We start from the raw sequence: 72,089 nt of genomic DNA on the forward strand, positions 1-72,089 counted from the left end.
TTACTGGTCTCATATATTAGATTTTTCTTTTCTAAAGTGGGTGAGTTAATTCGTCTTGGACCAACATTCCTACAGACAGAATAGAGATCTGGTATCTTCATCACCACTAGAGGTAGTACAATCTGGACATGCCAAGTCCCTTGTATGCCTGCAAGCAGTTTTAAAAGGTTTTGGTTAGCTCCACTTTTATTAGAATGAAAGCTTTTCACAAGTAAGAGGTTTTATGAGAGTTATTTTTAAAGTAATGTGTTTTTATTGGTTTCTGGTAAGATCAGTGAAATCACATGGCATTTTTAAAGAATTTTAAACCAAAAAAAGATGTTCAAACAACTCGCTTGAAACACAAAAGCCAGGAAAGTCAGAATAAGATATTTAAACACAAGGAGGTTAATACCAAGATAAAAACAGTTCTGAAGAAGCAGCAGAAAGAAGGAAAGAGTGCTCCAAGCCAGGACAAATATAAACTCAGCTTAGCATCTAAACTGTCATTCATTTATTGAGGTAGAAATGCGTCTCTTTAACTCTGTTGCCCCCCACAGATGTGAGGATCACAATTTGTTGTGTATAAAAATTAGGCTCATTAGATAAGAGAACATATTCTCCATTGCCTAGACCTCAGTATAATAAACAATATGCAAAAATCCAACTGAGTGAAGGAAAATCACCAGAATTTCAGATGCACAAATCACAGATCCTAGCTGGAATTCCACCTTCTTCAGTTCCTCCTCCTCTTCTCCGTCTTCATCTTCTTAGTCTTTACTGTCTTTTTTCTGACTATTAAGCTAATACATGCCCAATCCAAAACACTCAGACATGTCTAATGCTGCCTGAGAAAAGCAATCTCATTCTTTAGGTGAAAAGTAAAAACAGGTCAAGAGAAAAAAGGATGACTTACCCAAGGTCCACAGCAAGTCAACTGGCAATTTAGGAACAGAAATCAGGTATTTTAATAGTTCTCCAGCATAGTTAATAGTCACAATGTGTATGTATTTGATGTATACACACATGCACATTTTTGCTCTTAAATTATTTTCTACACCTTGCTATGGTTTGAATGTTAATATTTTCCCCTAAATTCATATGTTGGAACCTAATATCCAATGTGATAGTGTTAAGAAGTGGGGCCTTTGGGGAGTGATTAAGTCATGAGAGCTTCACCCTCGTGGACCAGATTAGTGCCCTTAAAAAAGAGGCTCCAGGGAGCCACCTCACCCCTTTCACAGCAACAAGGCATCACCTGAGGAGCAGGGAGCAAGTCCTCACCAGACACCAAATCTGCAGATGTCCTGATCTTGGACTTTCCAGCCTCCAGCACTGCGAGCAATACATTTCACTTGTTTATCAATTGCCCTGGTCTAAGGCATTTTGTTACAGGAGCCTGAATGGACCAAGATATCCTTACGATGTGCATGCATGAGCATACATGCTGGCATGCACACACACAATGTGAGTGTAAGCATCATGAAAGAAAGGCAAGGTTAATGTCTTTCTAATACAGCACTGTAGACCAAGTCTCCAGCACTTACTAGATGTGCAGTAGACACATAGATGATTAAGTGAATGGATCTCTTCATAATGCTTTTTTAAAATCAAACCATAGCTGTCTCATAACCCTTGATCCAATACAAGTGAGCAATCAAATAGATCTGTTAATGTGATATAATACCTGTAAAATCTCAGAACACTTCTACCTAATTATAGAAAGCAGTTGAAGAGTGAATTCCCTCCTATTCTCTGCAAAGGATACATTGAAGCAACAGTTTTCTAGAAAGAAAACTATAATGAGCTCCTACACACCTGGGTACAAGTTCTGTCTGGGCCATTGCAGTTGTGCAGTCTTAGGACTTCTGCCCCTCCCAGAGGTGGCAGTGATATTACTCACCTATTCCCCTTGAGTTGGTACAAGGGTTAAGTGGAACAATAATTTGGAGAGAAACAAAACTCAGAAATGTTACAAACATACAGACTTTGTATTTCACACAAGAAACTTTCTTAGAGTGCTTTTTTTTTGTCTACTTTGGTACCATGTGGTGATGTTATATAGAAGATGTAAATGCCTTTTGTAAAGTGTGGACCCACCTCACTAGATAATGATTATTTTCATAGAGTGTGAACATTCTCCTTTTTGAAGTGCAATCTTCAAGACTATCTCTCCTTATCTGCTCTGAAAAAGGATTCCGTCTGTTTCCTTCTGAAGAGCATCACTTAATCTTGAAATACCACCTGGCTCCCTCCAAATTTAATTTTAACTATGAGACACATCATTACTTAGAACTAAGAGATTTTCCCACCTTGGACACAAGTTGAGAAAGGAAAAACTTGAGTCTCTGGCTGCAATTGCTTTGGACATTCTTCAGTGGATAAAAGATTAAGCAGTGTTCAGTAAACTTGACCACCTACCATTGAGAGTACACTGCCTCTACCTTCTCCCATTCCTTTTTTTTTTTTTTTTTGGATATGGAGTCTCACTCTGTTGTTGTTGCCCAGGCTGGAGTGCAGTGGTGCAATCTCAGCTCACTGCAACCTCTGCCTCCTGGGTTCAATAATTCTGGTGTCTCGACCTCTCTAGTAGCTGGGATTACAGGCATGTGCCATCACGCCTAGCTAATCTTTGTATTTTTAGCAGGAACAGGGTTTTGCCATGTGGGCTAGGCTGGTCTTGAACTCCTGACCTCAAGTGATGCACTGGATCTCAGCATCCCACAGTTCTGGGATTGTAGGCATGAGCCACTGTGCCCAGCCTCCCTTTTATTGTGGGTCGGGGGGTGGGGGGGGTAGAGGAAATTTCCACCATTTTCCCCTCTTACTGGGTTGGCTTATAGGTAGTTATTTATGGTGTTTATCAAATATGTTTGGCTCTCCAACTCTTCTGCACATCATAAGACTGTTTCCTGACCTCTTGTGTTTGAGTGAAGCCACATGACTTGCATGTAGGAATGATGTGTCACTTCCAATATAGAAAATTTAATTGCTAAGGAAAATATCACTAGAGACCTGTTTTCTCTGCTGTAGTACCCAGCAACACTTGACATTTCAGCCTACATGCCAGATTATAGAGACAGAGAACTAAGCCCCCAACTGACTCAAAATGGACATGTATGAGACATTAATTTTCATGGTCCAAGCTGCTGAAACATTGGAGTTGTTACCACAGCATAATCTAGCCTGTCAAGATTAAGAAAAATGGGGAAAATAGAGAATATTTGCATCAATTAGCTATTGCCTATACTTATAATAAACCACCCCAAAACCTAGTGATTTAAAACACCCACCATTTTATTTGCTCATGATTCTGTGGGTCAGCAATTTGGGTTGGGCTCAGCTGAGTGGTTCTTCTGCTTATTTCACTCAAGTCACTGCTGTAGCTGCAGTCCATGGGTATATTGATTGGAAGCTGATGGCTTAGGAGTCTTCAGCTTGGATATTTCATCACTGTTCCATGTATTCTCAATCTCTGCTAGGCTTGCCCAAGCTTCTTGCCCTGAGCCTCCATACAGCAAGAGAGCAACAGTAGAAGCTACAACACCTTTTGAGGCCTGTGATAAGAACTCCCACATTCTATGGATCAGAGCAAGTCTCTAGTTCAAGCTCATGGGGGTGAAAAAATAGACTCTATCTCTTATGGAGGTGGCAGCAAAGTCACATTGCAAATATAGGGAGGGGAGGATCTTGTGGTCATTTTTTGCAATCTACCACATCATCTCATGACTAGTACACCAGTCCAGAATGTTTACATGTTGAAACAGCATCCTGTCTATTTTAGAGGGGAGGGGTATCATCAACAAGATTTTGCTTAAAAAAAATTAACTAAAGAGCCCAATATTCCACCACTTGCCCACAGAGGGTTGTCGTTACCCAGTTTCCATGACACTACATGGTCTTCTTGCAACCAGTAGGCACCCTACCTCCCAAGATGCCTGGGCCATTTTCTCTACAATATTTTATATGATGTTTTAAGAAAACATACCTCTTTCAGGAATATGACTTGGAAAAATGAGATAAGAGCCATGGAGTTCCCAGTTTCACTGAAGTGGATTGAAAATTCCAACAATGGCTCCCACAACATAAGGCAACAATTGATATCTGGAGGCAGTGAAGACCAGGGAGTAATTTGAATATGAAGTGGGAAGGAGAGCTTCTTACAAAAGTGAACAACTTGATAAAAGCACTGATGAGTAATAATAGCAGTTACTCACTGAGTACTTAATATTACGACTCCTAATAGTAATAAATGCTAAATAAAGTGTGTGCTCTCCTAAGAATGATGTTAAATCTTAATTAAAATGTGAAGGACTTTGGATAAACAGTAGTCGGTTTATAGGAAGCCTACATTGGCTCCTTGCTTATATAATTTCAATAAATTAGCAATAAAAACCACTGAAAAAGGATAATTATCAGAGAGAAAAAATACTCAGTGTTAATGAGACAATGGCAGGAGGCAACCCCTCCACCCCACTCCTCATTCTGATGCCCACCCACCATTTTATCTTTACCTGTAGCTCCCCCTGGTTAAACTTCCAGAATCGATGGGTTCATTCCTCTTGTCCCCCGAATCCTTGGGCCTGCCAGAGTCTCTGCCTTCTGGTGTTCAGAGAAGGCCTGGATGGATGGCCAGGGTGCAGGGTTCCCAGGCCTGGCATCCCAGATCCTACCTTCAGCTGCCACCTTAGACAAAGCAGTGGTTAGGAAGGTTGGGGTCAGGGAACACAGGAGGACAGAAAATACTCCCTCAGCCATATCACCCCCTAAAGACTACAGGATGACTGAAAGGTGGCTGCTCTTGCAATGGAATGTGAATGATCTTCCCTAGGGCAATTGGATGAATCCAGCTCCAAGAGCTTCCAAAATTTGAAAGGGCATCCTCCGGGCTGGCTGTGAAAATTGTAGGAAAATTGTAATGTAGGCCACTGAGATCACTCTCTGCAGGTCTGTTCCCCATGGCTTGCCAGTTCTTTTTGCTCTCGCCCAATGTCCTGTTCTCTGGTGGCCATGTGATGACTCCTGAGGACAGGAAATGAGTCTACCTCTACAAGAAATCCATCCTTAGCTAGCGAAGGAGGCTGAAGGGCATCTCCCACCCTTCATTCAGGCCCAAATGCATATTTCACTGTCAGCCTGCCCAGGTTTAACCATTTCATTGTCTTTTATATAAAATTATAACAAGGTTCCAGTTGAGGCTGGATTTCTAAAATCTTGATACCTAAGAACAAAGGCTATAAAACCATTTTAAAACTAAAGACAGATTTTCAGTTCAAATTGGGAGAGGGACCACACACTTTTATCTTATTTTTTTCCCTCAATACTAACAGAATAGTGCTATGAACCCAAAGATTGCTGAGATAAGGAGGAAGGGATCCTTAAGTAGAGCAGAGAATCTGTATTGTTTCTGGAATGTCGAAAGTGTATGGGATACTACTGATGCATGAGTCAGAGAAGAGGAAACTGGAGTCCAGAGCACCCAGAGAAGGCCCCTACAAAGGTGGAAGACATTCTTCCTCGCAGACCCCTGGAGAGCTATAAGCCTTTTACCTGTAGGTAGGCAAAGCAGAAGCAGAAATGGGAGAATAAATAGGTAATAAATTAAAGTTCTCTCAGGCTCTTCTGTTTTATTCCCTACTCTTAGCACACTGAACAAATGACGGTTTATACCCAAGACCTGGACTAGGGCTCCTGATATGGCTGTCAATTGCCTCTTGCAACATAAAGGAGCGGATAACCTGCTAGTTGTCCCAGCCACCCCAAGCTCTCACCACCATATGCCAAGGTTCAAATCACTTTATTTTACCATGAAGGGAATGAAGGGAAGGTGAGTTGGGAAGCAGAATTCTAAAACCAAAATGGAGAATGCCTGCTGTGTAAATCAGCCAAGTGCATAACTGGCACACAAAAATGGGCAACTGAAGATCAAGAGCCAGGTGGAAAATCCATTGAGGATAACTTGCAGCCCCAAACTAACAAGTGAGCAAAAAAATGATCCCAGAAAACAGGAAACAGGAGAAAAATATTTTAAAAATCAAGTAAGTACACTCAGATTTAAGGCAATATTACATTTATGACAAAATATACTAAGGAAACAAATCAGAAGATAAGAAAAAGTACTTTGAAAATAAACATGTGATAATATTGTGAATATTTCTGCTTACCCACTCAGCATTCATTGCTCCTTCAATCATTCCCAAAAGAGCACCCATTTTGTTGAGGTATCCCCTCATCCTAGAAAGCGTATGTGACTCAATAGGCGACTTTCGGTTGTTACAAGGAGATGGGGGTTAAAAGGAATGAGGGTGTGGTAGGCTGAGTACTGGCCCCCCAAAGATGCCCAGGTCCTAATCTTCAAAGAATGAGAAATCCATCCTCCACTAGCGAAGGAGGCTGCAGGGCACCTCCCACTCTTCATTCATACCCAAATGCTTATTTCACTGTTAGACTGAGCACCCGTTCACCCTATGAATATATTACCTTACATGGGGAAAGGGACTTTGCAGATGTGATTGAGTTAGGATCTTAAAATGAGGAGACCTGTCCTGGACTATCTGTTTGGACCCAATGTAATCACAAGTCCATAGAGTAGCACGGCAGGAGGGTCAGGGTAGTCACAGGAGGGGTGACAGTGGAAGCAAGAGATTGGAATGATGTAAGGAAGGAGTGACAATCCAAAGAATACAGGTGGCTTCTAGAGGCTGAAAAAGTCAAGAAAATGGATTCTTCCGCTGAAAACAGCAGAAGGGATATACCCCTGCCAACATCTTGATTTTAAATGTTGATCTTGCACATCAGTTGAGGTCAGGGATTTGAGACCAGGTTGGCCAACATGGAGAAACCCTGTCTCTACTAAAAATACAAAAATTAGCCAGGTGTGGTGGTACATGCCTGTAGTCCTAGCTACTCAGAAGGCAGAGGCACGAGAATCATCACTTGAACCCAGGAGGCAGAGGTTGCCGTGAGCAGAGATTTTACCGCTGCTTTCCAGCCTGGGTGACAGGGAGAGACTCCATCTCAAAAATAAAATAAAATAAAATAAAATGTCTGATCTCCAGATCTATAAGAGAATAAATCTGTGTCACTGTAAGCCATTAACTTTGTGGCAAGTTGTTTTAGTGGCAATAATACAACCAACACAAGTGGTGTTATCGACATTTTGTGGACAGATAGCAGGAACACTAAATGTCCTGAGATGCATTAGCAGTTGCTTACAGTCAAGAATTATCTTAACCAAAATGGCCATAGTTCCTAAATTAAGAAACATTGGAAGTTATTCAGAATATATTTCCCTCTTTCTCAATGCTTGGGTTGGGAATGAGCACGTGGCAAAGTTCAAGTCAAGGAGATGTAAAGAGAGCTTGGCTAGGTTTCTAAGATGTCTTTGGAGATCTTCTCTGGAAAGACATTAACAAAGAGGCATATACACCCAGTTCCTCCTAGCAGCTATTCTTCACTCTCTTAAATTCTATGAAGGTTGAGAGAGGTGAAGAAGCTGCAGAATAAATGTTTGAAGCTAGCAGAAAATGGTTTATGAAGTTTAAGGAAGGAAGAAAGAAGCCATCTTTATGACATAAAGGTGCAAGGTGAAGCAGTAAGTGCTGATGTAAAAGCTGCAGCAAATTATCCAGAAGGTCTAGCTAAGATCATTGATGAAGGTGGTTATACTAAACAACAGATTGTTAATGTAGATGAAACAGCCTTCTATTGGAAGAAGATGCCGCCTAGGACTTTCATAGCTAAAGAGAAGTCAATGTCTGGCTTCAAAGTTTCAAAAGACAGGCTGATTATCCTGTGAGGAGCTAATGGAGCTGGTGACTTTAAGTTGAAGCCAATGCTCTTCTGCCATGCCAAAAATCTTAGGATCCTTAAGAATTGTGCTAATTCTGCTGTGCCTGCTCTTTAAGTGGAGTAAAGGCTAGATGACAGTACAATTGTTTACACGTGGTTTAGTGAATATTTTAAGCCCACTGTTAAGACCTACTGCTCAGAATATAAAGATTCCTTTCAACATATTATGACTCACTGACAATGCACCTGGTCACCTAAGAGCTCTGATTAGGACATACAAAGAGATTAAGGTTGTTTTCATGCCTGCTAACACAACATGTACTCTGCAGCCCATAGATCAATGAGTACTTTTGACTTTCAAGCCTTATTATTTAATAAATATGTTTCAAAAAGCTGTAGCTGCTGCAAATTTTAATTCCTCTGATGGATCTGAGCAAAGTAATTAAAAACCCTCTGCAAAAGGATTCACCATTCTAGATATCATTAAGGACATTCATGACTCATGAATACCAACATTAACAGCAGTTTAGAAGAGTTTTATTCCAATGTTTGTGGATGAGTATTAGGGGTTAAAGACTTCAGTGGAGGAAGTAATTGCAGATGCCATGGAAATATTAAGAAAATTAGAATTAGGTGAGTGGGGTGGCTCACGCCTGTAATCCCAGCACTTTGGGAGGCCGAGGCAGGCAGATCACCTGAAGTCAGGAGTTCAAGACCAGCCTGCCCAACACGGCGAAACCTCATCTCTACTAAAAATACAAAAAATTAGCTGGGCGTGGTGGCAGGTGCCTGTGGTCCCAGCTACTCGGAAGGCTGAGGCAGGAGAATGGCTTGAATCTGGGAGGCAGAGGTTGCGGTGAGTCAAGATCATGCCATTGCACTCCAGCCTGGGCCATAGAGTGAGACTCTGCCTCAAAAAAAAAAAAAAAAAAAAAAGAAAAGAAAAGAAAGGAAAACTAGAATTAGAAATAGAACCCAAAAATGTGTGACTGAATAACTGCAATCTCATGATCAAACTCGAATGAACGAGAACTTATTTCTTATGTATGAATGAAGAAAGTGGCTTCTTGAGATGGGATCTACTCCTGGTGATGATGCCACAAACATTGTTGAAATGACAACAAAGGATTTAGAATATTATAATACATAAACTTAGTTAATAAAGCAGTGGCAGGGTCTGAGAGATTAACTCTAATTTTGAAAGAAGTACTACTATGGGTAAAATACTATCAAATAGCATCGCATGCTACAGGGAAATCTTTCATGAAAGGAAAAGTCCACTGATGTGGCAAACTTCACTGTTGTCTTATTTTTAAAAATTGCCACAGTCACCCCAGTCTTTAGCAACCACCACCCTGGTCTGTAGGCAGTCATCTGACTGACAACATTGAGGCAAGATCATTCACCAGCAAAAAATTACAACTCACTAAAGGCTCAGAAGAGTGTTAGCATTGTTTAGCAATAACATATTTTTAATTAAGATATGTACATTTTAACAATAATACTGTTGTTTACTTAATACACTACAATACAGTATAAACATTACTTTTCTATGCACTGGGAAAACAAAAATTTTTTTTACTCACTTTATTGTGATATTTCTTTATTATAAGAGTCTGGAACTGAACCTTCAATGTCTCTAAGATATGCCCATATGTAAATGATATCTCAATAAAGCTGTTAAAAAATAAAAACTATAGCTGAAAATATTTTACATATGAAAGTTCATATTGAACAGAAACACCAAATACTGTGCAGGATTGGAAAAAAACCCCACATTTCAAAATATTCTTATAAAAACTTACAGAGAGTAAGAACAGGTTATCTACAAAGACAAAGCTTCATCTGACTTGTTACAAATAATACAGAATACAGGAAGAAAATGGATGGATCTGAACACTATTTTTAAAATGTTTGAGTCTAGACTTTTATACCCAGTTCAACTATACAAATAATGAGAGGATGGGGTAAAGATATTTTTCAGACATGTAAAGACTCAAGGTTTTTTCCTGCATATCTCTCCCCCAATTTTTTTTTAACAATATAGTACAGCAAATGAAAAAAGACCAATAAAAGACACAGGATTCTATCAATAGAGGATCACCATATGTGGTAGAGAGAATAATGCCCCCCATCAAAGATAACCACAAAATGATCTCTTAATCTATGAATATGTTACCTTACTATGGTCAAATAACAGGATAAACCCTGTGGTAACAAATGTATTTACATAATCATAATATTTTCACTGCAGTTTATCAGGTTTTAACTTATAGGAAAACATTGATTATTGATTATACTTACAGAACATAAAGTGTTATAAACCTCAAAAGTGTGAAAATAATCCTATGACTAACAGGAATTAAAGAAAGTTGGAGGGCTATGTAGAATTGCTAATATCCTTAATCTTGCAATGTCAAGAGGGATGATACAATGTAATGTTAATAAATTTGAAAATAGAAATACATTATTTTACAGATATAAAGTCCCCCAACAGAAAAACTTGAAATAATATACCTAACAAAATTGGAAGGAGGACATGGGGAGAATTAGTTCAGACCCTCATCTTTCTTATTGGGAAGCTGACAAACACTGTTCAGAATTCGTAGACCAAGATGTAGAGTGGTGTGCATTGCATGTGGACATTTGAAATCAACCTGGAGAAACTAAAAATAGAAACAATCAAACATGGTTCCTCTGTGGAGTAGATGGAGTATAAAAAGTAGGAAAAAGGGATGCTTTTCTTTTTCACTTTACACCCATATTTCCCCCCCAGATCCACCTTTGGAGAAGAAAACTGTTGTCCCAGCTGTTGGGCCACTGCCCACCATACTAAACAGTCCTCAGCTATCAGCCTTCTTCAGATAGTGCCTCAGCTAAAGAAAGCTGCCTTGCCCAAGTCCATTCCTTCTAGAGGTAGTCTACATAAGATATTTAGTCTAGAGCAGTGATGTAAAGTCCTGGTTTCCTCACTCAACTAAGGACCATTCTGAAGAGCCAGCCCAGCTTCAGAGGTCCCCATGGAATCACTGCATTACTGTGACAGCATCACAGCCCTGCCACTCCCTCAGCCCCAATTCTGCTTCCTCATTTTCCCTCACAGGGGTTGATCTCAAGAGTCTTCCTTTATAAACTTCCCACTTGATAATCTCTATCTCAGAGTCTGCTTCCTAAAGAACCCAATTTGGGATAGACCTGTTTTACACTAACTTTTTAAAAAAACCATTCCTAAATTAATTTTATAAATGTAAGCACAGAGCTATGTGCATGCTTTTATTGATTTGTTTTCTTCTAGAAATAAAGGATCATTTAAAATCTGAGGAAACATAAACTTTATTTTGAGAAAAATGCTCTAAGAGGCTGTCTGCTTATGCAGAGTTGCACCAACTTTCCCCATCTATGATGCAGAGGTTGAAGGCACTGGTGAGCTAAGCTGCTTTGCATCGTAATAGAAAAGATTGCATTCTTGAAGCATAGGTGGCCTTGCATTCTCTCAGCGTATCTTAGTGGAGTATCTTTCAACTGCAGGGCTTGTTGATGAGGGTATTTTGGTTTGTTTTATTTTTAATTGACCCAAAATTGTACATATTTATGGGATACAAAGTGATATTCTAAACTCAATTTGGAAGGCCACACCCAATGTCTTTTCTTAAAAGAATAAGGGTGCGTTGCTATTCTGTCCAAATAGATGAACACATTCATATTGTCAGAAGCATCTCATGCCATGGGAAACTATGAGGCCTTGGTAATAACTTCCAGTGATTTCCCACGACATGAAAATCCAATTCAAACTCTTAATCAAGTCTTCCCAGGCCCTAGGAGATTCTGCCTCCATCTATGTTTCTGCTTCATCTTATATCACCTCTCCCCCTATTCATGACTCTAGAGCCACACTGCCTCATTGCATCCTTGAAATCCACCAGGCTGATTTCTGCCTCAGAACCTTTGCATAAGCCATTGTCTTTGCTTAAAATGCCTGAAATATTCTTCTCCTGAATCTTTGTTTAGCTGACTCTATCTTGTCAATTCAGGTGTCTGCTATAATGCTCCCTTGGCAAAGAGACCTTCCCTGACTATTCAATAGAAAGTAATGCCCTCTTCCTTCTCTATGGTATCACTCAGCTTTCATTTCTCCAGAGCACTTAGCACCAACTGAGGTTATCTTGTGTTTCTTTACTTGTTTAGTCTCTTCTCTCCTTGCTTCCCAGAAGGGAACCTTAAAGCAGGAACTTCCTTTGACATGGCCTTGCTGTTTTTGCAGAACCTTCAGCAATGCTGGGCCTTACCTGTTGCTCAATAAATATTTATTGAATAATCAAATATAAAACTATATGAATTTAGTAGGTTTAGAAATCTCACCCCAAATTAGGAGAAAGCTTTGTATTTTTAAAGAAATTAGAAGATAGGTTCATAATTCTGAAATACCCTAAGTGTTGTCAACTTAACTAAGAGGTGCTTGTGACACAAAATGCCCTGGAAACACGATGAAAGCTATTGCCCTTCTCCTCAGGAAAAAAAAAATGTAGGTATATTTTCTTGTATATCCACAAAGTATGATGTGTGCAATTTCAAGATTTCTTCCCCCAGGTTGAGAAGCCCTACTCTAAAGACTATGTGAAAACCATTTGTAAATTGCACCAAGTTAGCAGGCAAATGAGTGTTGCAGAAGTAACTGCATGTAATTTTCCCCCTGTATGGTCTACACCCATTTAAACAGCCCTGGCTGAATGGGAACCACCTCATGGAGCAAGCAAAACAGGGTCAGGCTAGCAGGAGGCCTTAAGAGGTCATCTTCTCTAACCTCTTGCTGGGCATGACTGCTCATCCAAACATCTCCCACAGGCTCGATGATCTTATCAATGGCCTCTTGGCCTCAGATAACCTCTCTAAAGAGATAGTAGCCCCATCTAATATAACTTATCTTTAAACACATCAGTCTCCTGCATTTGACTATAAATTCATTGAAGACAGGTTTACCTAAGAGTCTCTAGTGCTGAGTTAGCACAAAACTTCAATGTTTGCGAAGCAGATACTAAGTACCAGGCACTGGGCTCAGAACCTTACACTAATAAACTGTTTTAAATTTTAAAAATGTAATACTTTTCACAATCCTAAGAGACATAATCTATAATTTATTTGCCCAGGTGTTTATTATTTTACTTTCTTTACTGGAATGTAGGTTTCTTTGGAATCATCAGTTACAAGTGAATCCAGTAAATACAGCTGAATAAGTGAGTGAACGAATGAATGAATGATGATTCCATGCAGAAGAGAACAAAAAGATAAGAAAGCTCTTTCACTCTTAAGGCAAACAAATAGTAAGCAAAGAAAAACTATACATAAACAGGTAAATATTTTATTTCCAATCGTGTCAAATGCTCTAAAGAAAGATTTCTTTCCTCTAAACTAAAGCTTGTCAATGAGCTTGAGAGTGGCTTGTGGCAGGGGGATGCTGTATTAGATAAGCAGTCCAGCAGCTCTCTCTGAGGAAGGGACATTGAAGCCTAGATCTAGTGGTGAGAAAGATATAGCAATAAGAAGATTCCAGAGAAGAAGTTTCCAGATGGAGAGAACAGCAGGTGCAAAGGCCTTGAAGTGGGTGCTTGGCATGGCCAAGGAGCAGAAAGAAGGCCATCGTGCCTAGAGCTAACAGGTTCCACCAAGAGCTCTGATGAGAAGTTTGGGGACACTGGCAGGGGCTGTATCATGTAGTATAAGAACGTTGGGTTTTATTCTGATTGCTATTAAAAGTCACAGAATAGCTTTAAATAGGGGGTTGACCTAACATTTTAAAAGATCACTCTGGCTTCTGCCTGGAGAATGAACTGTAGGGGACAGAGAGCCCCAGGGCATGAACAAAGGGATTCAGACTGGCTGGAAGGCTGGTAGAAGGATGGCTCCCATGAGCCAGGGGACCTAAGGCCTAATCTCAGCCTTGTCCTGACCACTTGCAGGACAGGTGTCGCTCTACTACCTGGGCCTCCATTTTCCCACTTATAAAATAAAAGGGCTCATGGGGCTATCTATTGCTGCTTTTTCTTTTCTTTTCCTTTCCTTTCCTTTCCTTTCCTTTCCTTTCCTTTCCTTTCTTTCTTTCTTTCTTTCTTTCTCTCTCTCTCTCTTTCCTTCCTTCCTTCCTTCTTTCCTTCCTTCCTTCCTTCTTTCCTTCTTTCCTTCCTTCCTTCTTTCCTTCCTTCCTTCTTTCCTTCCTTCCTTCTTTCTTCTTTATGGAGTCTTGCTCTGTCACCCAGGCTGGAATGCAGTGGCGCAATCTCAGCTCACTGAAACCTCCACCTCCTGGGTTCAAGCTATTCTCCTGCCTCAGCCTCCTGAATAGCTGGGACTACAGGTGCATACCACCACGCCCAGATATTATTTTTTTTTTGTATTTTTAATAGAGATGTGGTTTCACCATGTTGGCCAGGATTGTCTCAATCTCCTGACCTCGTGATCTGCCTGCCTTGGCCCCCAAAGTGCTGGGATTACAGGTGTGAACCACTGCACCTGGCCTATTGCTGCTATTTCAACCATGACATTATTAAACTTCTGAATCTTAGTCTTGTCTTTGTCATTTGGATTCAGAGACAAATCTAAAGACAGCAGATCTGCCCTCTGCCTGCCTGAACCTTCCAGAGACAGCCCAGCTAACACACAGGTAACAAAGCTCAGGCCAGCGATATGAGGCTCTGTGGCAGGGGCTGGCTGACAGAAGCCAAGCACATGCTTCCTACGTGCTTCATGAGAGGGGACAACCCCTGTTCAATTCTGCTCCTTAGGCAAAGCCAAAAACAGACCACACCCTGCTTTTAAAACAGCGACTCATCAGGAAGACTCTGATGGGGCTTTGTTTCTTGTTGCTCTTTGGTCCCCAAAAGGAACACATGGCCACCCCTCGGGGCTCATCCCAGTGTCTCCTCTTGGAAGGAAGATGTGCTCCTAGAAGGCTAGTATCCAAATGCAGCAACGCTTTGGTTTGACAAAGAGAAAAGGGGTTTGACCTGGTTGGATATTGCATCTGGCTCTTTCCCTCCCTCCCACCTCCCTGCCATTCCTTTTATCTCCCAAAGTGGTCCTCTCCGGGCTGATGGGAGAGGGCGTGCGCTGTGCTGGGGGTCACATCGCCTCCCCTCCCGACTTCCTCAGCCCCCGCGTCCCTCGCACACTTGCTTGTGCAGCTGCTGTGTGTAAATTCCTCACATACATCTCCGACTGGCCAGTTTATTTTTACAAACAATAAATAGGACGACATTCCTATGGTGTCTCTCTCTGGACAGCCTAGTTTACAGAGCTGAAGAGACAGTGATGGAAGATTGGTGGGGTTTATACAGATGGTGGTCCGCATGTCGTAAATCTCATAAACACGGAGTGAGGCTTTTTTTTTTTTTTCTAAGAAACACAAACAACAACAACTCACTCCCCCACCCCCTTTTCTCTCTTTCCCCCAAGATCACAAGACATTATCAAGGCCTGCAAATCATGACCAGATGATATTAAGTTGCTTCAATAACACTCTGGATCCCTTCCGGTGTGCTATTTTTCTTCATTAGAAACGATAGCCCAAGTGCACCAAGTCCTCTTTCCCTCTCCTCAAAATTTATAGATCACAGCCTCTAAACTAATTGTTACTTGCACACTAGGCCGCAAGCTGTTTGTGCATGGAGCAATTACCTCCAAGGCCTTGATGAAAGGCACAGGGGAGGCAGGAGGGTGAGGAAAATGAAACACTCAGGCAGGGTGGCCAGGTTGCCCTGACATTGTGGATAAAAGTGAGTGAGAAGTTCCCTTATCCATCACCGACCCTTGTTCAAAGCTTGAGATGTGTCATGTACCTGGTGCAAGCTGCTGACTTCATGACATTATGAACCAAACCCCTTCCAGACCAACATCTCCCTAGGAAAGAGAAGCATATGTCCTGATTCTCTGTCTTAACCTCCCAGATTATAGCACTTCCTATAGCTCAGAAAGTCATTGACTTCCCTGTGAATAAGCAAAGCAAGAGATTGGGTTCCCTGTGGCTACGCTGTCCAGGTGGTTCTCAGGATCTGGGTAGCAAACCTAGGTGTGCACTCACTGGATGACTGCCAGGTGCTGTCCCTGTGACAGCATCATCCCACCTCAAGCCGGGTTCTCCTCCCCTAGGCAGAGCAAAATCTGAAGGCCTGGGGTCAGAATTAGAGATGCTGTCTTACTGCTGCCTTTTGTAGACAGAGAAACAGAGGGTCACAGGCAGACCAACATCACATGGCAAGCTAGTGCCAGAGACAGGTCCCTTGACTCCATACTCAGGTCTGTTACCGTCTGGCAACATTGATGCCCTGGGAAATCATGCCATTTGCAGGTAGAGTTCTCATTCAAATGCCATGTGAGAAATAGCCCCAGCTGATCCCACCAAGGATGATTACCAAAGAGTCACAGCACATCACCAGTCATAGTCCAGCAGAAAGTTAGTTCTCATTTAGTGGGGTTCGCAAAGTGATGTTCTTTCCCGCGTACCTAAGGAGGAGAAATTCGTTATTTTGGCACACAATCAGGCTTGGTCAATCAAGTCTTCGAGATCAGCCCATAATATGAGGACGTTGTTAGTGTGCCATCTGTAACCCCCCAGCACCCACCATTCTTATGTCCTGCCAGAACCCGGACTGTGCATGAGAGATGCTCAGCCCTCATGAAGCTGAACAGAAATGCCAATGAGTGAACACTCTGGGAGCAGCACTCTACCAAAGAAGGTAAGGAGTGGTGAATAAATACCCCGGCTTCCTCCTCCCTCAAAAGGAACAACTCCAAGGCACGGACTCTGGGTCTCCCAGAGTTCCCCAGTGGGATTGAACCCTGACATGCACAGGCGTATGCTGCTCCTTAGCACAAGCTTTAATGGATGTCTTCCCTGCCCCACTTTATCTCCCCACTGCCCTGCCAGCAATTCCGGAGATCACTGTCTAAAAAAATTGCTCACTTGCAAATCCTTGTCTCGGAGTCCACTTCTGGGGAAACCAAACCCAAGATACTTCCCAGTGTCTTCTCTCTTTGTGAAGAACATTGAGGTCTATTGAATGGCTCCCTTTAAAAAAAGTGTTTTCTTTTCTTTTTTTTTTTAGACAGAGTCTTGCTCTGTTGCCAGGCTAGAGTGCAGTGGCGTGATCTCGGCTCACTGCAACCTCCGCCTCCCAGGTTCAGGCCATTCCCCTGCCCCAGCCTCCCTAGTAGCTGGGACCACAGGCACCCGCCACCATGCCTGGCTAATTTTTTGTATTTTAGTAGACATGAGGTTTCACCATGTTGGCCAGGATGGTCTCGATCTCCTGACCTCATGATCCGCCCGCCTGGGCCTCCCAAAGTGCTGGGATTACGGGCATGAGCCACTGTCCCCAGCCTAAAATGTATTTTGTTTACCAGAATTTTTAATTAAGGATATTTTAAATAAAGATAAAAAAATAAATGTTCTTGTTCTATTAAAAATCAGAAAATCTGGCATCCACGCATGGCAGTCCCGAACAGGAGCCGGAAGCGGCCACCACTTTTAGAGAAGCCTGTTCTCTCCACTTCCTTATGGTCCCCACCAGGTCCAGCTTTGTTCTTTCAGGTCAGTTTCCTGGTCCCTATAGACAATTGATTTTTTGAACTGAAGATTTCTATTTCATCTTAGGTGTTTTCTAAAGAGCTGTAGACAACAGATCAAGCATTTTTCTTGCATTCCGTTTAATTTCTTCCTGAAATCTAATAGAGGAACTCCCCAAGATTTGGGTAACTATGCTTCTTTTTATGCTTTTTAATTTCAGATTTTTATGATAGTTGCTCTCTATCTTTACAGCAGAAGAGATTTCCCTGATCTGCAGTTGTCTGCATAAGCTCCCTGCACTTTATTCACGTTCAACGGGAAACCATGCCAATGAGATTCCTTGTTGCCTTCAGTTCAGGGTGGGCTCCTGTGTAGCCCACTTGAATTGTTTTGATTTTTCCCTTGAGAAGATGAACTCTCAAAAATAATTCCCACCCTCCTCCTTCCCCATACCCTACTACTATTACTATTCATGAGTTATTTTTCTTCTTGTGTGGAGGAGTCCTTCGTACCCCTCAAAGACTTCTCAAATTGCATTAATTCACTTTTCTCTCATATCAAAGTACTACGTGATACCATTGTCAGCCTCATAATATAACCGACTATAATAAAACAAATCTAAATATGTGTTTAAAAGAGCATGCGTGACCTACTGTGGTAGTGAGGTATAACATTTGAATTCTGTCACCTTAGAAAATTAGAGGTTTACCTGAAAAATGCCATCACTTCGGTTCCATGGAATTGAACTTTTGCCAGTATCCTTTTGCTATGGCTGAGAAAGGGTCAATGTGTAGGATAAGGGAGAAATTCATTCCATCATCCAGGTAATGTGCCTACATATCTCTAAAAGCCAGACATTAGAAAACTACTTTTTTTTTGCTTCATCTCTGCTGATTTTTCACCAACTGAGGAAGAGCAGACCACCGAATGTGAGTGACTCTGAGAAGTTTGTGTTCTTAGGAGAACTGAGTCATTGGCCCCCATGGCTTCCTTGTTCCTCCTCTGGGTTTGGCCTTGTGTGAACAGGTGGCAACAAGGTCTTAAAATTACCAATGAACACACTTCCGTCCCAAATCTGCTTTGCAGCAGGAGCTCCGAGCTTGGAATCCACAGCAGCCTGGCCACTGCAGCCAACAAGAGGAAGCAATGCAGCAAAACACAGGGTCAGAGAGTGGAGGTACTCTTAGGATATTTTCTAGGTAAACATCCTATAAATAGGGAGAGTCAAGATGCCACAGCAGGCAGTCCCAGCATGGAATATAAAGCACAGATGTGGCATGGAGACCCAGTGGAGGGACCAGCACAGCCTAAGGAGAAATCTCAGAACATCAGAACTAGAGCTGTGAATGGAACTCAGGTATGGGGCTTTCTCGTGGGGGCAAAGAAGGAGACCATGTCAACATGCCAGGGAGTCTCACCCCAAGCAAGGTTCTGCCTCTCCTCTACTTAACCCCCTCAAAGGCTCCCTGTGCTCTCAAGATAAAGTCTAAACCCCCAAACAGAGCTTTTCAAGACCACTGGTCTGATTGGCCTCACAGAACTTCATTTGTTCCTCATTGTCTGTCCACAGGCTCTCTGACTGCTGGGCTGGGCCTTGAGTAAGCTGGTAGGGGGATTGGAGATCAACCAGACCTGGTGCCTGCCCTCAGGAAGCTCACTGTTCAGTAGGGAGACAGACAGGGGACAAACAGTTTACAGAGCTACCTCGTAAGTGTTGTGAGAATTCAGAGATGACAAAAAGAAAGGGGTGATCAGCTCATTTGGGGATGGGAAGGAAGGCCTTCAAATCAAAGACCTTCAAGACTGAGGAGCAGATCATTGAGGGCAGGAGGAGGGGAAGGAAAACAGTCCAGCAGAGAGAATGACTTGAGCACAGATGGAGAGGCTCAATGCTGCTTGGGACATGAGGACTTCAGTGAGACAGGAGGTCACAAGCAATGTCTTGGGGACTAGAGGGACATGTTGGTTCCTGGGCCAAAATTCAAGTTTCCATGCTGAGTTATGGGGACCACCTGGAGCTCACCTGTGCTTGGAGGCTTCCTGAGTGTGTCAGTACTGTGTAGACTACGTGTGACACATCCTCCCCCAAGAGACATGAATGATTGGCTCACGTTGCCGGAAAGTCAAGTAGGTATCATGGCTCCAGGGCCCTTTTTCCACCTCTGGGCTCCTCTTTCCAGCTTGTTGCCTTTGTTTTTCAGCCAAGTTTTCCCCAAGTGATGACAAAGATGGCCATGGGGATCTTATAGAGATTTAGATAGAGTTTCCCTTCCCTATTAGTTTCCATGAAATCTCAAGGGAAATAGCCTCATTGGCCCCAGCCCTGCCACATCCTCATTTCTGGACCAATTGCTGTGGCCAAGGAGTTGTAGCATTTTCATAAGCCAGCCCCAGGTCATGGCTAATTCCTATAGCCCTGGGTAGGGTCAGTTTCTCCTGCTCCCATGATGATTGTGAATAGAGTGTTGGCACCCCAGGAGAAATGAGTGTGTTTTTTTCCAAAATGGACAGTGAATGCAGGGCAGGTAAAAGCCAGTGCTATTTCCCATACAACTCTGAACTGAGCCCCTTACCCACCAGATGTGCAGCTTATGCAGAGAACAACATCCCTCTTGCCAAGATGATAGCTGCCTTGACTTTGATGTTCCTCAGTTTCCACACTTAACGTCAGCTCTTCTGCCAGGGCTGCATACTTGTTTGTTTTGTCTGGACAGATTTTTGTGATGCTTCTGCTGCAGGAAACAGCTACATCAATAAGGTCTGCTGTTTTGTTAGCTTTATCAAGGAGCAGGAGCTGAATGTCTGCTCTGGTGAGCTGCTTTTGTGTCTCCAGCTATCTCAGAATAGCTATTTTCCAACATATTCTTTTTCTCTATGCTATTTTCTTTACCCAAGCCCACTTTCAAACAATTAATTGGTGAGATTTGTGGCAACATTCTTGTACCTATTAGAATTTCATCCTGCAATCCAAGGTGGTTTACAACTTCTGTATTTCCTAGCAATTAGATTTTGCTTATCAAGCAAGTGGGTTCAAGAGCAATGACATTGCACTGTGTTTATGAAAACAGGTCTTCAAAGCACGAAAAATGACATGTTATGTTGCTCCTGCTGTTGCTATGGCTACTTTGCCTGCATAATATTGACTAAGGAGATGTCAGAAAATCTGCTAAAGAGCAGAGATCTCTGTTATATTTCTTCCCTCCCTTTCTCCTTCCTTCAACAAAGACTTACTGAGCAACTATTACACCCCAGGCACTAGACATACAGTAATATTTCTAAAATTCCCCTAATATTATATATAACTATATCTATAATAATATAATATCATCTTATGTAAGTATATATCTACAATATAATATAAATATACAACATAGATAAATATTTATATATAAATAAATTATAAATATATATTTGATCTATGACATATGCATCAGTGCTTACTGTTTGACAGTAAAAACTCTTTTAATTTTTTTTTTCATTTTCTTAACAATCTCTCTTCTTTTTCTTTCTTTTTGGTTTATAATTTTAAATTTTGTGGGTACATAGTAGGTGTATATATTTATGGGGTACTTATTCTTCATATAATATGATAAATACATTTTATAGATGAAGAAATTAAGGCAATAAGCTATCAAATGACTTTCCTAATATCATACAACTAGTTATTAGAAGAGAAAGGGCCTCAACCCGGGTCTCAGAATCACTACACTATTCAATAGCAGACAAATCTTCAAAATCAAAAACAAACAATTAGAATAATTACATTGTGCTACTAATCCATTTGTGGAATAACACATGAAAATAATTACAACTTATGGTTAATATGAAGATGGGTAAGTTTCAGGATCTTAGAAGGAGCTCAGTCCGGTTCAATGGCCATAGTGAGGGAAGGCATCTCTGAGGAAGGGATGTAGCAGCTAAAATTTGAGGACGAGTTGGAAGTAAGTGGTGTTGGGAGGACAGAGAGAAGATCAAAGGCAGGTGTCAGGCAGAGGGACAGTAGGTATGCACCTGCCCCAAAACCTAAATGAAGCCTAGTAGACTGTGCCTGGAAGCAAAACCTGTAGAGATGGTGTAGTTAGGTTAGAAACAGTAAGGTCATGCTTTGTGAGTTTTTTATTTCTGGTGGGCAGAAAATGGCCCCCAAAGTGACTGTGAATATGTTACCTCATGTGGCAAAGGGACTTCACTATGTGATTAAAGGTACCATGGACCTTGACAGGGGATGGGTATGCAGTTGCACCCAATTTAATCACCTAAGTCCTTAAAAGCAGAGACTTTTTCAGCCATGGTCACAGAGAAAAACATGACTACAAAAAAGAGTCAGGAAGAAGTGACTTTGATGGCTGCGAAGATGAAGACATGGAACAGAGCCAAGGAAGAGGGTGTCCTCTAGAAGCTGAAAATACAACCAAGTATAATAAGAAAGAAACAAAGCCAAACATGTATGTTAAAAAACATGTATGACATAATGTAGTAGTTAGGTATAGTTAGGTTGAGTTCCGTCAATTTAGAAAGTTAGATGTTTGCCTGACAAAATGACATCACTTCTGTTCCATGGAATTGAACCCTTGGAAAAGGAAGGAAACCGCTTTCTCCTATAGATCCTCCAGAAAGAAATGAAGCCCCGAGGACATCTAGTTTATAGCCCACTGAGACCAGGTCAGACTTCTGACTCCAGAACTGTAAGATAATAAATTTGTGTTGCGTTAAACTAAGTTTGTGGTCATTTGTGACAGCAGCGATAGGAAATCAACACATGTCATAAAAAACTATTGATGGCTTTGAGCAGAGGAACAGCACTATCAAAAAATTTTTTTGAAACTTCAACAATCTTCTATTACCAAACTTGTGCAAGGTTAACGCTTTCACCTGGAGAACAGCAAAAATAACATCTCTAACAAGATCAAGGGTGGGAGGTGCAAACCCAATGAAGACTGTCTCTTAAAAAAAGCATTAAGAAAAAATACATTATCTGCATAAGCATTGTTTTAAAAACTAAAACTTCTCAGTGTGGCAGAAAAAATATCCCAAAGTGATTGCAGTCCACAAAAAACAGCATTTGGCAGTCTGTGCTGCCTTAAAAACCCCAACTTAGAATAACCCTAGGCGAAAATCATCCTTCCTCCGTTAAAAAAAAAAAATCCCTTTTTTCCTTGTCCTTGTTCAGATTCCATGAAACACGCAAAGAATAACAGGATGGACAACACCCAGCCCACTTCTCTCGCCCCCTATCTCTTAAGGCTCACACTCAGGACTATTCCTTAGGAACCTTCACTTCTACTACAATCAGAAAATTGATCCCTAACTTCTGGGCCAGAGTTCTAGAAACGCAAAAAACATTCTCCTGCTTCCTTCAAGGAGAAGCCTGAGGGATCCTTGAAAGATCAAGGGGACAGTGTATCTGGCTGCAACTGGAATGCCTGCCGGGTTGGGCCCAGGGGATCCCTTTTTCAGCAAAATCACCCCAACACCTTATTACTGAAAGTCTAACCCACCAGGCAAAACCAAGGAACAGCATGCACCAAACTACAGCTGTACCAAAAAGGTGCACCTTTCCAACATTTAAACATAAAGGTAAGGGAGGTGAGGAGAGCCGAGTGAGTATTTGACATCATCTGTCTTCTGAGAAGCTTGCATATTTTAGGCCAAAGCCATGGTGCAGAGAAAGACATTTGGCCAAAGAGTTGTCTTTGCTGTGTCTGTCTGGATAAAGCTGCCATTTCTGGGCATCCTGGTTCAAGGATGGTTTATGGAAGCTTTGCCCCCTTATGCAGAGTACTTAGGAATTAATGGGGAAATTTTCCATTCACCTTCATAACTGGCAAATACTTCAACAGCAGTTTCTCAAAAACCACCAATGGAGAAAGGCCACCCCTTAAGTTGAGGTTCACAGCTCCTTCCAGTTGATGGACTTCTTGCTGGACTTGGGTAGCAGCTCATTGGTTTTAGAAAAGTGTCTACATCCAGTTGGGTGTGGTGGCTCACACCTGTAATCCTAGCACTTTGGGAGACGAACGTGGGTGGATCACTTGAGGTCAGGAGTTCAAAACCAGCTTGGTCATCATGGTGAAACCCAGGTCTCTACTAAAAATACAAAAAATTAGCTGGGCATGGTGGTGCACACCTGTAATCCCAGCTAATCAGGAGGCTGAGGCAGGAGAATCATTAGAACCCGGGAGGTGGAGGTTGCAGTGAGCTGAGATTGTGCCACTGCACTTCAGTCTGGGTGAAACAGCAAGACTCCATTTCAAAAAAAAAGAAAGAAAGAAAGAAAGAAAAAAAGAAGAAAGAAAGAAAGAAAGAAGAAAGGAAAAAAGAAAGAAAGAAAGAAAAAGAAAGAAAGAAAGAAAGAAAGAAAGAAAGAAAGAAAGAAAGAAAGAAAGAAAGAAAGAGAAAGAAAGAAAGAAAAATGTCTACATCCAAAGAACCTCTATATGCAGACAATAGACCACAGGGAGGGATGAGCTAGCTGCAGAATGTGGTGCTGTTTCCTATCCATGGCACTGCCCTTCTTCTGAGCATAAGAGCCCCAGAGCAAGAAGACAAGCCGGTTCGAGTTCTGTTGTAGCCAGGACACAACTGCGTCAGTGAGTTGCTCCCAGCCTCTCTCCTTATGAGAACTGGCTTGATGGTCCAGAATAGTGAGACAGCATTGAGTAAAAGAACCCCTTGTTTGGCCCACCCAGATAAATCTCCATGCTGAGGGTGAGCAAAACCATCTATGTCTGCAGACAACAATTTTTAAACATTTTCTGAGCTGGGCGGAGGTGGAACAGGTCTTTGCACATGAAAGCAGAGCCTGTAAGCTTGACTGGGTCCATGATATGGATCCTGTCTCGGAATGAGAACCTTCACATCTCTTATGTCACACATATGGGTCTAGGTGAAAACTTGGTGTGGGGGTGAATAAACAATGTAATGTCTGCTTTATTCTGCACAAATACCATTACCTTTATAAAATACTGTTTCCTGAACTGCACTGAGGTACTTCTTCCAACTCTCACCAAAACCCATGGGTAGTTGTGGACCATGAGTCTGTGTTGGGCCATGAGTCTGGGAAGAGCCCTGGTCTTCCTCCTTTAGATGTGAACCCACTGCTCACTGCTCAGGAGTGAGGAGGACAGCAGGCTGCACTCAACCTGCCTGGCCCTGGCTGTCTTGATGGGGTGGGCCTCTGCATCTTAGTTCTCCTAAGCTACAGCTGCCTTTCCAGTCCCCATGTCAGCTGGCTTGAGACTGTGGGAAAGAGACTTCCCAGCCAGACGGGGAGAGAGGAAGCAGTAGAGTGTCTTCTGGCTGTTCATCCCAGGGCTGAGGAGCAAGCAAATACACAGCACAGGGACCCATGAGGCTTCCACTGGCTGTAGCAGTCAGCAATTCAATTTTTTTTAAATTAACTGCATATTTTTATCTGGGTCTCACATTATTTCACTGTGATTTGGGGGTTGTGATGGTTTATTTTATGTCAACTTGACTGGGCTAAGGGATGCCCACATAGCTGATGAAACATTATTTCTGGGCATCCCTTAATATCTGTGCGGGTGTTTCTGGAAGAGATCTGCATTTGGGTTGGTGGACAGAGTAAAGCAGATGGCCTTCACCAATGCAGGTGTGCATCACCCAATTCATCGAGGGCCCAGAGAGAACAAAAAAGCAGAGGAAAGGTGAGTTTGCTCTCTGCTTGAGCTGGGACACCCAACTTCTCTTGCCCTCAGAGGTCAGCACCTCTGGTTCTGGGTCCCACTCAAATGGGAACTGACACTGTCAGCCCCTCCCTACTCCCACCCTTGTTTCTGAAGCTTGCAGACTAGGGCAAACTGCACCAAGAAGTTTCCTGCTTCTCCAGCTTGCCAGTGGAGCAGAGGGCAGGCTGTGGGACTTCCCAGCCTCTGTAATCATATGAGCCAGTTCCTGTACTGGTTCCATTTCTCTGGAAATCCCTAAGACAGGAGTCAAACATTAGCCAGATTTTACTAAGCTGTTGACAAAGTTTTCAATTGGGGTTGGAGAAAACTATTTCTCTACATCACAGGACAAACTGTCCTCATTTCTGTTACTAAACATTCCTATCAATTCCTGCTGTTGTCATCAGCCACTAGCACCAATGTCTGACAGCAGCAGAGATTTCCAGGGGCCTTGGTGCACTCCAGTGCTGGCCTAACTTGGGGCACCTTAGGCAAATTGCATAACCTCTCTGAACCTCAGTTTCTCTGCTGTAAGATGGAAATTCTGTCAAGGCCTATTCCACAAATGGGTCATTATGAAGATTTAAAAAAAAAACCTAATTGTCCGAACTTTAATCTTGGCGCAGAGTAGGGCTCAACAAAAGCTACTGTCTCTTTTTCTGTGTAGTTGCTTCCAGTGCTCCAGTTGCTTCTGGGTCAGACAATGCAGTAAATGTCTGGACAACTATAGCCATGAACATGTAGTGTTCATGTAAATGTAAGGGCCAGGGGAGAGTCAATTATCAGCATAAGGATGATAGGCAAGTCTCTCTCCATAGAAATTTTTTCTTATAATATTCCAAAGCATTATAATGCTCTGTGTCCTCCATTATCCTAGTTATTACCTGGAGTAATAGGAATGAGCTGTTGCTGACAACAGTGTTACTCATGAGCACATGACTGTTGGTCGACAGCTCTGTGCAGGGACAGCCTTGTCCAGCTGAAGGAAGTTCACCGTCTAGTGACTTAGGGAAGTAGTAAAAGGAGACAACCAGGTAGTTACCACCCAGACACACACACACACACACACACTTTCAATAAATAATGTAGCTGTTCCCTGTATATCTACCCTTGATATAATTTTTTCTTTGTTTCTGATGAATAGACATAAACCTAAAAAGGAAGTATCCGAAGTATGTCTTGGCCACTTTTACTATATAGATAGATTGATGGGTGGTTAAAATTTCAGTACAGATATCAGTAGGGTCCCTCTGCTTCTTATAATCTAACTAAGAGTGGGTTAGGCTATGGAATGTCTGTGACCTTCAAGAGTCCTCTGATTTTTTTTTTTTTTTTTTTTTTTTTTTTTTTTTTTTTTTTTTTTTGAGAAGGAGTCTTGCTCTTTCACCCAGGCTGGAGTGCAGTGGCGCGATCTCGGCTCACTGCAAGCTCTGCCCCCCGAGGTTCACGCCATTCTCCTGCCTCAGCCTCCCGCGTAGCTGGGACTACAGGCGCCCGCCACCTCGCCCGGCTAATTTTTTGTATTTTTAATAGAGATGGGGTTTCACCATGTTAGCCAGGATGGTCTCGATCTCCTGACCTCGTGATCCACCCGCCTCGGCCTCCCAAAGTGCTGGGATTACAGGCATGAGCCACCGTGCCCGGCCTTGAGTCCTCTGATTTTTAGAATCACTTCTGACTCCAGGCACCCTACTTCTGCTGATTTGCAGAATTTTGGGAACCATCTGAGTCTTTCCAGTTTCTAATTGTCCAAACCAATCTGGAAGCCAGAAGGCAAAGGTACCCATGGATTTAGTTGACACAGCTGAGCCTCCCAGCACAGAAAGCAGGGTGGAGCTGAAGATGCTAGTGCAATATGTGAGCATGTGTGCGTATACAATATGCCGAGTGGGTTTGGGTGATAGAGTCCCTTATGTGTCTGTATAGGATTGGGAGTGGAGTGCACTGGTGCATCCCTGACCAGTTGGAGATGGGAGAAGCATGGGGTGTTCCCTTCCAAGGTTCCAATTCCCTTCCTCAGATGGACTCTTGAATTCAGCTAAACGAGACAGCAGAGGAAAACAGCTGGCTGATCCATGACTTTTCTGGCTTCTTGGCTGATTTCAAGTTCCCTGGGCCCTCCCTAGGTGTAAGTGTCACCTCAGTGGAGCAGACCCTGAGTGACACAGCAAGTAAGATGCAGAGGGGATGGGAAGCTCTGATGGGAATCAGGATGTAAAGGGAGCCCATCTCAGGACAGGGGCCTTTGCAACAAATCAGGCCAGAGAGGGCGGTCCAGCATGCAGCGTTCACCTGAGAGGAGAAAACATCACCCGGTGGGCAAAGACTGAGAATATGCAGTAGCTGAGGGGTTCTCAGGACCTCTCACCTGCTTCCCCATGGGCTTAGGCCATCTCCTCATCTGCTCATGGGGTTCTCTCAGACAGATCTGCCCTCCCACTCATACTTCCTTCATTTCCCAACACATCTGCTTAACATCTTGATCCCTCCTCTTAGGCACTTTTGTTTTATCACCTAATTTTTAATTGTCTTCCCCACTTCTAATCTCACCTTCCCTCAAAACACTTCTCATCGCCTCCATGAGGTCTGTCACTCCCAGGGATGTTATTCTGACCGTATAAACCTATAAAACCATATCCGAACACGATAACCTAATTTGAAGGTGTCATCCAACATCCTGCTACACTCAGCTTAGTCCCCTAGCACTAGCTGGCTCTGCTCACAGCCCTAGGAAAGAAACTCTTTCCTACCTATATGACACCACACTCATAGGTCACAGCCAATTGTGTCAGGTGCATTTACTGACTCTGGAGAAGACAAGCCATGGGTGGCCAGTGCCCACTCACATCTGTTATTGCCCAACTCTTTGAACAATTGAGGGAGTTTGGAACAGAGTCAAGTCAGCATAGAGAACTAGAGAGATGTCTCTGGACAGTGAGATCCCCATCACTGTCCTCTGTCCATTCTTCTTTCTTTTTTTTTTTTTAGCTTGGTCACCCACCCAGGCTGGAGTGCAGTGGCGTGATCTCAGCTCACTGCAATGTCTGCCTCCTGGGTTCAAGCAATTCTCCTGCCTCAGCTTCCCAAGTAGCTAGGGTTACAGGCACCCACCACCATGCTCGGCTAATTTTTTTATATTTTTAGTAGAGACGGGGTTTCACCATGTTGGCCAGGCTGGTCTCGAACTCCTGACCTCAGGCGATCCACTTGCCTCAGCCTCCCAAAGTGCTGGGATTACAGGTATGAACCACTGTGCCCAGCCTGCCCATCCTTCTTAAGTCCCATTTGTTTTAGTCTGTGGTTTTAAACCAGAATGCAAAGCTGGACTGCAGATCACCTAGTTAGGCACCATTTTCTTTGTCTGTTGATCCAGGTAAACGGTTTGGTGAGTTTCACTGATACCCATCAGGAGTTTAAAGACAAAGGGCGAGAGAGTCATGGGGTCCACGCTTTGGCCACATTCTGGCTGGGCCCACCCTACACCAAGAAGTTGTCTTTATAACGCTTTCTTTATAAAACCTTATATAACATATATATTATACATATATATCTATATGTAACTTTATAAGGTTTTCTTTATAAAACCCAGTCATTGAAGATTTCTCTTTTGTATTTTTAAATAATAGTCATTTTCATCTGAATAGCTCATCAGAAAGCCTGTGGGGACAAGGACAGCAGTTAAAGAGTCTGTGTGTATCCACACTGGAGCAGCAGCCTGGAATAGCCAGAGAACTTGGGCTTTGAACTCACACGAAACTAGGTGCAAATCTAAGCTCCAACACTTCCCAGCCATGACTTTGGGCAAGATGTTTGAACTCACTCATTTATTTACTCAGCAAATATCTGTTGAGCCCCTACTATGGCCTGACTAGGTGCTAAGCACTGGGGCTATAGCAGAAATAAAACAGACATGCTCTGCCTCTACTAAGCTTCAACATAGCAAAGAACTAAGCAGTTACCCTGTCTGTTTTGTTAAGACAATAACTATTGTAAGAGCTATTGTGAAATCAGAATATATATATATATATATATATATATATATATATATATATACATATACACATACACATACATATACACACTCACATACACACCACAGGCCTCCATCAACATGACCTTGTTCCCTTTTGAGTGAAACAGCTTCTGGGCAGCTTGATGCTTTCTAGATATTGGCCTCCTGGCTATGTCTGCATATTTTCTTCAATATCTAAAAAGTACTTATTGAGTGTCAATAATCTGCCTGGCACTGTTCCAGGCACTTGGGACACATCAGTGAACAAGACAAAGTCCCCAGGCTCATGGAGGTGCTAGATGGAGCCAAACGATGAATCCCTGACATAACAAAGACATAAATTGTGCACTGTCTCAGTTCCCAAGTCCCCTCAAGCAGACTCTGAGACAAGAGCTGGTGCAGGGATATTACCTGGGAGGTCATTCTAGGAAGCACAGGTGAGGAAGAGGGATGGGGAGGCAAGGCAGGGAAGAGAAAGATAATTAAAAACACATTAGTAGTCTGGGCAACATGACCAAACTCCATCGCTACTAAAAACAAAAAAAAATTAGCTGGACACGATGGTACATGCCTGTAGTCCTATCTACTTGGGAGGTTGAGGTGGGAGGATCACCTGAGCTTGGGAGGCAGAGGTTATAGTGAGCCAAGATTGCACCATAGCACTCCAGCCTGGGCGACAGAGCAAAACCCTGTCTCAAATAAACAAACAAACAAAAAGCATCAGTGAGCCGAGGGTTAGGGTTAGAGTTAGCCTGTTTTTAAACATCATAAGCATCAAATTATACAGGATGTATGGATGTCGTACTTTGTCCTACTCTTTCTGCTCAGTCAACATAATGGGTGTGAGATCCTTCCATGTCCCTGGATTGGTCTGAAGATTGCTCCTTCTCATTGCAGCACAGTAGTCCACCATGTGACTCTACCATAATTCACTTCCCAGCCCAGGGCCTTTGCATTGTTTCTAATTTGGGGCTGTAAACACTGCTCTGAAAGTCTCTCTTAGATGAACACATGCTCATTTCTATTTGGTATTTAGCCAGTGAAGCAGAATAGAGTCTGGAGACAGGGAAACTAAGGCTGATTTGTGCTGACTTCCTAGAACTGGATCCAAAGGAAAAGCCCACCTTTCTATACCCAAGTAACAAAAGAATAAGAGGCTACTCCCTTTGCACTGCCTTGCAGATGAAAAATGAAAAGTACCTGTAATTGGTCACCTCCCGCAACCAATCAGGCTGGTCATGGGGCCAGGTCTTCATGTTTAACTTTGTAACTTCACTTCACCCTCTGATTGGTCGCCTCCTGTGACCAATCAGACTGGTTGCAGGCCACGTCTTCATTTACATAGGGTGTAACCAAGTAACCAATGGGAAACTCTGGTGGATATTTAAACTCCAGAAAATTCTGTAACCAACGCTCTTGAACCACTTGCTCGAACCAGCTCCTACTCTGTGGAGTGAATTTTTGTGTACATATATCTGTGCTTTCGTTGCTTCATTCCTTCATTGCTTTCTTTGTGCGTTTTGTCCAATTTTTTGTTCAAAACGCCAAGAATTTGGATGACTTGTAGTCAAGACCCTCCACTGGTAACACCGGGAGTGGAATTGTTGGATTGTAGAGTTTGCATAGATTCAGCTTTGGAAAATAATTAGCAGATGTTTTACAGGCCAATTCTGAAAAAAAGAAAATAGTTACAGGTTTGACTGTTTTATACTCAACATGAAAATAGTTTGTAGACAGTCCCATATGGGGTTAAAAATAAATATTTTTACAGCTGAAATGACTTACTCTATTAAGAAGAAGAATGTCAGTGAGAAAATTGGCTCTCTTGTTGGCCAATATCCAGGCCTTTGAGGAACCCCTGAGGAAGCGTCTTCCTCATTTGTCACTTTAAAATTAAAACATGCCATAGGGGGACAGCTGGAGGAATGCAAGTGTCTCAAATGCCGTCTTTTATCCCCCCAAAGGTGTCTCTCCGCTCCAATTTCCAAAAATTCACATCTCACCTCCACCATTTTCAGGCTCAGGGAAGATGTTTATTGTTCAGTAGATACCTGTAAGCATCAAGATTTGGGGAGTAGTAGGATATGGAGCAGTTGTAAGGATGCGAATTCTTGATTCAGACACACCAGGTACTAAAGCTTGAATCCTAGCGAGTGATCTTGGATGAATTAGTTCCCCTTTTGGGTTCTGGTTTCTTCATCCACAAAATGGACAAAACAACAGTTCTTGTCATTGAGAGAGATTATGGAAAGGACTGTCTGAAATGCATGAAAAGGAATTAGCATAGGGCTAGCACCTAATTCTCAGAAAACATTAACTGCAATCAGCATCATCGCTGTGGTCATTTGTATTTGCCAGCTGTCAGAGTGGGGATGTTCCCAGCTGTGCAGCACTCAAGTGGGCACTGAAGGTTCATTCTCCCCACCTCTTTCTTCCATGCGGCAACTAAGTCATCACTCTCCCCACCCCCAGCTCTCTGCGGTAGCAGAAGAATCCAGGCTACAAGTGCCAGAATCACATCACACTGAGCTTGCTAATCCTTTTTGCCCTCAGATGTGGTTAGCTAGGGAGGGGAAAGGCAAGAGGAGGGAGGCTGGCAAGTTGCAAACCCAGGACAACAAAGCTGAGCTGCCTGAAGCCTGCAGCCGGGAGCAAACGGAAACAAATTAGTTCAATCCCAGAATGTAAACCGGCATTGACAAAGATGCATGGAAAAGCCATGCAAGGAAAGCCTGCTGCAATTTCTCATCTAGTTAGCAGAGGGATCAATGCCACAGGCACAGGCCCCGTAGAAGACACCGCGTGCGGCAGCATGTGCAGGCCCTGGGGCCTGGGACCCCCTTTGGGGCTCCCAGATGCATCAGGTGCCAAGATCAGCTTTGGCGGAAGAGGACTTGCCCTCAGATGTTCTAGTCCATGTATTATAGTGCCTGAGAGTCCTGCATGACAGCTTGATTCAGGGATATAGAATTTTAGGACTTGGAGGATATTTTGTCCAGAGATTTTTATATTCTAGAATTCTATGAATGTGCACTGGGGGCTAGGAGGATGCTGTGTAGATAGGGAAACACTGAATAATAGGTGGGCTCCCAGCTTCAAACAGAGCTGTCATCTGTTTCGGATTGGGATGAACCATATGAAATTGCCATTTTTATTGGCCAAAAGCAGCTCATTATTGACAATTTCATTTGGTGACATGAGGTGCAGGCTGGATTTGATCCTGAGCAAGCCACCAGCTCCAGGAGGATGGGACAGTGGGGCGCAAATCACTTCTCCATCTCTGGACCTGAAACAGGACCTGGCATATGCCACAGCTGGAATAGCAAAGGAATGAAGCAGGTGCCAATGCCTTCATGGGTTCTTTCTCTATTCATTCATATATTTGTGAACAATCATTCATTGGTATTAGTATGCATCAGATACTAAGTGCTGGGTTACAACAATTAAGCAGTACTTTGTTTAAATATGGTTAAATTACTTTAGCAGCAGACAGACATTGACCTTCCCTGAGGCCATTTATAGTCCAGTGGGTGAGACAGACATTAAACATACAGTGGCCTGAGTGTTTATTACAATTGCGATAAGTGGTACAAAGGAAAGAGGGCACATAATCCTTCAGTGTTTGATGTGGTTTGGATGTTTTTTCCCCACCAGATCTCACGTTCAAATGTAATCCCCAGTGTTGGAGGTGGGTCTCATGCTAAGTGTTTGGGTCATGGGGACAAATCCCTCATGAATTTGGGTGCTGTCCTCAGATAATGAGTGAGTTCTGGCTCTGAGTTCACACAAGATCTAGTTGTTTAAAAGAGTGTGGCACCTCCCCCCTCTGTCTGGCTCCTCCTCTCACCCTGTGATACTCTGGCTCTCCCTTTGCCTTTCACCATGATTGGAAGCTTTCTGAGGCCTCACCAGAAGCAGATGCCAGCACTATACTTCCTGTACAGATTGCAGAACGGTGAGCCCAAATAAACCACTTTTCTTTATAAATTACCCAGCCTCAGGTGTTCCTTTACAGTAATGCAAGAACAAACTAACATAGTACTCATTAGGTGCAAAGTGCAAGGGTGGCCACTGGGAAGGTTACAGTGGTAAGATGCTGCCCAGCTGCCGAGAGAAGAAAGTGTAGTAGACAGTATTGTGCTCACAAAGATTTGGTATCTCTCCTTTGGAAGAATTGTCCTTACCTCATCTATTGAGCTCAGGCACGGCCAGGTGACTTGTTTTAGCCAATGAAATGGGAGCATGAGTGACTTATCATCTCCAGGCAGAAGATTCAAGCCTCGGTGTGCCATGCTGTCTTTTCCTGCTGCCACACACTGCTGCTTCTTTAGCTAGGGTCCTGGAATACAGGCCCTGGGAAGCAGAGTCCTCAGCCCTTCCCAATGGGTGCGAAAACCGCCTAATAATTTCAGGTTGTTTGTTTCAGACTGTTTCAGCATAAGCTTGTCTGACTAACAGCAGTCATCCATGCTCTTGCCCTAATCTAACATGAAACCATGTTATAGATTTCCATATTCCTCTCCAGTGCCAAGTACAGTAGCTTCCATGTGGTAAGTACCAGTAAATGATTGTGAATGAACAATTCAGCACAGGATGTGGTAATTGCCCTAAAAGAAGGACAAATGTGGTGTCCTGAGAGTTCAGAGAAGGGAGAGCTCAACTTTAAGCTCCAGAATGAGAGCATCTTGAGCACAGACCGACCCTAAATGCTGAGTAAATAACAATGAGTTTTACAATCACTGTTATCATTCCAGTCCAGCTGTGTTTGGGGAATGGCTTGCAGGTGAGTGAGAGTGGAGCACATCATACTGTCCGTGGTCTTTCTTTATACTCCAGAGGGCATGAACTCTAGTAGCTGTGGCCTTATGTTCTTAGAGCCTCATGATCAGAGAAGAGCATGCATCCTTCTCAGCTCGAATTTTTTAAATCCCAGGGAAGACTTCCTATTGACTCAGTTGAAGTCACATGTCTTTTCTTGAACCAATCAATCATTGTGGTCTCTGGGTAAAATCCAGTTGAATAGCCCAGCCAAAATTTGGTCCAAAAAGAACAGTATCTGTTCTAGGAAGAACAGAGTCAGCGTCATCGTGAGTCAGGCAGGCTCCCCATTTTTATAAGTTTAATGCAATCATTTATTGAGTACTTACTGCTGTATGGAAGACTCTGTGCTTGGCACTGTGGAGGAATATAGAAGACATAGAAGCAGAAGTGGTATTAGGAGTTGAGGAGGCAGAGGCAAGGAAAAAGTAAAGCCCAGACTGAGTCCAGCCCCTACTGCACAGACACTCCCTCTGGGCTGCCCTGCCCTGGAATGTCTCTCCACCAGAAAGCTCTGGTCCCCTCCCAGCACAGCCCCCAAAGAGCTAAAAATCAAGGCCACTCACTCCTGAGCCTGACAGCCAAGCTGGATGAGAATGAATGGGGCTCTGGGAGGCATCTTGCAGCTCTCTCGACAATGCTCTGCCCCGTACACTCTGTTCTCGTGGTTTCTGTCTCCTCTTCTGTGTTTACAGGGTTGGGCAGCTGCTACAGCCCTTGCCTCTTCCCTGAGTGCCTCAGAGTGACAGAGATGAAGAAGCTACTTGGCTCTGGGAAGTGTGGCCTGGCTCTGATATGGTTTGGCTTTGTGTCCCCACCTAAATCTCATCTGGAATTGTAATCCCCCACATGTAGAGGGAGGGAGGTGATTGGATCATGGGGGCAGTTTCCCTCATGCTGTTCTCATGATAGTGAGTGAGTTCTCATGAGATTTGATGGTTTTATAAGTGTATGGAAAGCTCCTCCTTTGCTCACTCTTCTCTCTCTTGCTGCCTTGTGAAGAAGGTGACTGCTTCCCCTTCTGCCATGATTATGAGTTTCCTGAGGCCTCCCCAGCCATGAGGAACTGTAAGTCCATTAAAGCTCCTTTGTTTGTAAATTACCCAGTCTCAGGTATTTCTTTATAGCAGTGTGAGAATGAACTAATACAGTGTGAGAACTAATACAGTCTGAGAATGAACTAATAACAGTGTGAGAACAAACTACAGGCTCTGTCCACAGTCAGCACTGTGCAGTAGGCACTGAAGTGAGAGAGAACTAGGTCTCACCAGAGCCCTGTCACTCACAAGCTGGCTAGCCTGGGATGTTAGAGCAACTGGGAATGTGCTGGGCAGTACGTAGCATTAAAATAGGACTGCAGTGACAAAAACAAATCAGGGTTTATTTTTCATACAAACAAGAAGTTTAGCTTTAGTGGCTCAACCACTAAAGGGCCACCAACTCTGAAACTCTTTGGACCTTTTCATTTTGCAAGCTGGCCTCTGTAGTGCTAGGCATTGCATCTGCAGATGAGCACCGAAGAGGGGTTTAGGGCGGGGCAAAGGCAGTGGGACATGTCTTGTCTGTCTCTTTTTATCAGGAGAGCAAAACCTTTCCCAGAGACTTCCAACAGGCTTAGATCTCATTGACCAGATCAAAAGAAACAGGGAAAACAGATATTTTGCTTCTTCAGTCTTCATAGTGGAAGACAACAGTGAAAAAAGTATTGGGAACAACCATAGGTCAGCCAGGTGTCCGTGTCTGCTCCAGGAAGTTACCTTCTTAGCCCCATGCACTAGTTTCCCAGAGATTCCAGAACAAAAGACTGCAAACTTTGAGTAGCTTAAAAAACAGAAGTTTTTTGCCTCACAGTTCCAGAGGCAAGAAGTCCAAGACTGGTGTTTACAATGTTGGCTCCTTCTGGGGGCTGAGAGGGAGGATCTGCTCCCAGCCCCTGCTCCAGCTTCCCAGGGCTGGCTGGCCATCTTTGGCGTTCCTTGGCTTGGAGAAGCATCACCCTGATTCCTGCCTTCATCACCACATGGTGTTCTCCCCAGGTTTGTGTCTGCTTCCACATTTCCCCTCTTCATCAGGACTCCAGTCTTATTGGATTACAGCCCACCCTAATGATCCCACTTTAACTTCAGTATCTCTGTAAAGACCTTGCCTCCAGATAAGGTCACATTCTGAGATACTGGGGGCTAGGAAGTCAACATATAAATTTGAGGGGGACATAGTTCAACCCATAACAGTCCCGTTTCTTAATCTATAAAATGAGTATAACAAGAGTTCCTGCCCCACGCTGGTTGTAAGACTTACACAGGGTGATCCACATAAGGAACTCCCGTCAACGCTGGCCCAGAGTGAGGACCCAATACACAGCTGCTGTGCGTGGCTCCCGGGGCTCTGCACCTCTAGGGCTGAGGCCAAGGTCAGGGCCAATGAAAGGAACATGAGGCCAAGAAGGAGAGAGGCCCATCAGTTCCCAGCCCCTAGAGTTTTCCCATGTCCCCAGTGGGACAGACATGACCTGACAACTGACTAGCTGGCCCTCATGATCCAAGATGGCCCCATCCTCGGCTGCTCAGGGCAGCTGGCCACCTGAGTCAGTGGGACTTTCATCTATAATCCAGGGTGGCCTCACATACTTGGTCCCACAGAGCTCCCACTTCCAGGAAAGCAACCTTTAGCAGCTCCAAGGGAAAGGTGGAGGAGTGGGCTCCCCAGCCCTCACTTGGCAATCTCTTCTCTTCTGGGCAGTAATGGAATCCACCTCCTCTCCTGGGGGCCATTTCCCACAAGAGCAGGACAGGCTGCGATCTCAGGTTCCAAGGAGCTGCTCTCTCTTCCCACTTGAGTGTTTTGAGTAAATTACAAGGCTCTTTTCAGTGGTGGGGGCTTTATTGTTCTGCCAGGACATCTCCCTTTGTCAAAAACACAATAACTTGTTATAAGTGGTACTTTTTTAGGTTTACCAAGCAGACAGACTAATTGTATCTTTTAATCTGGGTCAAACTGCTCTTGCTTATTACAAATTGGCTCTGAATCCTAAAAATTGGGGCAGGGGGGAAATGTGAGGAGCATTTCCAAATAATTTAGAGGCAGAATTACCTTCAGACAAACATTATGTCGTGTTAGGGAGGAATGCTTACCCAGGCCTCAGCCCAGTTATGCTCTGGTTGGCCCAGAGGGAAGCTGAGGGACAGAGAATGTTCCCTGTTACAGATTCTGGCTACTCATGGAGCTCGTGGATGAGGGGAGCCAATTTGGGCATAGAACCAGGCATTACAGCCTGGATAATGATTCCCAGAAGTATCTGGTCCTGATCCTGTAACCTGTAAATATTACCTTATTTGGAAAAAGGGGTATTCATAGATTTTACAGCATTAGGGAGTTTATGCTGGGTTATTTGGGTGACCCTTAAATGCAATCACAACTGTCCTTATAAGAGAAAGGTGGAGAGAGATTTGACACAGACAGAAGAAGACAGAGCTTAGAGTGATGCAGCCACAAGCCAAGGCTTGCTAGCAGCCACCAGATTCTCCCTAGAGCCTCTGGAGGGACTATGGCCCTGCTGATACCTTAATTTTGGTCTAGTAAAACTGACTCAAGGCCTCTGGCCTCCAGAACTGTAAGAGAATAAATTTTCATTATTTTAAGAAACTAAGTGTGTAGAAATTTGTTACCACAGCTTTAGGAAACTAATGCACCAGGAGATTCCTGTTGATGGCTCCACTCTACCCAAAGAGGACTTTCCAAGGCTGAAGAGGCCCCCAAGAGACATGGAAAGTATCATAGAAAGATTGGCCATTGGCTGGTGGTGTTCTAGCTCCTGTTTGGCTACTTCCTAGTTGTTTGACCCTCTCTGAACCTCAGTTTCTTAATTAGAAAAGTAAGAATAACCAACCTCCTCACTACATTGTTGGAGGATTAAATGACAGGACACACATAAACCAGAAGCTGGCATGTCACCACTGATGATCAGTGAAGGTTACTTTTTTGTTTAATTTTTATTGTTATACCTCTGTTGACTTTCCAGGGGCTATTGTCAGAGTCATCAAGCAGTTTCTTGGGGCACTGTAGACTGTACTCATATCCTCTGCAAACCCCTTAATTTGCCAGGCAGTGCTATTTGTAAACTTCATGGGCTCAGATCATTGAGGGTTAATTTCTCCTGACTCAAAACAGTTTGCAGAAAACGTTGATGCCAATGTAAAGCAAACATGCTCAAGCCAGAAAGGTGACATCCATAACAATGAGGCCAAGTGGGATATTTATTTCATCCAATTCACCAAAAAGAACACTATTTTTGACAAAGGCAATCAAATAATTAGCTATATCCATGCACCTTTGATAATTGTCCTTGGGTTGAGGCAAGGCTGGCCTTAACCATATTCATGATGTGTTTCCAGGGGTACTCCTGGACTACCCACCTTTGAAATACCTTCACTATCAGAACTATAAGTTCCACTGTTGGAGATTTATTCCTTTGGTGAGCTCAAGCATGGACCAATTTAGAGTCAAATATCACTAAGAAGCCAATTCCAGTTATTAATAACTTAATAAATTGAAGTTTACAATTTAAAACCTTCTAGTGTCTTCCTGATGTTTCAGAAAAAAACTACATAATTTTCATGGTCTCCAAGGCCTCCACAATCTGATCTTCTCCTCCTTGCCCTTGTATGTTTCTTCTAGTTGTTCAAATGTTCTATGATCTCCCTCTCTTCTGCCTCAGGCCTTTGCACAAGCTGCTCTATCTGGAGAAGATATTTAAAACATACTGACCTCCTGGGGCTGGGAACTATACAGGGAAGGGGAAGAGTGAACACGAGTATAATGGGACATGGTCCTCAACATGGTCCTCACACTCAAGATGCTTGCCTTCAAGTAGGAGTCACGGCTGAAAAGAACCTGAGAACAGGTAGAGCAAGCAGCCCAGATGCAAGACAGCTAAATGCTACAGGTCTTAGGACCATTTCCTCTCACTTACAGTGGCCCAGCCATGTGGGCCTTCCATCTGCCACCCCAGTGAGTTTGTGGTTCCCCACTTAGGGCCTTGGCTCATCCCTTCACTCTGCCTGGAAGCTTTCTCCCTCATCCCTCCCATGGCTGCTCCCTTCTCACCCTCTCCATCTCAACCACTCCCCATAGAGACTTTCGCTACCATCCCCTTCAAAGTGTGTCCATGCTGTTTTTCTCACTCAGTGTCCCTTCCTTGGTACTTCCTGACATTTAGCACAATTTGAGATTGTATTTTTCTTTGTAGATGGTCTGATTAATGTCTGTCTCCCCTCTTATATCATGAGCTCTGAGAGGCTAGAAAAGGGTCTGTTTGTCCAGTACTTGATGAAGCCTGGCAGAGTAGGCACCCAGTGGAAACTCATCGAATTAGCTGGTGTGTGTGCATGGTTGTGTGTGCCCATGTGTGCATGTGTGTGTTTTTGTTATGGCTAAAGACAAAGATGAGTTAATGTACAACATAGATTTAAAAAGTATCAAATTAATTAATTGTGCTCTTGTATACTTTAATTCTGAAAGTTAATTATTTGTCTGCTGAAGGCCTGCTGCCTTGGACAGAGATGCTAGCACAGGGGAAGATATAGTAAATGGTGGTATCCCAGTTTGCAATGAAAAGCATAGAAATCAAGCACATTTATGAAATACAGACATCACTTAGCACAGGTCTGGAACCAGGCATAACTCCTTCAGGTGACAATTGGTCTTGTGCATAGACCAGAATGGAGTTATGGAAATACAAGCCTGTAGCCTGTAATCCCGGCGCTCTGGGGGGCTGAGGTGGGCTGATGACTTGAGGTCAGGAGTTCAAGACCAGTCTGGGCAACATGGTGAAACACTATCTCTGCTAAAACTACAAAAATTAGCCAGGTGTAGTGACATATTCCTGCATTCCCAACTACTTGGGAGGCTGAGGCAGGAGAATTGCTTGAATCTGGGAGGTCAAGGCTGCAGTGACCTGAGATCGCACCAGTTCATTCCAGCCTGGGTGACAGAGCAACACTGTCTCAAAAACAAAACAAAAACAAGCCAGTAATTTCTAGGCAGATTTTTCTCCTGTGAGCTGTTTGCCAGCAGCCATTTACCTGGCAAATTCTAAATCTAGAATTCTCCTTCTTGGTAATTCATGATTATACAACTCTGACATTGACTGGCTAACATTGACTCTGAACCCTCCAAAAGGAAAGTTTTCTAAGCAAATGAACAAAAATCATGAAATATCAAGGAAGCAGGTCAAATTATTTAGGAAATAGAGGTAGCCTATACCAACATAGAGGAATCTATTTACATACAAACAATATATTAATTATAAAGCATTCTTTGCTATTCCTTAAAGCAGGGGACTCCGAAGGATGTTCCCTCTATATAATGCAGTGGCCTTATTAGAGTTTCTGTCTGTGTTGAAAGGCAACACAACTGCCTCTCCAGTACATTAGAGTGAAAGAAAGGGAGGAGAGAAAGGGAAGGAAAGGAGGAAAGGAGGAAGAAGACATGGAGGAAGGAAGGAAGAAAGCGGGGGAGGAGGAGGGAAGGAGGGAAGGGAGGGAACAGGGAGGAGAGGAGAGGGGAGGTGAGGGGAGAAGGAAGAGAAGGAGGGAGGGAAGGAGGAAAGGAAGAAGGGAAGGAAGAGAGGGAGGGAAGAAGGAGGAAGGAAGGAAGGCAAAAAGAGAGGGAGGGAGGTAAAGAAAGAAGGAGAGAAGGAGGGATGGAAGGAAAAAAGAAAGAAGGGAGAGAGGGAAGAAGGGGAGGACTTGCAGCTGCCATTTGCCCAGTGCTTAGTGTGCCAGGCATTTGTGCTAAATGTTAGACATACTTCATCTTTTCATCTGCCAGCCAACCTCTGAGATAGGTATTTATTATTATTTCCATTTTGCAGATTAACTGAGCTGAGGTTTGGAGCAGTAAAGCTACCTACTCAAAGTGGCAAGACCATATGTGCAGGGTATAAAATCCAAGTCATAGCTGAATGGAATAGCACATTCCTCCTCCGTCACAATCAGACCACCTCACTTCCAGATCTTATCACTCTGAATTTCCTTCAGGCAGAGGATCCTTCCATGGAATAATGCAAGTGCAGAAGGCTTAATCCTTCTCTCTGTGTGTGTGTGTGCATGTGCCCATGCATGCGATATGAAATCACTTTAAAATGTCATGTAAACCATAATGAGGTACCTCATTTCCAAAGAGATCAGTTGGCAAACATTTTAAAAGTTTGACAAGTCAATCCTGGTGAGGTAGTGGAGCAGTAAGAACTTTCTTACCCCTCTGGTGCAGGTATAAACTGCTAAAATCATTCAAGAATGCAATTTGCTGATGTCTAGAAAAGCTGAAGCCATGTGACTCCCATGACACAGCATTTCCTCATCCATCCGTACAGACAGGAATTTTCGCACATTTACATAAGGAGTCACATGGAAGAATATTCATTGCTATAGTGCATGAAGTCTAACAAAATTAAACTTATTAGATTTGGAAAGATACCACATATCGGTTAACAGGAAAATGGATAAATAAAGGGAGATTATGATGCTGTGACAGTTTGGCTGGAAGTTGAACCAAACTGGAACCCCAGAACTCCTGACAACAACATGGAGAACTATCAAATCAATACTGGAAAAAAAAGAAATAGCTGCCGGAGACAACCAACAGTATGACCACATTGATTCTCTAAAAGTGTAAAAGCACGTGGACATATACAAATGAAATAAAATTTAAAATCATATATGAGAAAATTTAGGACAGCAGCTACCACTGAGGGAGAGAAGGAAGGGAATTGTACGGTGAAAAGACTTCAACTGTGTTTGCAATGTTTTCATTCTTAAGCTGAGCGATGGGTATGTTAATGTTTATGAAATATTCTCTATAAGTTTTTTTGTATGCCTGAAATACTTCAACGTAATGCAATTTTAAAAGAGGAGGAGGAAGACTAAGTATTTTGCTTTCTATAAGAAATGCTACTGGGGGATAGCAGGGCTGAGAAGCGGCCAGACTGTTGGTGAACCTGGATAAAGCTTCTAATTTCTCCTGGCCTGGTTGGAGGTGCCCTACCCTTGGCGGGTGGTCCAGCCCGTGATACAACTGCACACAGCAATGCCTGTAAGCAGCAAGCATGGTAAACCTCCCGGGATGCCACCTCCAGCCTGCTGCAATGCAGAGCATGTTCTCTGGGAACCCGTGTTTTCTCCAGGTGAAGGATGGGATCACTCCATCTCTGTCACCTGCACAGAGAAGGAAGTGCTATAGAGAGACAGATTAGATCATCTATTATCAAGTAGGCATAAGACCGACTGAGGAGGTATCTGCCGCTCGCCAGATGTTCTATTCATTATCAGAGTCATGGGGAAAATGGGCCTTGATTCTTCCTCTCTGTCCCCCGAGTCCAGACTCTCTAGGGAAGAAATCAGACAGGAGACTGGATCATGGACCAGCTCCCTCATCATGGACCAGTGCCCTGGCCTGATGATGTGGTGGGGTGGGGCGGGGGGTGCACTGCAGGCAGCACAGAGTACATTACTCCTAGGCTGTGGAAATACTCAAGAAGAGAGTATAATATTTTGGAAGGTTTTTGTGTTCAGGCCAGTGGCAAAGCATGATGAATATCTCCCCTGGGACACTTAAACAAAAGCCCAGCCAATACTACCGTCGTTGTCATCATCATCATTATCATCGTTGTCAAATGCTTACTCTGAGCCAGAAACTCTGCTAAGAGTTTCACCTGCATTTTCTTATGGACTTATGGCAAGGTCTTTACAAGGAAAGAACTATCCACGTCCCCAGGTGACAGCAGAGGAAATGAGCAGGGAGAGGTAAGTAACCAACTGAGCTCCACTAAAGTGAACTGCCACAAACATGCCATTTCTCCTCTACCTCACCATTGACCTGTCAATGACCTCACCCAGGCATCCGCTCCACAGGTGGGGAGGTGGGCAGGGTCCCTTTGCTTTCTTATATCCCAGAAGCACTCTGGGCAGAAATGGCACACCCAGCACCCAGCATCCAGCACCCAGCATCCAGCACCCAGCACCCAGCATCCAGCACCCAGCACCCAGTACAGCCTTCTCTAACCAGCCAAGGCCCAGATGTCTGGGCTTTAAGAGCATTAAAATTTCGAAAACGGGCACCTAGGAGTGTTACATGACTTTCCTCAGAACCCAAAAGGCTCTTCATGACTTTACGAATCTTCAGAGATGAGGATGAGCATGGCTGTTAGGTCTCCCACCAGGCGGCTAGCATACCTAACCCCAAGCCCCATCCCTGGTCATCTAGGGGATCCCCTCATCGCCCATCCACCCTTAATTGCTGGCTGTTGGAAACAAGCAACACAGAGTGACTAACTCCACCAGCACCACCACCATATCACCATTACCACCCAAAGCCCACTACCTTCCAAATCTAGGGGCACATCACCATCTGATCTGGAAACCTCTTCCTATACCTCTGATGTTCTGTTTCCATGAGTCTGAGCCCAGATGCAGACACTCTATAAAATACCCCGAGATGATTCTGATGGTCTTACAGATTTAGTACACATGGCCTTAAGCTATAGAAAGTTCTAATGGTGGAATTACAGAATTCCATCTTGTAGTAGGAGCAGGAGGTGATGGAGATGTCAGCTTTTCTGGCAGAGAACAGAATTATGCCCCCAAAACTTAACTCCCCACCCCAGCCCCTGCCCCTGGAAACATTGATTAGCAACTAGGTCACACAGGGAGAAATTGCCCTTTAGAGTAAGGATCTACATCAGCTCCACTCTACTCTGGCCCCCAGACACCCTCCCTCCCTTTCCCTAAAATCATCCCATCTGCAGCCAGGCTCATTTTCAAAGTCATGTTCACTTGTCTTGACCACAGGATGCCCAGGCAGACTGCATGTTCTAGGTCCAAGGGAGGTGTGTTAGTCAGCTCAGGCTACCATAACAAATACCACAGATCAGGTGGCTTAAACCACAGAATTTCTTCCTCACAGTTCTGGAGGCTGGAAGTCCAAGATCAAGGTGTCGGGTCAAGAGTTCGAGACCAGTCTGGCCAACACAGGGAAACCCCATCTCTACTAAAAATACAAAAATTTGCCGGGCTTGGTGGCAAGCGCTTATAATCCTAGCTACTTGGGAGGCTGAGGCGGGAGAATCGTTTGAACCCAGGAGACAGAGGTTGCAATGAGCCAAGATCGAGCCACTGCACTCCAGCCTGGGCGACAGAGTGAGACTCCGTTTCAAAAAAAAAAAAAAAAAAAAAAAAAAAAGAGGTGTTGGCAAAGTCGGTTTCTTCTGCGGCCTCTCTCCTTGGCTTATAGCTGGCCATCTGCTCCCTGTGTCCCCACAGGGACTTTCCTCTGTGTGTGTCTGTGTCCTAATCTCCTCTTCTAAGGACACCAGAGAGACTGGATTAGAGCCCACCCTTCTGTTTTCTCAGTTACTTCTTTAAAGGCCCTATCTACAAATACAGTCACATTCTACAGGACTCGGGGTTAGGGCTTCAAAATGTGCACTGAGGGAAAATGTGCACTGAGGGGCAAAATTCAGCCCGTAACAGGAAGGAAAACAGCTTGCAGAGAAATGCAGGGAGTTTGCATGCCATTGTCCCAACCACTGGGATCTTCCACCTGGATTTACATCTCCTCTCATTCCTCTCTGTTCCCCCCGAACTCTAAATCTTGACATACTCTAATCTTTTATATTAACCCATGATATTATATTTTCTCTTTTTTTTGTTGTTGAGACGGAGTCTCACTCTGTCGCCCAGGCTGGAGTGCAGTGGTGCAATCTTGGCTCACTGCAGCCTCCACCCCCTGAGTTCAAGTGATTCTTCTGCCCAAGCCTCCCGAGTAGCTGGGATTATAGGTGCCTGCCACAGTGCCTGGCTAATTTTTGTATTTTTAGTAGAGACGGGGTTTCACCATCTTGGCCAGGCTGGTCTTGAACTCCTCACCTCGTGATCCACCCACCTTGGCCTCCCAAAGTGCTGGGATTACAGGCGTGAGCCACCACTCCCAGCCTCTCTTTTTTTTTTCTTTTGAGACGGAGTTTAGCTCTTGTTGCCCAGGCTGGAGGGCAATGGTGTGATCTCGGCTCACCGCAACCTCCGCCTCCCTGGTTCAAGTGATTCTCCTGCCTTAGCCTCCCAAGTAGCTGGTATTACAGGCATGCGCCACCATGCCTGGCTAATTTTGTATTTTTAGTAGAGAAAGAATTTCTCCATGTTGATCAGGCTGGTCTCGAACTCCCGACCTCAGGTGAACCACCTACCTCGGCCTCCCAAAGTGTTAGGATTACAGGCCTGAGCCACTGCACCTGGCCTATATTTTCTCTTTACAGCAGGAATTACAGAAAATTTAAAGCATCACTGCAAGTGCAGGAGATGAGCCCTGGAAAATACTGTCATCACGCCCAATGTTGGCATGCATTCTCTTCTCCCTAGTTGGGCTCCTCTGTGCTCATTAATCAGTTCAGTGAATAGCAGCCATCAGTCACCGGTGGACTCTTCTCTAAAACTCTATTTGATTTTCTTGAATTATCACCTGAGACAGGGTAAACAGGAGATGCATGAAATATTCTGGAATCCCAAATTGATAGAGAGGTGTCATGCCAGGCACTGGCACCCATCAAACTGAATGACTTGGAATTTACACAGACAGGATGGAGGCTGGAGAGGACAAGAAGAGGTAAGGACAGGGTGGAGCTGAGGGAGTCCTCGGGTTTGTAAGCCCACCCAGTTCATCACAACTGGAAAGACAACAGCAGCCTGGACCTCAGCCTCACTGAACCCCAGATCCCCAGATCAGCCCTGGGGAGAGGATGTTTGCAGGTGGTGTCCATTACCTCAGATAGAGAAAAAAGCCAAGAAGGCCCTTCTGACTGATAGTGTTTGCCTTCAGCAAACAGTCTCTAAACCTCAACAACATGGCATCAGGAGGTGGTTATGGTAAATTGTTTGCTTGACAGAAGGAGTCATTATTTTATTTTATTTTTCAGCTTTTATTTTGGCTTCAGGGGGTACATGCGCAGATTTGTTACATAGGTATATTGCATGACACTGAGGTTTGGGGTATGAGTGATTCTGCAACCCACGTAGTGAACATAGTACCCAATGAGTAGTTTTTCAGCACACACCCACCTCTCCCTTTTCTAGTAGGCCCTGATGTCTGTTGTTGCCATCTTTATGTCCATGCATACTCAATGTCTAGCTCCCACTTATAAGTGAGAACATTCGCTATTTGGTTTTCTGTTCCTGCATTAATTTGCTTAGGATAATGGCCTCCAGCTGCATCTATGTTGCTGCAAAGAACATGATTTTGTTCGTTTTTATGGCTAAATAGTATTCCATGGTGTATATATATCGCATTTTCTTTATCCAATCCATTATTGACGGGTACTTAGATTGATTCCATGTCTTTGCTACTGAAGAGTCATTATTTTAAAAAGCATTTGCCAAATTCTTGTGGACATTGCCCAAAGTGTATTTTTCCCAGCACTCCTCCTGTCTTGGGCCAAGCCTTTTCTTGACCAGAAGGCAGATAATGACTAGAGGTAGATCTTGACATTGAGATTCAGAAATGGTCCCATTTGCTCAACAGAATCTGTTATTTGGGAAAAGGTTACTCCAGGTGAGGGAGTTTTGAGGATGCCTGGGCTTACTCCAGGTGCCAACCTGCAACCAGCCCTGTCCCCAGAGCTCTGTCTCCAGACTCCGCCTATTTCCCCCATACCTGTTCTGCTCCTCCAGGCCCTTGCACCCTGCCTGGCCCAGTTGTGTTCCCTACTCCCCACTGTCAATGCCCTCTTGCCTTAGGAGTGTGTCTAAAATGTTAACACTATATGGATCAAAGAAATGTACACTGTGGCTTCCGGAAGCCAGATATGTATAAGCTCTTCAGAAGCAATTTGGAAGTGGTTGAACTGAGACTGGCCTGCCCGGCACTTGCAGGAGTGGGAGGTCTCATTAGGCTGGACTTTCTCTCCCGTCCAGGAGCCTGCTGTTCAGAGACCAGCAGTCGATCACTTGGGGGCAGGGAAAGAGGGGAATGAAATCTGCAGCTTTAGGAAAATGGAACTGAAAACATTTAACTTTGAATCATAAACAGAAGCAATAAATTAGAGAGAGGTGAGGGAACAGGAAATCAAGAGAGGAGAGGCCCGTTCCCAGGAAATAAGGAGATTTGGTTGGGCAATGACATTCAACAGCCTTTCGTGGAGATACTGACCACTGGGGCACCACTGTCAGAGGAGTCTGGCCCAGAGGGGATATTCTGAGGCTGCCCTTCACTGAATTCTCTAATTGTCCCCAGGAGCACAGTCCTAGGCATAGATATTTTACATCAGAGAAAGGGACAAAGATCTCAGTTGGAAGTGGGCATCCTCTTGCAACCCAAAAAGGAATGCATGGTGCAGGTTCTAGTGGGACTTTTCAAAGACAGGGTATATTTCTAGCATTTCTCCAGATGCTAACAGGATTTACACCTTTGGGCAATTGCATAAACTCCCTGGAAATACATGTCTATAGCTGTTCTGAGGGCCCTGAGTCAAGTGTTTTGTAGGGGCTAGAAAGGCAGAGATGAATGAAACATGGCTCTAGAGCCACCCAGTGTAATGGGAGAGACAGACACATTGACCACAAAGCATAATATTAAGCAAGGCAGTTGGTGATGAATTGGTCTACATCAGTATGACATAAAAATAAGTCGGATAGAGCAGGCGCCGTAGCTCATGCTTGTAGTCCCAGAACTTTAGGAGGCCAAGGCAGGCAGATGGTTTGAACCCAGGAGTTTGAGATCAGCCTGGGCAACATGGCAAAAGCCCGTCTCTACAAAAACACAAATTTGCCAGGCGTGGTACATGTCTGTAGTCCCAGCTACTCAGAAGCTGAGGTGGGAGGATCACTTGAGCCCAGGAGGCAGAGGTTGCTGAGAGCCGAGATCCGAACTTGCACTGCATCTGGGAGACAGAGTGAGACTCTGCTTCATAAAAAAGAAGAAGGAAGGAAGGAAGGAAGGAAGGAAGGAAGGAAGGAAGGAAGGAAGGAAGGAAGGAAGGAAGGAAGGAAGGAAAAGGGAAAGGGAAAGGTCAGAAAGACCCAGAATGCAACCCCAGACTTCCACGTCCTACTTGATGGTCCTTGAACAAGTTATATCATTCCCCGGAAATTCCATTTCCTGGATCTAAGAAGTAGAGCCCTCATTTCTGTGAAGATCCACAAGGCAAGGGAAGTGGGGTGGTGTGGCTCACGGGGAAAGAAAAGCCCAGGGCACTGTTCTGAAGCCCCCTGAGGGTATGGACCCATGTCCTTGGGTGGATTTCTAGAATCCCTATTGAGATTTGCGCCATCTAAGTAAAATGAATCTGAAGAAGTCGTCTGGAGATAAAACTATCCCTATGTTTCGCCCAAGGTCAGTGCTGAACAAATGGGAAAGTAAGCAAGAGAATGAACGGGGTAAATAGCAGAAGTGATTCGGGACTGACTGTCTCACCTCTCAGCAAAATCCCCAGTTGAACCCCTGAGAATAAAGGAGATTTTATTTATTTATGTATCTGTTTAACAAATATATGGCACTTAATTTGTGCCAGGCATTATTCTCAGTGCTTCACCAAGAAAAAACAGTTTAATCGTCACTATAATCCAAGGAGGTGCTATTATTATCCCCATTTTACAGATAAGAAACCTAAACAGAGAGGTTTAGTACCTTGGACAACGTCACACAGCTAAAAAGTAGCCAAGACAGTTTTTGAACTCAGGCTTTGAACCCAGGCATTGTGGCTCTGAGAATCCACATTCCTTCTCTATTAAGGAGGCTAAAACGTCGCCTGAAGCCTCAAGGAGCCTGGTACCAGTCACACCCATCTATAGCCGTTAGCTCAGGTGGGAAGCTGCTGAGATGGTGTTCAGAGCCTGGGTGCAGTACTCAGCCTCTGCCTTGAATCAAGAAGCCCAGTTTAAGGGCCTCCTCACCCATCCCCCAGGACTTTATCAGGAGCCCCCTGAGCCTAGAGGCCTCAATTCTTCTACCTAGATCTGTGAAGTGTCCTTGGGTCTGTGGTGGCACCAGCCACCCTGGGGCCTCCTAGAAAGGGTCCCCACCCCGCTTCTCTCCAGTGGCCAAGGTCTGTCCTTGTGCCAAATGCAGCTGATCTGTAGTGGCTACCTGCAATACCTAATGGAAAAGAACTTGGGGTCACATCTGGGCTAACCAGGAAAGACACCCTGGTTCATCAGTGATTTCCCCATGGGCGTAGAAAACAGGTTATCGGCCACCGGCCTAGCATCTCACTCAAGCCCATGGCTGACGCTCACAGTCCTCTGCCCAAGCTGGGCTGAGTGTTTTCTCCTTGTAAGCTTCAGGCTGTTCTGCTACTACCTCAGTCAGGACTCTTCTGATTGCAAGTGAGAGAAATCCAGCTCTACCTGAACATGCGAAAAAGGAGAAATAACTTATTCACTTAACCGAATTATACGGGGGCAGATTTCTCAACCTCTCCGTCTCTCATGTATGCTTTCTTCTGGAACAACTTCATTCTCATGCAGATTCCTCTCTCAGGATAGCAAATATGGCTAAAACGGCTACCAGGACTGACAAGCTGGTCTTTCAGCTATAGTTTCAACAGAAGCTCCAGAGCTGAGTTTCACTGGCTTAAATTGGATCACATGACCTCCCCTAAGCCAATCATCTTGGCCAAGGGATGTTCCAGTGGGCCAGGCCTGGGTCCCATGTTTGCCCCTGTAATGAAATGGGGAGATGGGGATGGAGATTAACCTCACTTGCCATCTAGCAACCTATGGTGGAAAAGGGCTGGCTCTCCAGAGGAAATTTGGGATGCCTTTCTCAGCATTTTAAACACCTAAAAATCGCATTTTAAGGTTTTTCTGGGAAAAATGTTTACGGGATGGATTAGAGCATTGAGCATGTACTATGCCAAGCCAGTCTCGGCTCCTCTTCCCTGGTTCGTGTTTATAGACTTCAGTCCTGGGAAGATGGGTTCTTTCCTGACTCTCTTGATCATTCACATCAGAAAAGAGTTCTGTTCCTTGGGATTTTATTTTTTAATTATGGGAAATTTTCAGATATAATCAAAAGTGTTGAAAATAATCTGTGTCTGTTCCTCAGCTTCAACAATGATTAACTCAGGGCCAATTTTGTTTCATCTATAGCCCCGCCCATCCCGACCCCACCCTGGATTACTTTGAAGCTAATCCAGACATCATATATCTTTAAGATGCTCAGATTGCAAGGCCCTGCAGAGCTAGAGATTCCATTCTCCTTGAGAAGAAAGGAATCTGGCCTGTTATTGTACATCACTTAGCAGAGGAGAGTCTTGCCTTTCCTCCTCCATAAACATGGCCCAACTCTCCTTACTTAATATTATACTTTGAATCTTTATGAGTGGAAAACTGCACTTTGTTTATTCTTGTCTGGAAGTGCTCAGCTGGAGTGATTGCAATGTTGTCTCCCTGGGCATCCCCACTATCCTCATCCTGCTGTTGTCCCCGACTCCATTTCAACCCACTTTGCCTGTAGCCTTGTTTTCTGACCTGCTCCCTGCCTCCTCTTACCTGATTTCTAGGGTCCCTTTCCCCATTCTCCTAGCATGCTAACATACACACAGTCCAGAAAACAACAATAGCCTGAAAAAACTCTATTTCCCATTTTATAATCCCAACACAGAGCAATCTCTCTCCCATGCACCATAGCAGCCTACAAATTGCTGCAGATGCATGCATCAAAGAGCCATTCGGCTGCTCATGTGAACACAGGTTTCCCTTGCGCTTCCAAATGCTATGTTATCTCTGCCACAGCAATACTCCTTGAATAGCTAATAAATGCAAAAGAAAGTTTGGGAGGAAAAAAAAGTTACAAAAAATTATTATTATTACTTAAAGAGCCAGAGAAAGATAGCGAGGTTCTTCTAAAGTTACAACACCATCGTTAGCAGCTGCAGGGTACATGAAAGCCAGGGGCCGGGGGAGGGAAGATAGGGCATATTTCAAAGCTGACTGCTGCAGTAACAAAACGCGAAGGGGGTGTTGTGTGGAATACGCCAAGTGTTTGAAGTGGACAAGGTTTCTAGCATGTTGCCTTGATGCCTGTACATACTTAATAACAGATGTTTGGTCTCTCTAGGCAGATAATTGTCCTTCTGTAAGGTTGACTTGACCTGCCTGAACGGTCCAGCTTCGAGCGCTGCAGCAATAACAAATGATCCTAGCTTCTCTCTTTTTTACTAGGGAGATGCTCGGCCACGCTTCCTTTTAAGCACATAATTACTCGGCAGCAACTGAAGCCCATACATTCCCCTCTCCTAATGGCCATGGAGCCATTCGGTCATAATTTATGGGGACAGGGTTCAAAGTTTTAATAATATTTGGATAATATCATTGCCCACACGTCGGGGGTGTCGTGATGAATAGAAGGAGAGTGGGCTTATTTCGATTCCATGCATGACAGTGAGGACGTTAACGACTGGGTGCCCGGCGTGGCCTTTATGGAAACTGCCACCAGGACATCAGCTCACGAATTATAGATCTGGGCATGAAGGATCACATAGGGATGTTGTTCATGAGGAAATGTCCTGTTAGCGCCTCTTCCTTATGCAGATAAATGAATTGCAGGGAATACCAAAACGGCGTAAATAAGCCCTTAGTGGATAACATATTAGAACATCAACATAAAAAACCCAGTGCTGGGGCCTGCTTGGGGATATTTATGTTTATACTCTCTGCTCAAGTGGCTCCCTGATTTTTTGGCTTCTTACTGCTCACCTCATAATTCCAACCTCCTAACGGCACCTCTGGGTGTGTTTCTCGGATGCTCTGTGGTGCCTGTTGACATTTGTACACAAGTTTGCTCAGAGAAGTGCTTTTGGGTAGGCAGATGGGTGAAGGCTCGTAAAATTCAAAACAGACCTAGTTAGCATTGTCTTAGTGACATGGTGGGGTGACCCTAAAGCAGAGGCCACGCACTGGCAGGTGCTAGTGGAAGAAGAGGGGGCAACTATGTCCCCAAAAGTACAAGAAGAAGGGAGATGTTATCAGCCATAAACCAGATAGAAAAGATCCTTGGAGAAGATCGAGTTCAACCACACTACTCTCAAAAAGCAGGTGGCAAAATTGAGGTTCAGAGGAAAGCAGGGACTCCCCCTAAATTATAAAACCTTGTTGCCAAGCCAAGATTACTGACTCCCAAGTGTGGCCCCAGGCTGCCTTATCTGGCCTGAGTTTTCTCTCCCCAAAATGTAAACATTCAACGCTAGCACCAAATGATAGTGTTAAGACTAAAACAATGTTTGCCAACTTCCTCCTGTTAATCTAGACTGACTCACTCTGAACTTTGACAAGGTTCGCGTGCCGTGAGCAATCGTTGAACTTACACACTCGATATCCATTTAATCTGAAGGATTTATTTGGAAAGAACAGCAATTATAGCTGCACCTCAGAATAACTAGGAAATGGCGCATTTAAGTCTCTTTAAATAGCTTGCCGGAGTTCTAAATAGCTCCCCCACGCCCAGGTTCTGATCTGGAGTTCTCATTTGCCTGGGCCTTTTTACAGAGCCCAGGAGTGGTTTGGAGCAGGTTTCAAACGTGGAGGTTTGTTTCTCTACTGGGAGGCACTTTATGTCGAGGGCTTTCTGTTTTCTGACACATCTAAGGATGTGTTCTTTTTTTATCTTGCCAGGAGAAAGGAGGTAACAATGTTCTGCTGAATAAAGGCCAAGAACACTTACCCAGTTACAATTTTTTTTTAATATTCATACAAAAAATTAACTTTTGGGGGATCACAGCTTTATAAATTTTAACACATATATAGAATCATTTAACCACCATCACAGTCAGGATACAGAACAATTCCACCACTTCCAAATCTCCCATTAAAAAGTAAAACGCCAGCCAGTGATGGTAGCTCATGCCTGTAATACCAACATTTTGGGAGGCTAAGGTGGGAGGATTGCTTGAGCCCAGGAGTGCAAGACCAGTATGGGCAACAAGGCAAGACCCCCATGTCTACAACAATAAAAAATTTAGCCAGGCATGGTGGTGCACACCTGTAATTCCCACTACTCCGGAGGCTGAGGTGGGAGGATGGCTTGAGCTCAGGACTTTGAGGCTGCAGTGAACGATGATCACACCACTGCATTCCAGCCTGGGCAACAGAGAGACCCTGTCCACTCTCAAAAAAAAGTCAAACCTTCCCTTGGTCCCTAACCCCTAATCCCCACTGATCTGTTCTCCATCACGATAACTCTGTTTTTTGGGAGTGTCATATAAATGGGTTTATACAGTTTGTCACCTTTTGATACTGGCTTCTTTCACTCAACATAGTGCCTTTGAGATCCATCCAAACCCTTGTCTGTATCTACAGTTCAGTCCTCTTTGTTGCTGAGTAGTATTCCATCACAGAGCCCAGACCTCGAGTCAGGCATCACCAGGTACTTACGGGATGAGGACAGTGGCTAATGGCTGTGATGTGTGTGTTGTGTGCACCACGCTCTGTCCTAGTGTTTTACTGTACTAACTCGTTTAACCCCTCAACAACCTAATGGGGTGATTACTAGCATTATATCAATTTTGCAGATTAAGAAATTAAACCATAAAGAGGTTACATAACTTGCCCAAGGTCGTACGACTGGTAAGTCAGGAAGCACCTATAAGGTTAGAACCAGCCAACCCTTCTGCTTCATCATGGGACATCCTAATTATAAATATCTCTGGAAGGGAGAGGAGAAATGTCAATCTCCAGGGAGGTGTAAATGGCTGACAACATTGTCTTGCCAAGAGCAGGCTGTGCCAGGGTTTGAGGAGGATAGCTGACATGATCAGGAGGAAAACAAGGAAAGGGGCCCAGGGATCCCACTACCACATGCCACAGAGAACCACTCCCAGCGTGTGCACCCAGATACCCACACACACCTCAAAGGGAAAGGGAGGTAAGCAGGAAAAGGCAGCACTTCACATAAATGCAGTGGCTAACAAATAGGAAACATCCTGGCCTCTGCCCATCCTACTAAGTCTCAGGGGTTGGGAAAAGAACCAGATCTGAGAATTTCAAATTAATTGCCATGAATCCTGGAACTGTCAGTCTCAGGCTTCCAACAGCACGGTCATCAGCTGTCTTACCTAGGCTCCTTTGAAGCCTGAGATGTGGCTGCTGTCCTAGGAATCGTAACAACCTAAAACATAAATGTGGAATTCCAGGAGTGATTTCACCCAGCACTGAGCCTGTGGGGAAACTGAGGCCTAGAAAGAGAACGGACTTGGCCAAAGGCACATAGCAAATCAGTAGCAGATCCAGGATTGTAACCCAGATCCCTTCCTCCATACATCCACCCATTCATTCATTCAACAACTGAACCTACCATGTGCCAGGCACTTTACTGGAAGCTGGAGACAAAGGGTGATGAAGACACAGTACTAGCCTTCATGGAGTTAGTTTTGGCAGGAGAAAGACATTAAAACAATGATCACAAGCAAATGGATAATTTAAAGTCATAGGGAAGATTTTAAAATTTTCTCAAGACCCCCCTAGCAAGTGTGTTTCCAACTCACCTCAGCTGCTTCTATTTCCTAAATCAACAAGGTGAAGTTTCCTATAGTAGTAAAAGCCTCCATGTGCCCTCTCAATAAGATCATGGAAAAGGTAGTTATGTCGCTCTATAACATTTTTTTTTTTTTTGAGATGGAGTCTCGCTCTGTCGCTCAGGCTGGAGCGCAGTGGGGCGATCTCGGCTCACTGCAAGCTCCGCCTCCCAGGTTCATGCCATTCTCCTGCCTCAGCCTCCTGAGTAGCTGGGACTACAGGGGCCCGCCACCACGCCTGGCTAATTTTTTGTTTTTTAGTAGAGATGGGGTTTTACCGTGTTAGCCAGGATGGTCTCAATCTCCTGACCTCGTGATCCACCCACCTCGGCCTCCCAAAGTGCTGGGATTACAGGCGTGAGCCACCGTGCCCAGCCGTTCTATAACATTTTAATCACAGGTGTTGAATGCTGGCTCCCCAAATACCACTAACAGCCTGTTGGTAAAGCAAAGCTGAATTGATTGGTCACTGCAATGAGGGAGAACACCACCTCAAAAGAGCTTTGGCAGTGCTATGGTTTGGATGTTTGATGCCTCCAAACCTCATGGCAAAATACGATCCTCACTGTGGGACGTGTGGACTAATGGGAGGTGTTTGGGTCATGGGGTGGATCCCTCATAAATGGCTTGGTTCGCTTGTTGCAACAAGAATGAGTTCTCACTCTATTAGTTCCTGCAAGAACTGGTTGTTAAAAAGAGCCTGGCATCTCCCCTCCTCCTCCCTATTTCTCTTGCTTCCTCTCCACCGTGTGATCTCTGCACATGCCAGCTCCCATCTGCCTTCCACCATGAGTAGAAACAGCCTGAGGTCCCCACCAGAAAAAGATGCTGGCACTGTGTTTCCTGTACAGCCTACAGAAGTGTGAGCCAGGTAAATCTCTTTCCTTTGTAAATTACCCAGCCTCAGGTATTTCTTTACAGCAATGCAAACAGACTAAGACAGGCAGCATCTTAAATGGGGAAGGGCAAGGTTATTTTTACTGACATTCTCAAGTCTGGCTTAAAGAGTGTTTTCAAAGGGAGGAGGAGTTGGTTAGAATCAGGTAAGTACCATGCTATGATAGGTTAGGATTGGCAGAAACAGCAAAGTGAGGGTTTTGAGGGGGCTACTTCAAAAAGTCTTAGAGGGTAAAGCATTGAATGCTTTATATTGGAGAGTTGATTTTTTTTTTCAGGATATTCTGGTAATCAACCATAAAGTTAATTGGCTGGGCAAGAATATTGCTGGAATAGTAAAGTTATGCTAATAAAAACAGGAATAGTAAAATCATGTTATTATAAAAGTAAGCCATGTGGGGTAGATGGCTTAGGTTCTCATAGAAATGATACCTGTTCATCCTAAGCTAGCCAATAGAAGCAATAATTGTAATAACATCTACCACTCTATGCCAATCAGCGAATGTTAGGAAGGCATGAAGAAACCTATTTTACAGCTGCTGACTCTGAAGTGGAGAAGGGCCAAAATGCTCAGCCCAAGTCCTCAACTTTGAAGCAGGAAAATCAGGATTAGAATGCGGGTCTGTCTTTCTCTGTCTCTGCTCTATTGCCACTCAGCCAAAAGGAAAACAAAAGAAAAATTACCAATGATCCCGCTACCAATATTATTATTCTGCCCTGAATGTTCTCCTTTAGCTCAAGTCCACCTGGGGAACTTTGTCTCAGACTGAAAGGTTCAAAGAGAGGATCTTCTCTGTAAAACTGCCAGCAAATCACCACCTCCTCCTTGTTCATCACCATCACTACCATCACCCCCATCACCACCACCATCTCTACCTCTACCAGCTCCACCTCCACCACCACAATTTTCATCACCGTCTCCACCACCGTCTTTACCTCCACCGCCTCCATCACCATTTCCACTGCCACCACCACCACCTCAACCACCACCACCATTTCCATGACTGTCTACACCTCTACCACTTCCACCACTGCCCACATCACCACCACCATCTTTACCACCATCTTTGCCTCCACCACCACTACTGCCAGCATCTCCATCACCACCTTCACCACCATCACCACCACCTCATCTCCACAACCATTTTCACTTCCAACACCACCACCACCGCTGCCACCACCATCTCCATTATCATCTCCACCACCATCCTCACCACCTCCACCACAATCATTACCGCCTCCACCACCAGCACTACCATCACCACCACCTCCACCACCACCACTATCTCCACCACCTCCACCACCATCCCCCACCTCCACCATCACCACCATTTCCACCACCATCACCATCACCATCACCTCCACCACCATCTCCACCACAATCTTCACCTCACAACGTTCACCACTACCACCATCTTTATCACCATCTCTAACACCATCTTCACCTCCACCACCACTACCACCACCACCATCTCCATTACCATCTCCACCACATCATCACCACCATCACCACCACATCCACCACCATCATCACCATCTCTATCACCATCTCCACCATCATCTTCACCTCACCCACCACTATCATCACCATCACCACCACCTCCAACACCACTAACCACTACTGCCACCATCATTACCAACTATCTCTATCACCATCTTTACCACCACCACCATCTCCACCATCATCACCACCTCTACCACCACCACCACCATCACCGTCACCATCACCTCCACCACCATCACTATCTCCATCACCATCAACTCCATCTTCACCACTACCACGAGCACCATCATATCTACCACCATCTCCATCACCACCACAACCACCTGCACTGGGGTGATTGTGCCTTCTTTGTGACATTTCAGAAGGGCTATTGCAACATTCTCCAGGGGTCTTTGCAAGTTGTTTGTGCAAATTATCTGTGCTCTCACTAGATTGTGAGCTGCTTGAGGGCAGGGACCTTCTGATTTACCTCAGAGCCTCCGAGCAGCTTGCACATGGGCTGGCACAGAGAAAAAGCTCAGCCAGGACGTGTTCACTGAGTGAGGGCGCAGGAGATTCTGGAAAACCCAGATTCCTGCAAAGCAGGCTGAGGCAGAGTTCTTGGCTCCCTCCACAACCCTATTGCCTCAGTATTTCTGGATGCCTTTGGTCCTCATCTCCCACTCTGGTGTGGGCATGCCCCTATTTCTGTGCCCCCACACAAGCACTGAGCTGTTTAGAAGGCAGTTTCTGATGCCCCAGTCTTGGGTAATAATAATACTATTATTGTTACTATTATTATTGTGCCAGTCATTGTGCAGGGCCTGAGAAGTGAAGAGGAGGTCAGGGCAGGGATTCAGTTGGGGGTAGCCTGCTCAGTAGACTGAACTTCATGGCAGCAGGCGCCAGTTCACTCAATGCTAAAATTCCAGTCTGCCAAACAAAGACCAAAAGTCAGCCAGTATTTGTTAAATGAAATGAGCTTTAATTCTAGATATTTACTTTTTAACCTTAGAATGAAACCCCTTAGTATAGTTGTTCTGAAATTTCTGAGTGCATCAGAAGTCACTTGGAAGGCTCGTGAAAGCCCAGATTGCTGGAAGGCTCAGTAGGTTTGAGATAGGTCCACTGATTTACATTTCTACCAACTTCTTATATGATGCTGATGCCACTGGTCCAGAGACCCTTCTGGACCACCACTGCTCTCACGGGAGGTGAGTGAGAAGGCACGGGAATTGTGAATTGGGGAGACCAGGAAGTCCCTAGCCCATCTTCTCCCATCCTGTACCCCCACCTGGCATCAAGGCTTTCCTGGACCATCAAGGCAAATGTGGGAAACCTCATCAAAGAGTCCAGCAGAAAGGCCTGAGCAGGGGCTGGGGCAGACCCTACCTGAGGAAGGGGTGGATCCCCAGGTGGCCTCCTGTTTAGCCAACAAACAGAAAGGGCGAAATTCCCAACTGGACCTGCTTGTTTGAGTAAACACCTCACAGGGCCGCCTGTGTAAACACCCATTGTCTACAGGCGGATTAAGAGTGAGCAGGAGCTGGGCTTTTTTTCTCTCCTTTTTTTTTTTTCCTTTCATTTTTTTTAAGCACTGAGAAAAGCCATTAAGGGATTAACACCCCGATTTATGAAAATGGAGGATGATAAAGGAACAATGGGGTGACAGCATTGTGTAAACGACATTGATTCATTTCAGAGACAGGGCTGTTAACTGGGAGAAATGGAGAAATAAATGGAACAATGAGGAGATGCTTTTACCAGCTTGTCATTAATTAGCTGAGAGTACAATTGTTTTATTGTCCTTTTTGAAAAATACAAAATTGGTAGGAAAATACAAGCACTGAGCAAATCGATTATTCTGTGTCACAGGCTGACATCTGCTTTTCCTTTTCTCCTGAAGCTTGCCTCCGGAAGTGGCTTCCTAAGGGAGGAAAAGAAACCTTTTCCCGGCAGGAGGATCTTGCAGGGTTTGGGAATAAAATGACCCCACTGCCCAAGGATACCCCAAACTTCTTGGCACTGGAGGGCGGCCTCTAAACAGGAGAACCCCACCTCCATCCTCTTCTGGCCTTCACCAGTGAAGGAGTGAGGGCCTGGGAGGTGGGAGGTGAGTGGGACCCCCCTGGGAGGCATCTTGCTGCAGGTGGAAGGAGACAAGGAGCTTGGGGAAAGGGAGATGAGCTTCTGGGGGTAACAAGACTGACACAGTGGTCCCTCCCGTACCTGCTGACAGCTCATCCAGCACCACTGTCTAGGCTCCAGCAAGATTCCCTCTCTCCACTCATTTCATCTACAACCAGGAGCTGAAGTGCCTGCACTATGCCTGTGCTGGGATGCACTGAATGAAAAGGCTTCTCCAGGCAGAGAAAGTGAGTTCAGATCAGGGTGGGTGTCCTGACCACAGTGGACTTTCCAGAGCTGTGAGCAGTGCCAGCCCTGCCTTGGAGAAGGACACATTTCTGGGTCGACGGGTGTTGAAATAAGATTTTGCTGGATCCAAGAGGACTCCGGTTAGGGTGAGCTGGAGAGGAAATGCATGGCATGGGCTTAGGGCCATGGAGACCCACGGGGTAGATGCAGAGCATGTCTATGGGGAATTTTGACAGAATAAAGAAGGCCAGGCATGTCCAGGCTGGATTATCCCCACCCAGCCGCCCAAACAGAGATGCAGCTAGGGAGAGGAGAGACGATGCTTGAATCCAAGTTCACCTCTCTATTTGTAAGCGCGGTTTGCAAATCCAAACATCCATGTTTGGATTCTAACCAGTCAGAAGAGTTGGCCAACTGGGGCTATTTCAAGAAAGAATCTGACAATCCCACAAAGGGTTAATAGCACTTATAAAGAAAAGGAGCTCACAGAAACAGTATGCAAGGAAACTGTAAACAGCATTGCCATTGTCTTTGCCTTCTGTGACTGCTGGTCATTGTTTGGCCTTTAATCTGCAAGCACTATAGATATAAATATAGCTGTCTTTATAGCATTGTATCTTTATAGCCCAAGATAAAACAATGCATCTTTATGTCTCTAATCTTTATATTTATATAAAGATATCTTTATTTGGAAAGATTAGATATGTATGTCTCACAGATTAACATTGACTGAACATAGATTTTTATGCATTCATTTCCTACATTCAATGTCTCCGATGTGCCAGGCACTGCTCTAGTGCTGGATATAGAGCAGGGAACAAATGAGAACCCCGGCCCCAGTCCCCACTTTCATTCACCAGAGAATTACATTGCCGGATGTAAGAGAAAAAACTCAACAAATACGTACTAACAGAAATAGATTAGATAGTAATGAATGCCATGGAAAAAATGGAGCAGGTTTAGAGGGCAGAGAGTTGTGGGGGGTGCTGCTGTTTTCTATGGGGTGGTCAGGGAAGGTCTCACTGATAAGGTGACAATTGAACAAAGACCTGAGCTGGCAGCTGTGCAGGGGCACGCTGTTCCAGGCAGAGGGCACAGCAAGTGCAAAGGCCTGGAGGCAGGAATGTGCTTGGTGGGTTAGAAGCAGAGAAAGAGCCTAAGAGGCTGGGCGCAGTGGCTCACGCCTGTAATCCTAGCACTTTGGGAGGCCGAGTGGGGCAGATCACTTGAGCTTAGGAATTCAAGACTGGCCTGGCCAACATGGCAAAACCCTGTCTCTACTAAAAATACAAAAATTAACCAGATGTGGTGGCACACACCTGTAATCCCAGCTATTCAGGTGGCTGAGGCAGGGGAATTGCTTGAACCCAGCAGGCAGAGGTTACAGTGAGCCAAGACTAAGCCACTGCACTCCAGCCTGGGAGACAGAGGGAGACCCTGTCTGAAAAAAAAAAAAAAAAAAGATCTGAAGAGGCAGGAACAGTGAGCAAAAGGGAACAAAGTCCAAGATGAGCTCTGAGAGGCACAGAGAAGGGGGCGGGGATCTGATCTACGAGTTAGTGTAGGCAGGTGAGAAAGGGAAGACGGAGCTTGAGTTGGCCTGCTGGTCTAAAGGGGCAGGCACTGCTCAGCTCCTGCTAATGCTTGAACTTGAGAGAGGTGAGCGTGGAATGGCCATGTCTTATCATCTTTAAAGCAAGGCCAGATTTTCAAGTGGACTATCCTTATTTTAAATCACGTACAGTTAAACAAAGCATACCTGTGGCCAGATTCACCCACGAGTTATTATATATACCTCCTGCTTACCAAGCAAAGAGAACTCACACAAGTCATACATCTTCTTGACCTTTATTATCTGGGTGCCAGAGAACTTGGGGATAATTTTAATTTTAAGGCATTGTAACTATACTGCATAAAATTCTTGGCAAAATCGTCTCTCTTCTCCCAGTTCTCAGTTTAATATGATTTTTTTAATGTCCAGTTAAAGGTTGTGTGCTTTTTATTATAAGCAACCTTAAATTATGTTCAATTAGGAATAAATTCTAACAAAACTAAACTGTAAGAGAATAGCTACCGTGATCACACTCTTTTGTAACCATTTATTATGGATCTTCAGGGGGGAAAAAAGTGCCTGCTTCTTTGATTTTTTATAAAGGTATCTCTGGCTCAAATCACTTGGAATCCACGCAAACCCTTTAGATAACGGAGGAGATATCATTTGCCTCTCACATGCCAATTCTGATCACTTGGAAGATGCTGCTGAAAACATTTGTGTTAAGAAGGAATCTGAGGCCATACTTACATTAAGTAGGAGAGTGCAGGCTGATCAACTAGGGATGTCTGCTCTCATTATAGATTAGGCATTTTTCCGTGGTGTAGGGAGGACAATTCTAATAGAATTGCATATAAAGGCCCAGGTAAAATCAGCCACTAATTGAGGGCAGAAAAACAGGGGCTTAGGCCAAAAGTCAACAGCCCATACTAGTAACAGCCCTGGATTCAAACCCTGTTTGTGTTCTACAAGTTGTATCAAGTTTGTCACATTTCTTAACCCTTTTCAGCCTCATTTCCTCATCTGTAAAATAAGGATAATAGTTGTATCTTAAATCACAGGACAGATGGGATGATTAAAAGGAATAACCTTAACTCAACTGTAAAAAGTATAGGCACTCAATCAATATCACCTGTTATTAATATTATTATCATTATTTTTCAGACTGCACCCCCCCACACCCCTGCCCATCACACCAGTCACTGTCTTTTACATAAAAGTAAGGGATTTACTGGCTTATGGAACTGAGAGGTGCTCAGGTCGGAAATCTGGGTTCTGCTGTCACTTCAGACTTAGGGATTGAGAGGCAGCTCATGCCCTGTGTTCAAAGCCTGGCTCTGCCACTTTAGAGCTACAGGATCTTGAATGAATAGCTCCGCTCTCTGGGCCTCAGTTTCCTTATCTGTTCATATGGGAGTGGTAACAACTTAGAATGACCTTATAGAACTTCTGTGAAGGTTAGATAAGGTAATATATATGAGTCATAACAGCACAGAGCATATAACAAGAGCATAGAATTGTTAGCTTTTATGATTATGATTTTATAATAGATAGTTTGGGATAGTTATTCTTTTGGTTACACAGCTTGTTAACTTCCTCCTTATTTGGAAGAAATTTTCCACTTTCTGAGTCTTGGGAGGAGCTGAGTCCACCTTCCTCAGCAGAAGATAAAAATGGCTGATTCCCATCTCCCCAGGATCCCTTGCACCTGAAACAGAGGTATGTGACTGTCTTCCACCAATCAGAAGCATCCAGCCCAGGTTATTCATTGGATCGCTGTGGTACAAAAAGCTGGGGATTGGGTAGCATTCACGGAGCAGCAGTAGCCATTGCAGCAAGACCAAATCCCCGGGACAGCCATAGCAGGGCTAGGAGAGAGGACACGCACCTGACACACAGGAATGATGTCAACGGTGCCCTCACCAGACCTTCCTGTGAGATGACTGGGGCATCCCCCTGGCTGCGTGGCCTCTGAGCCTGGCTCTCCAGCCCTCCTTGCAATGCAGTCAGCCACCCATACTCTTGAATTCATTTCTTTCCTGTGTAAGGCAGCCAGTGTCTTTTTCTGTTCCTTGCAGCTAAGAACCTTCCCGATACAGTAAGCAAGGCAGAAATCTTCCTCCAAGTTCTGGAAGGATTTGAGTTTTGATTCTGTTAAATTACTGACCTTATAAAGAAGCCTCTTCCACCATGACTAAGCCCGAGTGGCTTTGCAGTTGGCGTCAACGGGTGTACCCCTCATCCCTGACTGAGATGTCTGCAGATCCATACACAGCCAAGGCTGTCACAAAGATCTTGAAATGTCTGCTTTGCCCAGCACTCACCACCCTAGGGTGCTACCTGAACTCCCTAGGGAAGAGCAAGAAATGAGAGGAAAAGAGGAAAAGCAAGATGTTCTTGGCAGAGGTATGTTTACTCCACCAGAATCAAACACAAAGCTGGGTGAGGGCACAGAAGTTTGCCAAATGCAGCCTGAGCCCTTCCCTGAGAAAGCCCGCTGGAAGAAGAGGAAGCCAAACCAGTTTCAAGGATTGAAGGTGTTGCTGGTAAATAACAATCAACACCTTTGGCTAAAACTCACTTCTTCGGTGTCCACAGGAGCCTGGATACTGACTGGAACAGACTAGGAGCCACAGACATGCAGAGATCAAAAATCACCCTGCCTTTTGAGACTGCAAAATTACCATGTGGAACTAGTGCTGAAGGAGTTGGGAGGGATGGATTCACTTATTAGCCACAGCGCCTAGGGTGGGCATCAGAATCACCTGAAAGTCCTGTGAAAATGCAGATGACAGGACCCCACCTTAGAGTTTCTGATTTAGAAGTTTCTGTTTTCCTTCTAGCAAGTTCTCAGGTGATGCTCACACTTTAAGAACCACTGATGTCTAGATGCAGTGGCTCATGCCTGTAATCCCAACACTTTGGGAGACTGAGGTGGGATAATTGCTTGAGGCCAGGAGTTTGAGATCAGCCTGAGGAACATAGCAAGATCTTGTCTCTACTACATTTATTTATTTATTTTTAGTCTCTGGGCATGGTGGAGCATACCTGTAGTCCCAGCTACTCAGGATGCTAAGGTAAGAGGGTCACTTGAGCCCAGGAGTTAAAGCCCAGCCTGGGCAACATAGCAAGACTTCATCTTTACAAAAAAATTTTTAAAAATCAACTGGGGCTGGGTGTGGTGGCTCATGCCTGTAATCTCAGCACTTTGAGAGGCCAAGGCAGGCAGATCACATGAGTCCAGGAGTCCAAGACCAGGCTGGCCAACATGGCAAAATGCCATCTCTACTAAAGAAAATACAAAAATTAGCCAGATGTGGAGGTGCGTGCCTGTAATCCCAGCTACTGGGGTGACTGAGGCATGAGAATCAATTGAACTGAGGAGGCAGAGTTTGCAGTGAACAGAGATCACGCCCCTGTACTCCAACCTGGATGACAAAGCAAGACCCTGTGGCAAAACAACAACAAAAAAATCAGCTGAGCATGGTGGCCTGCTCCTGTTGTTCCAGCTACTCAGGAGGCTAAGGCAGGAGGATTGCTTGAGCCCAAAAACTGAAGGCTGCAGTGGGCTGTGATTGTGCCACAGCACTCCAGCCTGGATGACAAAGCAACACCCCACCTCAAGAAAAATGAACAAACAAAAAAACCACACTGGCTTAAAATAAGCCATTTACAGTTTCTTCTGTAAAATGGGAGTAGTGACCCTGGCTCATGAGATGGCCTGAGCGTCAATTACATTTGTGGGTGTGAGAGTGCTATACACCAAATTGCACCATCAAAATGTGAGTTGTTCATAATAATGCTAATGCAAGTTTCCCAGCGTGAAGCTGGCGTGCAGCTGCATAATCACAAGTGACGCATTTATTGAACTTCTGTGCTATGCTCAGCACTGCTGAGAATATAGTGAGTACTTCCTTAATGTCATGGGTAGCTTCTCAGAAACCGAGACTTTAGGCAAACCAGCACATAATGAAACAAATTTTACCGCAAGCCAATTGATACAAACAAAAGTTAAGTTCCTACAGCATATTCCTGTTCACACAAACATTGCCAAACTTCTAAATAAATGCTTCTAACATTAGTCATTTTAATAAATGTGAACTCTACGTTCTTTTAAGAGAGATTGAAAAAGACAAGTAAGAAAATTATTTACCCAATTTTTGGTGCATCTGTGAGTGATGGCAGTTGTAGTGGTGGTGGGTTAAATTTAAAAAAAAAAAAATGTTTGCAAAACAAAAATTGTAAGGAGTGCCTCCTGCCACCGGGCAGTTAAAAAATCAAGCACAGATACAGAGGGCTTGCTGGGCACTTCCATCCACAGCTTTTACTGTGTGCATTTGTAGGATTATTGTAGACTTTACGAATTTTTATTTTACAATAATTTGTCTTCATTCACTTCCCTTTTTTTTTCTTTCACTTTTTCTTTTCTTGTCCTTTTTTCTTTTTTTTACTTTAAGTTCTGGGATACGTGTGCAGAATGTGCAGGTTTGTAACATACATATACACGTGCCATGGTGGTTTGCTGCACCTACAACCCGTCACCTAGGTTTTAAGCCCCACATGCATTAGCTATTTGTCCTAATGCTCTACTTCCCCTTTTCCCATCCCAAGCAGCCCCTGGTGTATAATGTTCCCCTCCCTGTGTCCATGTCTTCTCACTGTTCAACTCCCACTTATGAGTGAGAACATGTGGTGTTTGCTTTTCTGTTCCTGTATTAATTTCCTGAGGATGATGGCTTCGGCTTCATCCATGTCCCTGCAAAAGACATGATCTCATTTCTTTTTACGGCTGCATAGTATTCCATGCTGTGTATGTACCACATTTTCTTTATCCAGTCTATCATTGATGGGCATTTGGGTTCGTTCCATGTCTTTGCTATTGTGAATAGTGCTGCAATCAACATACCTGTGCATGTATCTTTATAATAGAATGATTAGCATATACCCAGGAATGGGATTGCTGGGCCAAATGGTATTTCTTGTTCTAGATCCTTGAGGAATCACCACACTGTCTTCCACAACAGTTGAACTAATTTACATTCCCACCAACAATGTAAAAGTATTCCTATTTCTCCACAGCCTCGCCGTGATCTTTTACTAATCACCATTCTGACTGATATGAAACGGTATCTCATTGTGGTTTTGTTTTGCATTTCTGTAATATCAGTGATGTTGAGCTTTTTTCCATATGTTTGTTGGCTGCAGAAATGTCTTCTTTTGAGAAGTATCTGTTCATATCCTTTGCCCACTCTTCGATGGGATTGTTTGTTTTTTTCTTGTAAATTTGTTTAATTTCCTTGTAAATTCTAGATATTAGACCTTTGTCAGATGGGTAGCTTGCAAAAATTTTCTCCCATTCTGTAGGTTGCCTGTTTGCTTTGATGATAGTTTCTTTAGCTGTGCAGAAGCTTTTTAGTTTAATTAGATCCCATTTGTCAACTTTAGCTTCTGTTGCAATTGCTTTTGGCGATTTCATTATAAAACCTTTGCCCATTCCTGTGTCCTGAATGGTATTGCCTAAGTTTTCTTCTAGAGTTTTTATGGTTTTGGGTTTTACGTTTAAGTCTTTAATCCATCTTGACTTAACTTTTGAATAAGATGTAAAGAAGGGGTCCGGTTTCAGTTTTCTGCATGTGGCTAGCCAGTTTGCTCAGCACCATTTGTTAAATAGGGAATCATTTCCCCATTGCTTGTTTTTGTCAGGTTTGCTGAAGATTAGATGATTGTAGATGTGTGGTCTTGTTTCTGAGGTCTCTATTCTGTTCCATTGGTCTATATGTCTGCTTTGGTACCAGTACCATCAAGTCCTGCTTATTTATTCTGGTTCAGGGTTGTGGGTGGTGAGCATCCACGCTGGCCAAGGTGTCATCCCATTGCAGAGAGCACTCACACATACACCCTACTCGCTCACACTAGAACTGTGTAGGCATGCCAATGAAACTCACATGCACAGCTTTAGGATGTGGGAGGAAACTGGAGTACCTGCAGAAAACCCATGCAGACATGGGGAGCATGTGCAGACTCCACACAAACAGGGGCCCCTGAAGGAATCTTTTTTTTTCCTCAAAGTTATAATGAAATTACTTTGGAGTGATGCTATTGGAGGGCCTGCAGAGCAAGAGAGCAGCTGAAATGATCCTCACCACCCCACAATGGCAGCTGCTCCCATTCATTTTCTCATTTTCCACTCAAGACAATCCTTGGGTTTGGTAGCCCCATTTTACAGAAGGAAACTGTAGCTCTAAGTTATGAGGGGACTTCCAGAAGCCACCAGGAGTGGACACTTTCTGGGGTGCCTGAGCATCTCCCAACACGATCCCCACCCAGAGCTGCCTTCCCACCCTAAGGGGTTGCCTAGATGTCAACTTGGTGCTTTGCAACCCTGACATTCTGGCCAGAGGTGTTGGATCAGAGGTTGACTCCTGACCTGAGATGGTCCAATTAGCATCTGCCTCCTGGAAACTTAGAATCACTGCTGAGAGACTGAGTCACCAAGTGTGGACCAGAGGATGCCAGGGTGAGAAGGGAGAAGAATAAAGCCTGCACGCAGAAGCAGCAGACATGAGGACCAGCAGGTTGGAGCTTCTAAGTTCCTGTTTCCAGTCAGTTCCTGGGACCCCGCTCCATCCCTGTCCTTGGATTCTCTTATATATTTCTAAGATTTTTTAAAAGTTAAATCTTAAAAATACGTAAAAGAATATATATAAATATATATATTTATATTTATAAAAATATTCATATATGTAAAAAATTATATATATAAAAATATATGAGAGTATATATATACATTGTAAAACATTTAAAAAGTTTAAAATGAAATAAATTCTTTAAAATATAAAACAGTAAAGGTTTTGTTTTGTTTTGAACTTTGCTGTAAGTGAAAGAAAATTTCTCAAGTGGCTTTATATGACACAGATGTTACTGAATGTCATTCATATTGCTGAAAAGTCCAGAGGTAATTCTTTCTTTAGGTAGTGCTGATTTGGTGGTTGAAGTAATGTGATCAAGTACCCAGTTTCTCTCTATCTCTTTCTCTCCCCCGCCCCTCTCCTCTCCTCTTTCGTCTCTCCTCTCTCCTTCCTTTTGTGATGTAGAATTCATTCTCAGGGACCGCAGAGTTGTTTGCAACTCTAGGCATTTCTGTGGTGGTAGCAAAAGGGTTGCACCAGCTCCAGACCTCACACCATAACCTACATTATCCAAACGAAGAGAGACTCCCTTCTAGTTGGTTTTGCAAAAGTCCTGGGATTCACTTTCATTTGTCCAGACTAGGCTACTTGTCCAACTCTGAGCTAATCACTATGGACAAGGAGATAGGATATACTCTTTAGATGGAACCAATCAGGACTTTCCCTTGAAGCAGAGGTGGAGTCTATCCCTCCCACATCATATGATTAAAGATGGGAGAGATAAAGAGTCCCCAAAGAACAATCAGGCATTTTTGGTCGGAGTGGGAGGCAAGGGATACACGTCTCAAAAGCAACCAACACATGTGCACTATGTCTTATGGCTTCAATAAATGTTTCTTCTTTGCTTAATCTTTCTTGAGTTAATTTTAAACTTTTCGTTAATTTATTCTAAAACATTTCTGGGAAGCTCTTGGGAAACTCTTGCCCAGTTTAAGTGGAGAAGAAGAAAATCCAAATCTCGCTCATTTGGGGTGATGAAGAGAGGTTTAGATAGCCTTGATTAAGATTCTTATCTCTACACAAATTTAACAAAAATACAATTATTAGGACCAACAGTAAGTTATAAACAAGATCTAAAAGAATGGTATTAAGTAAAATTATGAGGAGTAATAGAAAATATTTAAAATACCAATCCTATATATTTCATAATGCTTCATTAACTTATAATCTATTTCAATCAAGATTCTGTTGCCTGACTCATATTGAAGGAATCTTGAGTCATTGTGACCAAAAAAAAGGTTATTATGTTTTACTAGATGCCTTTTATTTATATAAACGTTTATATAAATATTTTCAAGTGAAGGAAATCTTTAAAAATCTTACTTAATTTGCGAACTGTCACAAATGATTAAGCCACAAATAATGCTGTGTAATCTGTGCGATGGGTGTACTTGCCTGGGAAGAAAATGCCAGACACAGTAATTAAGTACTCTTTTAAGAATTGCTGAATTACCAGTGCACCCTGGCATAGGGGACAATATTGTATGGAGAATACAGACACGGAAAACTCAATTCATAAGTGATTTGAAAAAGGTAGCTGCTGAATGTGAAGATGTTATTCACATTCAGATGTTTTCTGAATGTGAAGATAAAAAATGCCTTATCAATTTATTTCTCCTTTATGTTTGTACAAAAGGGATTTATATATATATAATACATGTCTAAATATAAGTGTAAGAACTCTTTGGATAAACTTAATTTTAAAATTCTAATAATAGAAAAACATAGCATGACATTTATTTGGGGGCATATGTTTTCTTCCTTGTGGTATATGAAATGATCACCTTACCTTGATAACATCCTAGATTTGATATAAACACAGTAGTTCAAGTCTCATAAGAGCTCACATGATGCAACCCCACTGTATTATTATTTGCTATTGTGATTTTTAGCTGCTATTGGCCACTCTCTTATACACCAAACATTATTTTCTTTTTATGCTCGTATGTATGCATCACAACTGGAGTACAATGAGCCTTCATGTTTAGCACATTCACTGGCCAAGATATTGTTTGTGGTTCTATCCAAAGGGGCAAGTGAATTTTTTTTTTTTTTTTTGAAACAGAGTCTTGCACTATCGTCTGGGCTGGAGTGCAGTGGCGTGATCTCTGCTCACTGCAAGCTCCGCCTCCTAGGTTCAAAACATTCTCCTGCCTCAGCCTCCCGAGTAGCTGGGATTATAGGCACCCGACACCATGCCCCGCTAATTTTTAGTATTTTTAGTAGAGACAGGGCTTCACTATGTTGGCCAGGCTGGTCTCGAACGCTTGACCTCTTGATCCACCTGCCTCGGCCTCCCAAAGTGCTGGGATTACAGGCGTGAGCCACCTTGCCCGGCCAGGGTAAGTACATTTTTACAAATAATTTTACAACAGCACAAATGCTACTATATTAAAACTTTTTCTGTGGTCGAATACTCTATTTCATCTTCCAAGAATCTAAGATCTATTAAACAAAACATACTAACAAAACCTAAACCCATTATCATTTACTTACAGGCACTGATAACTCTCATGCAAAAGGGAGAACAGTTCAAATAAACAAATGCTTAGTGTTGTCCAATGAAGTGTAAACAAAATCCAAATAAATGAGTGGGCACATTTACTTCCTGCTCAGGCATCCGTCCTTATTGGCTGTTCTTAACACCTTCAGTGCCTCCACCCGAATGGGATTCATCAGTCAAGTTGCCATACATTTCCGGCTGTTTCTAGAAAATTACTGCTAGAATTAATGCTAAAAACATGTTAAAGCATAATCATGACTCTTGCAAATCTTTCCCCTTCATGGCTGATCATTCCATTACGTCATAATTATCATAGAGCTATAGCATAAATACATAGTTATTTCCAACTCTCTGTGCAGATGGTCGGTTACATGATAATTACAGTATGTTTGTACTTACTGGGTTTAATTACCAGATAATCAGGAAGAACATGCAAATTGCTAGGTTGTTGTAACACAGTACATTGAACCAAGTTAAACCTGTGTACTGCATATAAGTAAACAAGTTCTTAATGGGATTGTGCACTGTAACCTGTGACAACAAGAAGGCCAGACGTTTGTTATAGGTCCATTTTGTGGGTTAGCATTACATTCGCAGAGCATGGATTAATGTCCAGATTGCAAGGAAATGTAATGGGAGAGACACTCATGCTGCCACGCCTGCCACAGGGACAATGGGAAACCGGCCACAGGAGTGGCTGAGCAAGGTGCCAGCTCTTGGCTCTAGAGTTCAATTCTTCCAACACAGTGCATTGCACAGTCACCTGCATGCATCTGTTCTCAGCCCAACCATGTACCTGCCCAAGTGCTGGCAAAGAGAGATTGCAAACCACCTACCAAATAAACCTCTCCCAGAATAAAAGATCACTCCAGGCTGGAGCAAATTTATAGTTTCCTGGTGTGTGCATTTTGCTACCCATGTGATGGCTAAGTATTTTCCCCTCTTAATCACGTGAAAGGAAGCAGCCCAAATCAGCACTTCTGATTCCCCCGAGCAGCCTACTGTCGCACATTGCTTGGTTTCCTCTCTAGCATACTTTCCTACTTTCCCCTTCCCAGTTTCCCCTTGGAAATAAATCCATGCTGTTCTAAAGAAGCCAGCTTCACCCCTCACTTCTAAGAGTGAAACTTATGACCTTTGCAGTTAGCATATTCCCTCCCCTCTGGCTATAGCGATTGGTTTAAGTTCATATTTAAGCCTCAAGCTGCTTAAGCCAGCCTTAAAGTAGATCACAGTCTGGAAGTGCCAGGAGCAAGGTACTCTCTCTTCCTCCTTCAAAACAAATAATGAAGCTGAAGCCTCAAGGGCCACTAAAAGCCATCTTGCAAACCCAAAGAAGAAATTGGGTATTTAATGACATCAGTGAGCCATGGGATCCAGCTTTACCTGAAACCTGTATCTATATTTTCCAATTACATGAGTGAATAAATGTCCTTTATTGTTTATGCCACCTAGAGTTGGGGTTTCTGTTACTTATAACTAGAAGCAGAACAATTTATAAAGTTGCCAGATTTATCTGCCTGGCTTGCCACAGAAGATTCCTTATGGGCTTTTTTCATGGGAATCTTCTGCACCACTACCTAGACATGAGCAGCCTTCATGCTCTGATCTATTCTAAAGCATTCACGTTGATTGCTTTTCCTGCTAATCTGAGATGGCATACCAGTGTCTACCTATGGAAGCTGCAGCCTCATTCCTGGGGAAGGAGAAGCAGAGAAAGTATTCTTCGTCCATGAATGGTGTGGGGTGGGGGTGAGGGACCCTCCAAGGTCCTACTTTTTTCCCTACAGAGAAGTCTGGTGGGAGGACCCTGAGTCCAGCAAGGTGGAATATTATTTGAGGTTACTCAAGGACACAGGCCAGGATGGAAAGGGACCAAGGCCACTGACAGGAAGTAACAGACTTCCACAACCAGAGGGCTAAGCAACAGCACAGTGGCAGGAGCGGAGAGGCGCCTTGGGACAGAGAGGCAGAGCGAGGTGTATACGGTGGGTGAAGAACAAGCACCAGGTCACCCCGCCATCTTCCTCGAGTCAAATCTTGAAACAGCAGGTCAGGCTGGACATTCACTCATCCCACATACACTTAGCCAATGTCTAGTTTTGAGTGCCTGCAACAGTCCCAGACATTGAGTTAAAGATAGATACGGCCCATATGGCCTTTGCCTTCATCCTCCTTATCTATCAAGTGA

The 72,089-nt window shown here is 43.9% G+C and overlaps 1 pseudogene; it reads right to left on the reverse strand.

Moving 5' to 3' along the window:
* Window positions 1-23,216: 23,216 nt before the first annotated feature.
* On the reverse strand, window positions 23,217-36,615 carry LOC100592753 (annotated as a pseudogene).
* Between the last annotated feature and the right edge of the window lie 35,474 nt (window positions 36,616-72,089).

Source organism: Nomascus leucogenys, chromosome 2 (assembly GCF_006542625.1).
Source record: "Nomascus leucogenys isolate Asia chromosome 2, Asia_NLE_v1, whole genome shotgun sequence".
NCBI classification, from domain to species: domain Eukaryota; kingdom Metazoa; phylum Chordata; class Mammalia; order Primates; family Hylobatidae; genus Nomascus; species Nomascus leucogenys.